The sequence below is a fragment of the Theobroma cacao genome, chromosome 4 (assembly GCF_000208745.1).
Source record: "Theobroma cacao cultivar B97-61/B2 chromosome 4, Criollo_cocoa_genome_V2, whole genome shotgun sequence".
Lineage (NCBI taxonomy): Eukaryota > Viridiplantae > Streptophyta > Magnoliopsida > Malvales > Malvaceae > Theobroma > Theobroma cacao.
This window is the reverse complement of record NC_030853.1, coordinates 13,189,042-13,254,784: the sequence shown is the minus strand read 5'-3', so window position 1 is coordinate 13,254,784 and position 65,743 is coordinate 13,189,042. Positions and strand designations below refer to the sequence as shown.

The window sequence follows — 65,743 nt, the reverse complement described above, 5'->3', positions numbered from 1 at the left end:
TATTATTTTACATTAAAATAGATTATTTTAATTAAATATTTTTATTTTATTTTATTATTCAAAAAAAAAAGAAAAAGAGAGAGGAATGAAAAAACTGGTACAAAAGCCTTGCGAGGTCTTGAAAGGCATTCGGGGGAAGAATGTCTGTTGAGGCTTCGCGGCGGTTGTCACGGGCTCAATGGGAGTTCCGGGTCGTGACAAGTATACAAAATACTGATGAAAGTCATCACCAATCGTTTGAAGCCATATATAAGTCTCTTTAATGATGAAGCCCAATCCAATTTCATTTTTGAGAGATATATCACAGATAAAATAATTATTGCTCAGGAAACTTTACACTCTTTTAGAAGAAAACAAAAAAAATTAGGATGGATGATGATCAAAATAAATCTTGAAAAGGCTTATGATCGATTAAGGTGGGAGTTTTTTTTTTTTATGCTGGAAATTCACGCAGGGCCCAGCTACCCTGTTAAATTTTATTAAGTATGAAATAAGAAGTACAAATGAGGGGGACATAAACCGTACCTCCAAGTTACAAGATCATAAGAAAGTATTTGAAGAACTCCTAGAATAAGGAAATCCATTTTATGTGCATAACTATTGATGCTACAATAAAATAGATATTCCCTACTAGTATATTGAGACACCATACTACGAGAAAATTTGAAGCAGATAATGTAAATGAGATAAGCACCTATGATGGAGTGTTTCATTTTATGACCATATATTTTACTATCGTCATAAAATTGAAACACATCCATATTACAAAAGTCTATGTTAATAACAAAGTACAGAAAATAAATTAGGAGTACTACTCCTTTACAATCCTTTAAATCTAACATATGGTAAATTAACCTTATCTAACCTAAGAATACCTTTAAGCTGACCTTCTACTTGTGAAAATACCTGTAGGATCTGGTGTTTGTGCCCTTGATTTGCCAGATGATCTGCTGCCTGGTTCCCTTCTCTATGAATGTGCGAAATCCGAATCGAAATACCTCTCAGGACTTTACGGATTGAAGCAAGTAAATACCAAGTTCTAGAGGATCCCTGATGGCCCTCATTTATCATGTGTACCACTACTTTTGCATCCATTTCCATCCAAAGTCTAGAAACATTATGCTCAATGCACAAAAGTAAACCCCTCTGAAGTGCCATTAACTCTGCCTGTAATGAATCACAAGGTCCAAAATTTTCAGAAAATCCAAAAATCATGGTACTTGTATGGTCTCGAAGAAGTCCTCCTCCCGCGGCATTCTGACGATTATGCTTGGAACTACCATCAACATTCAACTTAAACTCACCTGCTGATGGTTTATGCCAAGAGAATATTTTTGGATGATGTAGGACTGCCTGCTGAAATATTATACCCCATGCCTGGGCAATCTATACATCTCCCCTCCACTACCACCGGTGGAATTGCCTCCCATGAAAAAGTTGGTGGATGAGTTTGAGTACTTTCCATACCACTCTATTAGGATACATACCCAAGTTCCTATGCTTCGCATCATTCCTTTCAACCCATAAGAACCAAAAAATGAATAGAGGCATTAACAAGCGTATGTGTCCTCTTTTGGTATAATCACCAGAGTACCACCATGCCCATATGATTTGAAAAACAGTATGAGGACGAACAATGTTGATTTGGAAAAATTTCACAAAATAGTTCCAAACCTGTGTAGCTATAGGGCATTCCCACATGACATGCAAGAGAGACTCCTCGGAGTTATAGTGTTGGCATTTAGAAGCTAACTGGAAACCCTTGTTTTTCAACCGCGAATCAACTAGGATCCAATCCTGTAATAACCTCCATAGAAAAAAAGAAGTTGAAAGAGGAATGCATTTATGCCAAATTAAATTGAAAATAGGATTTACTGACTGTCGCTGTCGAACTATCTCCTAAGCAGACTTAGTAGTGAATTGGCTATCCGAGGTAGGAACCCAATATGCTCTATCATCACTGGGTAGATCGATCGGAATTTTTAAGATCTCTGCCACAACATCCTCCGGCAACACATCGTTCAACTTGCCCACATCCCATTTGCCATTATCATAGAAATAGTGTACTCTTGTCATAGATGATGCAAAGGATGTAAATCGATTAACCAATGGTGCTTCACCCATCCAACAGTCATGCCAGAAAAAGAACTCACCCTTACCAATCCACCATCTAATGTATTGCTCTGTAACCGGGCAGCTAGCTAACATCCGTTTCCATGTCTGTGAATCTTGGAGCTTCGGTTGTACATTCCTTGGAATTTGACCAACACAATATTTGCTCCGCATGAATTGCGTCCAAATGCTATTACAAGTTAAAAGCCTCCACCAAAGTTTCATGCTAAAGGCCTGCAACACATCACCTAGGCCTCTGATGTCAAGTCGTCCCTCATTAGATGGAAGAGTGATTTTATGCCACGAAGCCCAATGAATTTTTCTAGAACCTGCCGAACCTCCCCACAAAAAGTTGTTGAATAATCTGTCAATTCTTTCAATCACACAAATAGGAGGTTTGAGGACCTGGAGCAATAAATAGGTAGAGAAGATAATACACTACGTAATAGTGTTATTCACCCTCCTGGAGATAATACTTTGTTGTCCCATCCTGCTATACGGTCCTGGATCTTTGCAACCAAGTCATCAAAGAGCATTACCTTTTTTGGCCCTTTATAAAGAGGCACCCCCAAATAGGTGATAGGTAGGCATTTATGAATGAAACCAGTGACTTGAGAAATGATCTGGGTGCGATTGTTTGCCATATTTTGGTGAGTGATGAAGCAACTCTTTGCATGGTTAATTCGCTGTCCTGAAATCACCTCATAATCCTGCAAGAACAATAGAATTTTCTGCAAGGAGGATTTCGCACCATTAGTGAAAATAATGATATCATTTGCGAAAGCTAAGTGACTGACTGGCATAGAGCAGTCAGAAAGATAATGCAGAGAATGATACGTGGCAAACAAAGCATTCAACCCCCGAGACAAATATTTCGCAGCCAGTATAAATAATAACGGAGAGATGGAGTCGCCTTGTCGTAGCCCTCTTTCAGACTTGAAAAAGACCACAGTACCACCATTTATCAGTAAAGAAAACCAACAATTAGCGATGCACCGGCGAACCATGCCAATCCACTGAGAATTAAATCCAAACTGTTGAAGCATTCTATAAAGGAAGTCCCATTCAAGCCGGTCATACGCCTTCATCATATCCAACTTGAAAGCTACATTTCCCCCCCTTGACTTCCGGTCAATCTTTCCAATTAGTTCTTAAGCAAGAAGGATATTGTCGCTGATCAGTCTCCCCCCTACGAAGCCACTCTGATAATCTGTAATCATGGAAGGGAGCACCTTTGCAAGACAGTTAACAAGAATCTTAGTAATGATTTTATTTAAAACATTACAAAGACTTATCGGTCTGAAGTCACTCCATTTCGAGGCATTGTTAGTTTTGGGCAGCAACACAATAGATGTAGACGTTACTCCCCTTGGGAGGTCATCTCCATGAAAGAAGTCAACTACTGCATCCAGGATGTCACNATCAGGGTTTGACACAGGAGGTCATTGGCAATGATATCCCAACATTGTTGGTAGAAAAAAGAGGTGAATCCATCAGGGCCAGCAACACTGTCCTTATCAATATTGAAAACTGCCTTTTTTAGCTCCTTCATTGAAGGAACTGCACATAAACTAAGATTGTTATTCTCAGAAATAATAGCAGGAATCAACGAAGTATCAAATCTGGACATGTCACATGGTTCCTTTTTCATGAGGGAGGAAAAAAATTCCACTGCAGAAGACTTAACAACATCTGATTCTTCAATCCAACTCCCATCCGGGTTTTATATTTTGAAGATATGGCTTTTGATTCTCTTCTTCTTAACCCGCATGTGAAAAAATTTGGTGTTACGCTCACCCTCCACTAACCATTTAATTCCGGATTTTTGCTGCCAAAATAATTCTTCAACACTGAGCTGATGATTAAGCTGGGCATAGGCTTTATTCATGGTAGCTCGATTCTCCATTGACTACTCTTGTTGAAAAATTATTTCGCAATTTGCAGCTCTTTGTTCTGCCACCTTCAAATTATGGAATATGTCTCCGAAAACCTCCTTATTCCACCATTTCAGAGCTTGTTTTAGACGTCGTTGCTTCACCCAGAAAGCTTGTAGTCTAGAGCCAACAATGGAGGAAGTCCAATTCTGTTCCACGAACTTTTTGAAACCATGGTGGAGGACCCAAGCATGCAGGAATCTAAAAGATGAAGGCATTCTATCCTGGTTCTTAGAGCAGGAAATCAACAATGGACAATGGTCTAAGCCGTCCCTATTCAGGTGCTGTATACGTGTAGAAGCAAAAAAGTATGCCCAATGATGATTATAAGTCATTCTGTCCAACCGTTGAAACATACGGTTATTAGTCCAAGTGAATGAGTTTCCTTCATAGCCACCATCCATTAATCCACAATCAAGCAAAGTAGTAGCAAAATCTTCCATAGAACCTGCATGTGGCATAGCTCCGTTCAACCGTTCCACACTATGTAAAATGGCATTGAAATCACCCCCAACTATCCACGGTGAATGAATATTAATTGCCAAGCTCCTCAAGCAATCCCAAAGAACTAATTTCTCTGACCTGGTACATTTTGCATAGATGAAGGATGCTAACAGAGGGACTTCCAACCATGGCATGTTGAGTTTAACATGCAGACATTGAACGTGGTCCAACAACACTTCACAATTCAAATCAAAAGAATGAAACAACCATATCTTCTGGGAGCAGTTCTTGAAGACTCTTTCAAAACCCAATTTTCTGCGAATAAATTCTGCTTTTGAAGCATCCACCATTGGCTCCAATATTACTAAAATTTTAATTTTATGCAGTAACTGTAATTTCTTGATCCTTCTGTGGATTACCGCACTAGAAATACCCCTTACATTCCACACCAGTGCACTAATCATGATCGGGTTCTAGTTGCATAACTTACAGAGATGGAATCCTCATTAGAGATTCCATCATTTTCTCCCATTTCCACTGCTTCCTCTGAGGCCAGACTGATTATTTTCCCAATTGATGCTGCAGTATCTGAATGTCTCCTGTGTTTCGCCAATGGATGCACTTCCATCTCCAAAAAGTGGGTATCCGAGAGGGAAGGGATGACACTTATTTCTTTATTATACCTACATTTACCTGAGGTAGACTCTGAAGTGGGCGGATTAGTTTCATTTCCTTCCAGCCTTTCACTTGAAAAGGCTAGATTGAAAGCGACTCGAATATGTCCAGCTTGGTGTTGTGTTTGACTTTCACCTTCTCCTGCTATTGGACTGAACTCTCCACTCCCTTCTATCGTATCCACTGATATATTTTGGTCCCGCGTCCCACTTTTTGACATTTGTTGTTTCTTCTCTTGCCTCATCTCCTTTGCTTGGGCTAAAGGTTTTGCTTTATCATTTTTCTGTTGCAGCATCTCTTCATGCATAGTTAAGCTCAGCTCCCTCATATCCGTTGCCTGCTCTAATGGCTCTAAAAAATCATTTTTATAATGGTGATTTGTTCCTACACTTCCAGTTTTTTGCTGCGGTGTCCCTTCATGCATAGATAAAATATTTTTTAAGCGTTGACCTACACCGGCATGCCCATTTTTTTGTTGCTTCATCACTTCATGCATAGATAAATTCTGCTCCATTGTATCCTTATCTCTTTCTCTAATCACATGTTGAGGGGGTTCTTCTCCCCGTATAGTTGTTGGCTCAACCCTCTCCCTAGATCTTGAAGACTTTTCACATGGGCTTATTTATTTTCCATGCGATGTGGCGTCAGTTATCAACTCTATGTTCCTTTCTCCCATGATTCTTTTTCGGTGATGGTCCCACTGACCAGGTAATGAGAAGGACTGATGGATGACGGGCCCTCTCGCTGTCGTTGCTAGTGAGCTGTCCACTTCATTTGGCAATGGCACAGGAACCCGAGGCTCTCGGTCAGAAGAGACGTCAACGGGTGCTGGTAGAGTGGCTGGTAAAATGGCGTTAGGGCAGTTTTTTGAATTTTGACCTGCAGCTTCATGCTTTGTTTCCTGCAGTGATGTCCCATCGTGCTTTGCTGGGATTGCTATGTCTTTTTCCGTCCAGCCCACTGCACCATTTGTTCATCAAGACCTTTCTTATCTTTCCACTGTCCGTTCTGCTGTGAGACCGATATTGCCTACGTTGGATGCTTAGGAAAATAATTGTTTGAAATTTTTTCAACACCCATTTGTCCCATTTCGTGCTGCCATGTCACATCTCCTGCAGGTGGGTGATGTTCCCCACTCTCTCCAAGTCTGTTCGCTGACCCATTGGGCCCGTTTGCTGCAGTAGTTTGTCTGACCCCACTCAATTGGGTTGTTACCTGCATTGGTGACCTGCAGGGGTGATTTTTTGAATTGTTCCCAGCACACTTAGGACCCACTTCATGCTGCCGAGTCTCGTCAGCTGCAGTTACTCTTACACCTAAATACTTAGTACTCGGGCTGCATTCTTTCTACCCCTCCTTGTCTTGCATGACGGGGGAAATAAGTGCTTTGGATTTGTCAATAGTTGGAGCCATTTCTGGCTTTTCTTTTGTGGGTGCTGTCCTTTTCCTTTCTGCCACGTCATTGCCATTTTTAGCATGCATTCCTTTTACATGAAAATGTTCTTGTGCATTGCCCTTCTCGTACTGCTCCTTTGCAAAACAGGCTGCAACCATCTCTGCCCCATTCGGACCATCGTGACCGTGCATGTTCGCCTCCCCCGTCATCTGTCTCTGTTGTTCGTCTGCATGCGACAGCTCGTCCGATGTGAATCCTTTTCCAACACCGACTTCCTCCTCTTCCGATATAACTTGAAATCGGTTCGAGACTAGGACCCTAACCTCCTCAGGATTATTTTGTGAATCCCTAACCTCCTTAGGATTATTTTTCGAATCCTTTTCCTTGCCCTGTGAGTTCTTCACCCCACTAGGGCCTACTCCATTCACAACTTGCCATCTTTGTTGCTGTTTTGTTGCTATTTCGTAGCTTTCAATATTTTTTCTTTTTTCTGAGAATTTTTCCGTTCCTTCCTTCTTCGCAATCGACTGCATCCCATTCCCAGCATTGCTCTTGACTTGGATTTTACCTGATCCGAGTGGTTTGGGCTTATTACCCAAGACAATACAATCAACTTCACGGTGTCCTACGTGACAGCAGTGGTGGCAGTAGTCCGGTAATGTCGAGAACTGCACTCTTTGTGAATAACCATTGTTGATCTCACCAGTTGCCCGATTTTGTACTACAATCCATACCTGGTCCACTGAAGTCTTTCTACAATCATATTCTACACAGACTCTTGCAACACTTAGGCGAGAACCTTTGGCCGTTGCCTCATTAACTAGCAGGGGTTTTCCCACAGTTTTAGCTATTAATAATAATGCAGATTTTTCATATAAATGTGCCTTAAGATTTGGGAACGATATCCATACCGAAACTATCAGGGATTCCTTTTCTACTTTAAACTCCGGAGTCCACTTGAATACCCGCATTTTCTGGTTTGCTATAAACCAGTTTTGCTTAGTCCAAATCCGGTTGAAGTCCTGTTCGTTAGAAAGGTGGATGAGGACATGCTTGTAATCTAACCACCTGATTTCGTATGCTCCGGCCAACCCTATTCCTCTGAACGCAGCTTTAATATCAACTAGTTTCGGCATGCATGAGAATTTGCTAATAAGCGAGAGTATGAAAGGTCGAGCTAAGGTTTGGATTTCGTCTTCAAAAAACACTGCTGCCGGTCGATCCTTGTACATAACTGGGTCTCGGGTGATGGGGATTATAGGGGGCTTCTCTCCAGTCGCGATAGATAGAAACGATTTTCTTTGAAACCTTGGGGACGATGGCTCAAGTTTTTGACTAGACGTTGCTTGCAGAACACTTTGGGGAACTTGCAGCAGTGATGGGTTTTCCACTGACATGCTTGGGCTTGATGTCGGTGGCCTTAATTGGGGTGCTGCCTCCGGCGACCGTGAGTTTGGAGGGTCTGGCGGCCGGCCAGCCACCATTGTTTGGGTTTGGGGAAGGGGGGGGAAGTGCAAAAGGTTAAGAGCGTTTTCCACTTTTTTTTTTTGGTTTAGGGTTTGATACTCTAGTGGATGTACAAATTCCTGAATGCTTAATTAATGTTTTAGTTTCAAGCTAGCGTGGTTACAACTCACAGATACTTTGGAATGGAACATTATCGAAAAGCTTTCATCCAACTAGAGGAGTTCGACAAGGGGATCCATTATCTTCTTATATCTTTGTGTTATGTATGGAAAGATTTGTACATGATATAAAAAAGGCAGTGTTGCAAGGTTTGTGGAAACTAGTTAAATTAAGCAAAAATAAACCCCTATTGACTCACCTATTTTTTACTAGCTGATTTAATATTGTTTGCGGACGCTTTAATGTTGCTATTAGAAGTGATTAAAGGAGTTCTTGATGATTGCTGTGTTTGCTCTAATGAAAAGATTAATGTGGAAAAATCACCCTTTTGTTGTTAAAGTAATGCTGACCAAAGTCATATTGATGCAAAAGCAAACAATTCTGGCTTTAAACATTTAGTGGATATGGGTAAATATTTGGAGGTATCATTCCTACATGGATGTGAAAAAATGAGTTAGTTTAAATACTTAGAAGGAAAGGTACATAAGAAGTTGGCTAATTGGAATGTCTCAACACTTTTTACTACTATCAGGCTTATCCTAATAAAGTTTGTTCTATCTGTAATCCCATATTAGACAATGTAGACAGTTGCGATTCCACTAGAATTTTGCAAAAATATTGAGCCTTTTGTCACAGATTTCTATAAGGAAGAGATAAAAATTCAAGAAAGCTGCATCTGATGAGATGGAGTGATGTGTGCAAATCGAAGGATGGGGGGGGATTGGGTGTTTGACATTTAACAACAATGAATAAAGCTTGTTGGAATATCATCTCTAAACAGCATCCATTATGGGTACATGTAAATTGTGCTAAGTATAATTTTGGCAGACATACGTGCCCTGATAGACTACAGAGTTCAAATTCTTCTTCATTTTGGTTATCTATTTGTCACCTATGGGGAATCTTCAAAACCAACGTTTGTTGGGTAATTGGTAACAGTCTCAATCCTATTTTCAAATGGATACATGGATTAGTGAAAGACCACTTGTTGAAGCTGCAAGGTTGAAGGGAATTATATTTGAAGATTATAGTAAAGTTCAAGACTTTGTGCACCAAGATGGTATATGGTATTTTGATAGTTGTCAATTTATTTTCCTATGAATGAAATAACTTTGTTTTCGAAAACTATTACTCCATCCTTATCATCTTCTTCCTTAGATAAACCTTATTGGGCATTATCATCTTTGAGCCACGTCACAGTTGCTATGGCATATGAGTTTTTTAAGAACGTTAAGACCTCTAATATGAATCATAATTCTGGTGTATGGAGGCTAGCATGAAAATGGGTTAGGCTAGAAAAGATATGTATATTCCTTCTACAATGTCTTCAAGATAGGTTACTAACAAACAAGGAGTGGTATCGCATACACCTTTCAAACAATGATGTTTGTAGGCAATGTGGCTCAAAAGATGAATCAATTATACATGCTTTTCAAGATTGTCCTAAGACTGTGCCAACTTGGCTTCGTGTCTTACCTACATGTGAACACATTACCTTTTTCAATCTTGCGGCTAAAGAATGCTTCATTTATAATTTGAACAAGTCCAAAGCAAATAAGAATGGAGTTAGCTGAAGTGTTTTGTTTGGAGTAATGTGTTAGCTATTGTGGAAATGGAGAAATATGTAGATTTTTTAGAGTAAAACCATTACAATTGTAGGGAGATTGAATGCAACACATAGCATGGTTTTGTCCATAAAAAATGCATAGGAAATGAACGAGGCTGATGAAAGAAGCTCAACTAAACCCCAAGAAGAAGTTTTAAATGGATGGAAAACACCTTCATTTGATTGGATAGCTGTCACGACCCGAAACTCCCATTGAGCCCGTGACAACCGCCGCGACGTCTCGATAGGCACTCATTACCCCGAATGCCGATCGAAACCCCGCAAGGCTTAGCATTAGCTTCCACATCTCCCCGATGAGCGACAGTTATTAAATCTCTCATTTCAAGAAATCATAAGTCATTTTCAAATCAAAACAATAAAATATTATTTTCTAGCTCACAGGGGCATATTCGTCATTTTTTTTCAAAAATATCGAAACCCACCAAAAACATGGTGTAAAAGCTAAATATGTTCATACATACTTCAAATCAGATAACTAAAGTATAAAATTACTTTTACAGCGACACGTGGGCCTCTAACTGACCAAAATGCATCGAAAGCTAAAAACCTACAGCTTTTGCAGATTCAAGTCCAAATGAAGGTCCTTGTCAAAGTCAGTTAACTATGGAATTCCCTAAGCTTGAAATGTGAGGAAATGAGGGTGGTGAGATTATAAAATCCCAGTGAGTAAACAGACACCATCTAAACTATCTAAAAGCGAGTAAATGGAGACGAATTAAAATATTCTTTTTCAATATATGTTTCATAACATGAATATTCAGTTTACTCAATTAATCAACATGGCTTATATATCTCACAAAACTTGGCTCCTGCCAAAATCATTCTCGCGAATACCTTCGTCAAGGTATCCCATTAAGACCGCCAAGGCTGTTAAATGTCTCATACCCATAAACATGTTTTCGCATCTGACACACGGCCGTTCCTTAGAGTTGGTTGAGTCTCACTCTCACGTGGTGGCCCGAACATGAGGTGCACTCAAATCTTACCTCAGAAGATACTTCATCCAACATCTCCCCCCAAAGGTAAATATATAATTGGGTTACCGTGCCCCTCTCATACGCAGTCTACGAAAACCCCCACCACTGCAATGACCGTTTAATATACCACCAGACCCATAAAATTTTCAGTAGCATAATATGACGAATAAAATTTAAGCCAGTCTACCGAGACTAATCCAAAACTGTTCATATATTTCATGCCAACCCCAAAAAAAATTTTAGCCATCATGTTACCATAGTGTCATAAGCCACAATTTCAATAACATATAAAATCATAAATTTCAACACAGTCTCCATATACTCAATTTTTCCAAAACAATATTTGATTTCAAAACCAATATAAATCTCATTTTTATTAAAAAACATTTTAATTGGAAAACATAATATTTTATAATTTAACTCACCATTCAATAAAAACATCAAACAAGTACAATTACTCTAGATATTTAAGATGATAAATTGTCCACTCACAGTATTAGGAGTAGAAATACTCCTATTTTCAGTTCGCGGATACAGTCCTTTACCCGTATCCAATGGCTCACCACTTAGCCATAATCCATGACACATATTCCAATTAAATTGTGTCTAACAGTCATAAGCTATTTCAAGCTCGATATATATGTATGATATGAAATGAAAAATGCACGGGTAGCCATCTAGACTCGGTATTGGCCTAAGTCGATTTTTCATCCGATAAATTGGCCAATACGTCCAATTTCACTCCAACTTGCTCCATTTCTTTTCCAATCCCTCAACTCACCAAACACAACTAATTAACACACAATTAGGTAAAATTTATCTTCACTTTTCTTCTTGGAAGTTTCGGCCAACAATGGTACACTAACTCCGTGATTTTTCCTGCTTAATTTTCTCTCCATAATTCATTAATTCCTACACCAAAAACTATTATTTCTTAATCAAATCACCTAGAATAACATCCCATTCTTCTTTATTATTCACTTAGAGAATTCGGCTATTGATGGGCACCAAACCTTTGGTGGTATTCTTCACTTGTTTTCATGCTACACATCATTAATCACCTAAAAATACTAACATACCTAAAAATCAAACCAATCCAAGATCATTCTCTCTCCATACCCATTTTGACCAGCCATGAATTCACCATGAAAGCATGCTTTTCAACCATTGAAATTAAGGGAAAATGCATAGGGAAAATAGTTCATAAACTAAAATCAAGAAATTTTACCTTTTTCCACTTGATTTTCTTGAAAATCTCCACTTTTCTCTTGAATTTCTTTCCACCTTGGGTTTGTTCTTCCTTTCCCCTTTGTTTTCTTGCTATAGCCGACCATAATGAAAAGAAAATGGTGGTGTGGGCTGATTTTTATAGTTAAATAATATAATAATTTAAACTTGCCACATGGCATTCCATGATTGGTCCATTTTTTAAATTCTTATCTTTTAAGCTTTAAATCTCCACCACACATTATTCAAGGGTAGAAAATGATGATGGGTGAAGACCTTGTGCTGGAAAAATGTTTTGGGGGTGCAAAATTACCGTTTTGCCCCTAGGGTGGCAAAATTACCATTTCGCCCCTATACTCCAAATTATACCGGAATTAAAATTTTTCACTTCTAAATCTCAAATCATACTCCAATAAGTCAAATGGAGCCAAAAAATCTTTTCTAAAAATTTCCATTTTGTCCCCAAGTGGCAAATGACCATTTTGCCCCTAAATAGTGAAAATTCTGGTTTGACTCCAAATTGATCCTCGAACTCCAAATTACCATTTTGAGTCATCCTTGAACTGTGAAACTCTTAATTTCACCTTAAAATCCCTATTTTAATTAGTTCAAGGTATAAATCGACTTACTTGTACTTCTAAGCACAATATCGACTTTTAAATATTCTTCCTAGAGTATTCAAATATACAATCACTCTATCAATCTCATGTGTAACATGGTAGATAATTTAGGACTGGGCTTGACAATAGCTATTAACTTTGGTAGTGCATATTGAAAGACAACTAAATAAGCAGCAATAGGAGGAGTTTTGCGAGACTTAAATGGACAATGGAGAGAAGGCTCTACGATGAAGCTTTGAAAATGTACTGCATATCTCGCCAAGCTTTGAGGTGTCCATAAAGGTCTTACATATGCATGGGAACAAGGCTTTAGGAAGATAGATGTTCAAGTTGACAACAAATTAGTGGTTGGTGCGTTATCGTCCATGTTTAACTATCCTTGTTCAAATTCAGATTTAATCCAAGCCATGCACAACTTGCTTAAGAGAAATTGAGAGGTGCAAATTCGTCACATCTTCAGACAGGGAAATATAGTTGTAGATTTTATGGCTAATATGGAGATGTTGATTTAGGAGACTTTTTTTAACTTACCCTAGTCCACTCGATAAAGCCATTAGCTTACTTTTGAATGATGTAATTGGGGTTAGATTCCCTCAATTAATCAAGCAATAAATATTTATTTTCCTTAAAAAAAATTTAAAATCTTCATTCATTATATGACTTTCTAAATACTATACCTTAGTCAGTTAACTTATTTTTGAAGAACGTATACTAAAATCAATTTAGTGAACTATTTAAATTTAATTGTTTTTTATATTTTACGAGACCTAAAATATATTTAATATTTGTTTCTAGTTATCAAACACCACAGGAAAACAGTTTTTTTCTGATGAAAAAAATTTGGTTCGAAATTTCCATCCAACGGATTTTCAACGGAATTCTAATAAAAATTGTTGTTAATTTTTCAAACGGATTTTCGACCATCCCTTGCTTTAAGTCTTTGACTTACTAAGAGAAAGAAAGTTACTGTCTCTCAGCTTTTTCTCCTTAGACTTACAGCTTCCCCATGGAGTCTCAAAACAGTCATTTCACATATCTAAATGCCATCAGAGGTTTATAAATACAGCTGGATTTTGGTTCTGTCTTGTTAAATGAAACAATGAGATTAATTTTGTTCTTTGTGTTCTGTATTTTGAAGTTTATGTTGAAATAGGACTTGCATTAAAAACCACATCAGTGCATGCTATTAACCTTAGGATCATATGTGATCATTTTGTATTAAGATAGCTAGATTCCTATCTTATTATGATAGGTATGCATCTAGTGAAAGACTTATGCAATGATTAGCATGTATTTTTGTGCCTTGTATTAAAACAAGTTAATGCATATAAAAAATATCAAGCTTCTGTTACTCCAAAAAAAAAACTCTTTTTCATTTGCTGTTCTTTCATACTTCTCATATATCCATCAAAACACAACAGTTTATTGGTTAATAAATTCTTTTTTGTGCATGCATCAGACTCGGAAAGGGCACTCTACGAAGCTCTATGGCATGCATGTTCTGGTCCTTTGGTGATTGTTTTCTTCAAGCTTTCCTCAAGGACACTTGGAACAGGTTTTCTTCAAGCTTCTACTCTTCCATATGTTCTTGGCTTTGTTTATATTTACAAGATTCCATTGATAGATTATGGAAAAAAGCCCTGTTGTTTTTCCAGACTTTTAGATTTCGAGAGCCTTTGATCTTTTTGCTTCCGCTATTATTTCCTTTTCTTTTTTGTTTCGGATTTAATTTTCAGGTTTGTTTTGTTAGTTTTGCTTTAATATGGATGACTTTGCTCAATCAGGTTGAGGAATTTCCTAATCAGTTAATAGACCTACCAAGGTGAGATCTTCCATCCAAGATTCTTTGTCGTGTAATTAATGTTGAGATTGCAGTCAAACAAGGATATAGGCTACTGATATTAGCCTCTACTTTGTTCATGAAATAGAGTTTGCATAAAAACCATCAGAACTATCTCATTTCATTGTTTTCACTATATATATTTACAGAACAATTAACATGCACATAAAAACATCATCAACATTTGTCAAACTAAACAAACAAGTGTAAAGCATCAGTTACAAGGTACATGCATAACACCACGTATGGTGTTGTTTGTACAGCACAACAAAAACAATTTCCTGCATAGCATTTAAATAACAAAAACCCGTGTCACTGTCTTTACTTAAACACTTGCAAGCATTACATTCAGCATTCCCCCTTAATGCTTGCTTGATGCACCATTAATTTGTTTCTCCAAAACTCAAACATTGGCTTCCTGAGTGCTTTAGTCATAATATCAACAAGTTGATCTTCAGAAGGATAGTATTGGATGCAAATTTCAACCTTCTTTTCAACATCCCTTAGAGCATGATATTTCACACTAATATGTTTAGTTTTTCCATGGAAGATAGGGTTTTTGGCCATAGCTATAGCAGATTTATTATCAAGCCACAAATCAGTAGCTTCAAGTTGAGGCATAGTGAGATCATGAAGAACCTTCCTCACCCAAATTGCATGATTTGCTACTGAAGCTGCAGCCACATACTCAGCTTTCGCAGAAGATTGAGCAACAGTGTCTTGCTTGTGGGAGCTCCAAGAAAACGAGCCATTTCCAAGAGTGAATATATACCCGGAAGTGCTCTTTGCATCATCTAGAGATCTAGGCCAGTCACTATCAGAAAATCTTGATAGTTTAACAGACTTGTACTAGTGAACTTCAAACCATAAGCTGCTGTACCTTTTAAATACCAGAGTATTCTTTTTACAGCAACAAAATGACAGCTTCTTGGTTTTTGCATAAAATGAGATAAATAGCTGACAGTAAACATAACATCAGGCCTTGTTGCACATAGGTTCAGAAGACAACCGATAAGACTTCTATATTGAGAAGGATTTTCTAGTTCATAACCAGATTGGGAAGATAACTTCTCATTAACTGCCAAAGGTGAAGCAGTGGCTTTGCATTCATTCATCTGAAACTTTTCAAGCATTTCAAGCACATATTTGTGTTGAGAAACATGTATTCCTCTATCAATCCTTTTAATTTCCAACCCCAAAAAATAACTCATATCTCCCAAATCAGACATATAAAATTCCTTCTCCAAATTCTGTTTGAATTTTCTAATAGCATCTTCACTTCCCCCTGTCACCAGTAAATCATCCACATACAAGGATAGGATTAGTGGAGCCTCATTGCTGTGTTTTCACTCATAAAGAGTTGCTTCATTAGGACTCTTTTGGAATCCTTGATCAAGCAGGTAAGTGTTAATCCTATTGTACCAAGCCTTGTTTCAATCCATAAAGAGCCTTGTGAAGTCTGTACACCTTTCCTTGTCCAGAACAGAGTTCAAATCCTGGTGGTTGCACCACATAAATTTCTTCATCAAGCTTCCCATTTAAAAATGCTGATTTAATATCCCAGTGAAAGGGTTTCCACTGGAATGCAGCAGCCAAAGCTATAAGTAATCTAATAGTGTCCAATCGAGCCACTGGTGCAAACGTTTCTTGGAAATCAATACCAGGTATTTGGGAATAGCCTTTCATTACTAGTCTTGCCTTGAACTTGTTTAAAGTGCCATCAAGATTAAGCTTTCTTTTAAAATCCCATTTGACCCCATTTACTTGTCGATCCTTAGGCCTATCCACCAAAGACCAAGTTTTGTTTTTGACTATCATATTCAGTTCTTCCTTTATAGCTGTAACCCAATGCTCATGAACTGCATCATCTTCATAAGAGTTAGGTTTTGTGATAGCCATATGACATCTCTTATAAATGTTTTGAATAAACCTTACTCCTCTAATTGGAGCTTCATCAACTGTTTCATCATCAACAAGAATTTGAGAATCAGTATGTTGATAGTTTGATACATCAATAAATTCATTCGAATCTGCAGCTTGGCTTTGCTCCCAATTTCAGCTCCTATTCTCATCAAATACAACATTCCTGCTAACAGAAATTCTACCAGATTCAACCTGAAATATTCTATATGCTTTGGACTTCAAGCTGTATCCAATCAGAACCCTAATCTGAGCCTTTGGTTGAAGTTTGTCTCTCTGTTCCTCAGGTATATGTTGATAACAAAGACTTCCAAACACTCGCAAATGATCTACAGAAGGCCTGGTCCCATACCATGCTTCATATGGAGTGATATTTTGTTTTGCTTGAGTAGGAATAATATTGAGCAAGTATACTGCTGTCGAGGCTGTTTCTGCCAAAAATCTTTTGGGCATATTTTTCTCAAGCATCAAGCACTTGCACATCTCAAGTGCTGTGCGATTTTTCCTTTCACTTACCCCATTTTGTTAGGGGCAATATGGAGCTGTTAGCTGGTGAAAGATCCCTTCCTTCTCTAAAAATTGAGAAAATTCTTGAGATGTGTACTCACCACCATTATCTGATTTGAGTATCTTAATCTTCATACCAGACTCTAACTCAGCTCGAGCTTTAAATTTCTAGAACCAACTAAAAGTTTTTGACTTCTGTTTCATAAAGAATATCCAACAAAACCTGGTCAGATCATCTATAAATGTAACAAAGTACCTGCTCCCATTTAATGACTCTTCACGTAGAGAACCTCCAACATCTGAATGGATAAGATTAAGCTTATCCTTTGATTTGCTAAAACTAGCAATGGGATAAGGCTTTCGAGTTATTTTTCCAAGCTGACAAGTTTGGCAAATAAGGCCACATTCTGATAATTTGGGAAGCTTATCTGTAAGACCTGAATTACTCAACTGTATCAATGAATTATAATTGCAGTGACCAAATCTCTTATGCCACAGAGAAGTCAAATTTAAGTGAACTTCTGTTGCCTGCAAACATGCATCTTTCCAGTTCACTGGGAAACAATTTTGTTTCATAGAGATGTTCATCATATAATCACCATTAGGAGCATAAATAGTGCAAGACATATCTTTAAATAATAAGCATAATTATGCTTAAGCATTTGTCCTACACTTAATAGATTTTTAGTGATTTCTGGCACTAAGAGAACTTCAAACTCATACCTGGCACTAGAAGAAGTTTGAATTGGCACTAATCCTTTTCCTATTGCTTGCAAATAAACACCATTCCCAATCTCAACTTTCGAATGGTATTGATCATCTATTTCAACAAATAGCTTCACATTTGGAGTCATGTGATTTGAAGTTCCACTGTCCAAAAGCCAAAGTCTTGCATCAACAGTTTTTAAATTTCCAGTTTGAGCCATAAACAAATGCTCTTCAACTGTTTCAGCTTTCTCAACTGGTTCATCATCCTTGACTTGAGTGTCGGCTTTGTTTTTGCAAACTCTCTGTACATGCCCCAATTGGTTTTGATTTTTGCACCTCACATTTGGTCTAAACCAACAACTAGCCTTAGCATGACCCTTTCTCTTGCAATGAGAACATATATGAGCCTTGCCTTTTTTCTGTTGATTTCTGTATACAGATTGAACCCCTTTATCTTTCTCTTTCTATTCAACAGGACCTTTTCTTGTGCATGTCTCTTCCACTGTTTTTCCTTTCATTTTAGCAAATAGGACATTTTTAGTTACACTCTCACTTCTCATAACTCTCCTGTGTTCAGCAGCTTGGAGAGCATATGCAACATCTGATAGTGACATTTTAGAAAGTTCCCTTTCCAGAGAAGCAACCGTTGCTTCAAATCTTTCTGGCAGAGATACAAGAGCCTTTTGAACAACTCTTCTTTCTGAAATATCCTCTCCCGAGAGTCTAAGTTGATTAACAACTCTCATAAATCTGCTGATGAAGTCTTTTGCATTTTCAGAATCCTTCATTCTCATTGTATCAAACTCCCTAGTCAAGTTCATAATCTGCATTTCTTTGGTTCTTTCAGAACCTTCAAACTAAACTTTCAGTCTTTCCCAAGCATCTTTGGCAGTTTTACACCCCATAATTCTTACAAACATAGCATCTATAAGAGCTCCCTGGATGCAAGACAAGGCTCGAAATCATTTAGCCACTTCCTCGTGGTACTGCTTGACTGGAGCAGGGGTTGCATTATCCTTCAAAGTTGGAACTTCAGCTCCTGATTCAACAGCATCCCAAAGGTCCAGACCCTAAGATATGACTCCATTTTCTCAGACCAAATTGGATAATTTTCTCCATTGAACACTAGAGGTGATTGAAAGCTGAATGCAGTATTTGATGGAGAGAGAGAGGCCATAGTTTTTCAAGTGAGTGTATGGTTTATTTCAGAGAAAGTGTTACTTGGATTCAACTGTCTATACGGTCCCTTAAGAGCTTAATTCAGCTTTGATTCCATGTTGAGATTGCAGTCAAACAAGGATATAAGCTACTGATTTTAGCCTCTACTTTGTCCATGAAACAGTGTTTGCATAAAAACCATCAGAACTATCTCATTTCATTGTTTTCACTATATATATTTACAAAACAGTTAACATGCACATATTAACATCATCAACACTTGTCAAACTAAACAAGCAAGTGTAAAGCATCAGTTACAAGGTACATGCATAACACCACGTGTGGTGTTCTTTGTACAGCACAACAAAAACAATTTCCTGCACAGCATTTAAATAACAAAAGCCCGTGTCACTGTCTTTACTTAAACACTTGCAAGCATTACATTCAACAATTAACGTCCAATTAAAGGTAGATATATTCTGTTTAGACTTTATTTATATGGGTTCGTATCTGTATCAGTATATATTCTGCTTTGCTTTTAATTTTAGGCTGATCCAGAAACGGATGAGGTGCTTGCACAAGTAACCTTACTGCCTGAAATAAATATAAGTGTGATCTCATTTTCTCTTGGTTGCTTTACATAAAGGAGTTGATATAAAGTCAAGATTCTTAAAGGTTATTGTCCTCAATCTAATCATTCCAGCAAGAAGAGAATGATGCAGAGATGGAGCCCCCCTTTCCCCCACTGCCTGAGTTCCTTGTACATTCCTTCTGCAAAACCTTGACTACCTTAGATGCAAGCCTCCATGGTGGATTTTCAGTGCCCATGAGTTTTGCAGATCAATGTCTCCCACAATTGGTTCATGTTAATCTTCGTGGGTTGCGTAATCCCTTTCGGTTTCCTTCATAGAAGTTTAGTCTTCGGTTTGCTATTTGACAGGACATGTCAAGGCAACCTCCTCGCCAAGAGTTGATTACCAGGGATTTGCTAGGAAATCAGTAGCGTTTCATGAATATCTATAGGGGTAATGCTTTAAAGGCTGAATAATGGACTTTTTATTCATATTTGATTGACATGATGATGGGTTTGGTAGGTCAACCACGAAGGCACTTGCTTACAAGTGGTTGGAAGGATTTTGTCAACTCCAAGAGGCTTGGTGCTGGGGATGCGTTTGTATTTTTAGGGTTCGCTTTCGTCCTCAACCTTATGATCATGATGAGGTATGGGGTTTTAGATTGGATTCACTGTTTCAATATGGGAATTGATACATAGCATTGGCATGTAATTCTAGAGGTGAAAATGGAGAACTATGTGTTGGTGTACGACGTGCAATGAAGCCACGGAGCAATGTTTCCGCCTCAATTTCAATTTTTGGCATGTACCTTTCAGTGCTTGCTACTACATGGGAAGCCTTGGCAAGAAGAACCATGTTCGCCATATCTTACAAACCTAGGTATGGTAGTGGTTTCTTTTTCTCTAAGTCATCGCAATTTCCTGTATTTCTTACCTTTACGCTAAGTTGTAATCTTTTTGTTTTATTTTTTGGTTATAGGACAAGCGCTGCTGAATTCATCATTCTAATTGATCAGAACATGAATTCAGTGAAGAACAATTACTCGATAGGGATGAGATTCCAAATGAAAATTAACTAGGAGGGATGTCCAGAGTAGAGGTACGGCTTGTTTAATATTTTCAGAAAATTACTACTTCATTTTATTGCTACATCAAAATTGTAGAGTACTATAGATTCTTCTATGATGTCCTATTCGTAGTTAAATTGAAAATACCTTCCTCAAAATTAGCTTTTCTATTTATTTCTTTACTATTTGTTATTGTGAGTTTAGTGGTACCATAGTTGGAATTGAAGATGCTGATCCCATAAAGTGGCCAGGTTCCAAAAGGAGATGCCTCAAGGTATTTAGATTGTGTTTTTCAGTAGGGTGTAAAAGATGTTTATGTTTATTTACATTTTTTGAAATGCTAAAACAAATAATGTTGCGTCTTAGAGTTATGAAAATGTTGAAACAATCTTCTGATGTTTCTCTTAGGTGAGATGGGATGGAACTTGTACCATAACTCCTCCGGAAAAGTTTCACCTTGGAAAATAGAACTTGCTTTAACTTACACTATATTGAGTCCTCTTCCAATGCCCTGGCCTGAACCAAATATGGTGCCCTTATCTCCTAATTCCTCTGTTCTTACCCAGGAAGGTAGGTCGAACCTGTCTTGTATAAATTAATGGATTGTTTTATTTATTTTTATGTAACAATTTGTCTAGTCAGGTATACTGAAAAGTCAAGTTTATCACTTAGGTTCATTAAGAGTAACTATCCAGCCTTCACAAGGAAGTGGCTTTTCAAGGGTCTCGCAATGTCATGAAATCTCGACCTTTGGAGACAACTTTGCTAAGATGAACTAGTCTACCACCGCTAGAGATTCAGTCATGCAGCCTCTATTCGTACACCAAAAGAAATTGATATGGTTTCTGCTTCAATGAGTAATGAACCAACAAACATAGAAAATCTCTTAAATTCGGGTTCAAATAATTTCGATTCCTCATACTGGTGTTGTTGTCCACTCTTTGTTGACCAAACCTTGACAACAGCTAATTCAATGAGATAGCAACTGCTACATCAAGAAGAAAAGCATAGCCTGCTTGTGAGCCCACGGTCCCTTATGCCTCCTGCTGTCCCGGCCTAATTGGCAGACGCATTTGGTAGAATTTTTACATGAAACTTCTGGTGCTACCATCCTGAAGTCAACTTTCTCATGCTATTGAAACTTTTAATGTGTTTGGCGAAATAGGGAAAAGGACAGAAAGGGGAGTAAGGATGTAGATGCAAAGGAAAATGATACCATTAAGCGAGAGCGTAAAAACTTTCTCCTTTGGACTTTTAAGATGTACTAATGCAACGTGTGTTGCATGTAAATGATTTGATCGTTAGTATCATGATTACAATAATAAAAATAGTATAATTTTATAGATCATATTTTCATCGATCTTCAGTTAATAAACATTTAAAGAAAGATGTGGCAAAATTCAATTAAAATCGACTTAACTGATAAAAGTTGGTTAATTCGATTTGATTAAAATGATTAATTCAATTAAGGGGGTCTGTCAATGAGTAAAGTCAAATAGTTCAATTAATATTTATACGAAATTCGGTTGAGCCGGTTAATAAAATTTTTTAATTAATTGAACCTAATTAACCAATCGTTCAACCCTAATTCAAAATACAAATTTACGAAATATATGTAAGTAAAATGATGTATTTTCATACAACTAAATAGATTTAATGTCAAAAACAAAATTTTTTTTATAAAAATAAGACACAAAAGAAAAGCCATGAACGATCAGTTCAACCCTTTGTCAAGTTTTCGTGTTCAAAAAAAATAAGACAGAAGAAAAGAGGTTAGTTTCTAAAAAACTCCATGTTTTCTTTAAGGAAGTTGAAGTTGAAGCCATCGGATCCCAAAGATTTAGACCCTTCATAGTCCCATACGGCATCTCTCAACTCCTTTGTTGTCACCACAAACTCCAAGGCAGCTCTATCAACTTGTGTTATTTTTCAAAACTCCATATCCGAGGCAATCAGACTTAGCCAATTAGTTGATGAAATTGCCTCCTGTAGTATATATTCTAGCACTTCCATTCTCACTATTCTCAAGTCCAACTATCTCCCATCCATATTCAATCCAAAAATCATATTCCGGTGGACTTTAGATTTGGATTTATAGTGGAAATATTTTGTATTTCTATATCTCCCTCCCTAATCCACCTAACCCTCAATTTGCGTCTCCAAATCGATTCTCAATTATGATGAGTTGCCCCCAACTCCCTAGTATGCTCTTTTTTCTCCCTCTATTCCTCCTAAATAAGCTCCCTTTCGTCCCCATAACCATCAATCACCTCAATCCTCTTATCCAATTCCTTTATATTCCTCCACACAAAACATCTCCTCATTCCATTTTTTCGAAAAGGCTTTTAACTCACTCATTTTGACCATCATATAATATCCCGGGTTACCCATAACATTCAATGATCTCATATTCTCCTCAACCATTTCCAAAAATCCATTCTTGGAGAGCCAATAATCTAATAGGACCCTAATTGAAACCTTTAGAGCCCAAAATAATAGGACAGTGATCATAAATTGATGGGTTTAATGCATGTTCGCATAATGGGCTCTACACATCCAACCATGAAGGGTTTTGTTTGTGCTCAATCATGAATTTACATGCATTGAAAATATTTAATCGGAGTAACACAGCAAAATTGAAAAAAAAAAAAGACAAAACCTCTTTTGTATAACTTGTTTTATATTTTCAATCAGATGAATCATATACAAACATTAATGGGTTGAATTGTATACCTTAGTGAGTGATTGCTAAAAATCACAATTCATAAATCCTCCACTTATTGTGCACACCAAAGCCTGATTGCTGCAAACCAAAATAGTCCAAATGTCTAGCCTTCAATGGTGATCCACACGGATGACAATTGAAAACCTTCATAAGGTTGGGACAATTTTGTGCCATGATGCTATGCTAGTAGTCAAGATTTCATTAATCTCACCCAAAAATGTTTTTCTAATTGTCAAAACAAGGGAAGACAAAAGAAGAAAAAAATTCCCTTTCCCTGTAACCTTACAAATCGGCGATAAGATGGAGAATTATAAGGCTTTTATTTTTCTTGTCTTCTTTTTCTCACAATCTCACACTAGGTGCAGCACAAACATAAAGTATTTATAGTTAGGTTAAAATGTTGACTAACCTTTTGGTTTATTGCATTTTAGTCTTCCCACTTAATTAAACAGTTTAACAAGTCCTTGTTGAAATTCAAATTTTCAAATTAAATGCAAATCCCATTTTCATTTCACATTGTCATCTTATTGTGTGTGACTCATTAAGCCCCCAACATGTTGGCAGAAAATATAAATTAATTCAATTAAGAATTAACATTTATATTTACAAATCATAAGCAACATCTATCAATACTTCATGACCACTCAAATGTCAAGAAAGTCAAAATGGTTTAACAAACCTTTCAGTGTATAGTATTTCAATGTAATTCGACCCTTTCATCATATATCTCAAATATATTGAAAGCGTGGCTCGATGTCTACTTTCTAACTTATACATATTAGTCTTACAGCTTCCATATTGACCTATTAAGATTGCCTTGGCCAAAAACTTTCAGTTAATATAAGTCAAAAGCAAATGAGATATGTCCCTTTCAAATCACTTGGGGTGATGAATCTTCTCTTGACTATTCGTTCATCTTTGCATGTTTCATGACATACCCAAAAGCATCTTGCTTAGGCATTTGGTCACCTCTAAACCTGTAGGAGTGAAATCAAAGCATGAGAATTCACATACAAGATGACTTGGTATCATAAGTTTAAGGATTACCCACACTACTGACAAATGAAAGTATTTTCATAGGCACTTGAGTGAAATACCAAATGAAACTCTCATAGTGGGCCATGTTCAATGAACTTGTTCTTGAACAAGCACCCACATACTCTCCTCAAGTATCTTACATATTTCAACCTATGAGATTGATTGCTTACTTTCAAAGTAAAAAGGTTAGCATGTACCAATTTTTAAGTATTGTTAATATCCTTATTCTTAACAATACAATGATAAGGAACATATTTAAGAACAAAGCTTTGATGCATAAGAATTTCATAATTATAACTTTATAATTTCTTTGCAAGGCCATTATGTTCCAATGACTTTTTCTACATAAGTCTCTCATAACTCTTTATAAATAAACTCATGGATAAAGAAATAGCTCATACATTATATAAAATATCCATAATGTATTTAACATGAAATATGACTAATTATTGCGTTGTTTTACAAGCATAAAATCAATTGGCTTGTAGGGCTTACATTAACAATCTCCCACTAGCACTAAAGCTAATCACCTATGTATCTAACACTAAAGCCTTCAAAATGGTGATCATGTTTCTGCTAGGATAAAACTTTAGTGAGAGGGTCAGCTAAGTTGTCTTCTGTGAGCACTCTCTTTATATTAATATTAACTCTCTCAATGATCTCCCTGATGAAGTGATATGCCACAACATGTTTGGACCATTGATGAGACCTTGGTTCCTTTGCTTGCACAATGGCTCTATTGTTGTCACAGTATAAAGTTTCAAAATCAACAATGCTAAGAACCACACTAAGTTCAATTATGAACTTCTTAATCTAAACTCCTTTCTCTGTTGCCTTAGAGGCGGAGATGTGTTCAACCTTGATTATAGAATCTGCAATCCTTGCTTGCTTGGAACTTTTTAGCTGACTGCACTGTTATTTAAGGTAAATATGAACCCACTTTGAGATTTGCTGTCATCTTTATCGGATTGGAATGTAGCATTTCCTTATCCTTTAACTTGGAGTTCAACCTCTCCATAGACCAAGAAAAGATCCTTAGTTCTTCATAAGTACTTAAGGATATTTTTTACAACAATTTAGTGACTCTTACCTAGTTTCGATTGGTATTTGCTCGTGACACTTAAAGCATATGCCACATTTGGTCTAGTACATAACATGGCATACATGATAGACCTAATAGATGAAGCATATGGTATCTGTCCATTCTTATCCTCTCTTTTCGTGTTTTCGAACACATATCCTTTAAAAGATGAATGCCATGTGACATGGGCAAATGTTTCTTCTTGGAGTCAGTCATGTTAAACCTCTTTAACACCTTTTCTATGTAAGTGGATTGGGACAATCCTAGCAACCTCTTTGATCTATCTCTATAGATCTTTATTCTTAGAATATAAGTTGATTCTCCCAAATCCTTCATGGATAATTGTTTGGACAGCCAGATCTTGACAGTCTATAGCATCAGTATATCATTTCCTATTACTATATAAAGTACTAAGAATACAACTGCTTGTCCATTTACCTTCTTGTAAACACATCGATCATCAGGATTCTTGATGAAATCATATCCTTTAATAGTTTCATCAAATTTGATGTTCTAGCTCCTAGATGCTTACTTTAGCCTATAAATGGACTTTTGGAGTTTACATACTTTATGCTGACTCTCCTTGGATGTGAAATTGTGCCATATACACTTCCTCTTGCAAATTCTCGTTAAGGAATGTTGTCTTTACATCCATCTTCCATATTTCATAAACATGATATATAGCAATAGCAAGCAAAATACGAATGGTTTTAGTCATGGTAATAGGCGAGAAGGTTTCCTCATAATTGATTCCTTCAACTTGATTGTAACCTTTAGCAACAAACCTAGCCTTGTACATTTGTATATTACCAACCATGTCAGTCTTCCTCTTAAAAACCCACTTGCACCTTATGGGTTTTACTCTTTAAGGTGCATTAACCAAAGTCCATACTTAGTTGACATGCATGCCATCCATCTTGGATTTCATGGACTATAGTAACTTATCGAAATTAATATCAAATATTGCTTCCTCATAAGTAGTAGGCTCCTTGTCAATTGGCAAAGCATCTTTTTCCAATAGAAATTTGTATCTCTTTAGAGCTTGTCTTTGTCTTTAAATTTTCCACGTAGAGGTGGATGGGTTCTTGAACTCGAACATAGAGACACCAACAATACCAACTTCTTCAATAGCACTAATCCAAGATTAATCTATTGTTAATTCCTTATTCTCTATGCTTAACTTCCATAAATGAACCATAATCCTTTCACTAACTTCTTTGCTTAACCATTAATCCAAAAATCAATAACTAAATCTAACCTAGCGATAAATATCAACTTCAACTAGTTAAGGTTTGAGTCAACTTTACCTTGGTAAGCTTCTAAAGCTGGAAATCTCTTGAAATCTAATGTTTAAGGTAAAAAATAAAAAATCTAGGGTTTAATAGAACCTTGGGATGAAAACCCATAAACTTTAATGATGGAAAATCATTTTCTTACCTTTAAAATATTAAGAATCAAGGTTAGATGTTTGGAATCATGTTGGACTTGAAGAAAAATGGATTTGAAGCTTGCAAAAAAGTTGTGAAAGTTGAGAGAGTGAGAGAAAGGTGGCTGGTGGCTAAAGGTTGAGTAAATGAAATAAAATGTTAAGTCTAGGAATTTGTAACATATTTATAATTCGGGAAATGTAAAGACAAGTTTAACCCTTTATTTTTTGAAGTATGACATTAAGGTATCGATACCTTAGCCCTCGATCTTGCTACTTTTGAAATAAAAATGGTTTTGTTTGGAATTTTTCGACCAAAGTCTCGAAACTTCTTGTGGAAGTAATGATACTTTTGTCTTAGGTTTGAAGGTGTCTAAGACTTTATCCTCTAGTCTCGATAATTCATTCATCTGATGCATTTCTAGGCTTTAAAATTGAGGCATAGTGCTTTGAATAGGCTTGGTAAGCTTATTTACATTTAATATCATTTAAGTAAATGTCTTCATTTTTATTTCTTTCCTTTTTACTCCCCATTTACTAAAGATATTTAATGTAAATAAGAAAAAACTCGTCTCCCCTCATTTAGATTCAATAAAAATATCTAAACAATCAAATTACAAAAGAATCAAAATCTAAATTTTGGTTGCAAGAATAAAATAGAAAAAGTTTGAATGAAATTAAATTTTAAGCTCTCATTTATCATAAAAAAACATACTTTTAAAATAGAAAAAAATAATTCTAAGTCATTTCAATATCAAAGGAACCATTACCTCCATTTTTTATTCTCATTAAATTATTATACAAAAATCACATATTTTTACCCCTTTCCAAACTAAGAAAAATTTTTGCTTCCAATAGTGACAACCAACTAAGATAGCAAGCCACGAAGGATAAAAGAATACATAGTAGGGACTATAGTCAATAAACAAAATCATGTATAATAGATGATGAAAGCTCACCAAGAATATGACCATTATACCTTTGGGTCAAATTACCAAATTACCTTTAGATAAAAATTAAGGTTATACATAATTGCACTTTTATTCAACCATTTCATATTAGACTTCGAAATGAAAACTGAAACTCCTTCCTTATTATCAAGCTTCTCATTCACCTCAATCTTTTCCTCCTTCTTTTGCAAGGCACATTTTCCACCACCATTACAAATAAACGCCTCCTTAAAATTACTGTAACTCTTAGCCAAAATGATGGGATGCTCACAAGCTACAACCCTTGTTTCTTCTTTTTTATCAACTATTTTAATCATGATACGATGACCATCAAATAACAAACCATTCCCATACATGATTACCATTAACTTTTCCTTCTCTCTATACCTAACAAATGTAAAATTTATTACTTTTGGCCAAGTTCCTTGTGGAATGAATACATCCACTACCACCTAAAATTGATCAAACACTACCTTAATTTTTTTCCATGAAACGCTTACTTTCAGATTATCCATGAAAATTGTGTGCAAAAAACACCATCAACTTACCAAGTCTAGATGGTTATGAAACTTGCTTCTTTGTTGCCCTTGCCATTGATGCACCTTAGGTAGGAGTGAGAGTTTCCATATGGAACAAAACAATGCTAGCGAAGGTTTTGGAGCCAACTGAGTATCTAATGCTAAGGAAGATTGTTTTATTGAAAAATACCCTTTATTTTTAGGTTTCCAAACTAGCTTGTCTTCTTTATTACTCCACAAGTTTGCCAAGTAGTTCCTGATAAAGGATGTTAAAAGGCTTGTTATACGTGGAAGTCACTTATCGAGCCAAAAAAAAAAAACACTCTTTCTGACCAACCATTGGTACCCTTCCGTGCCTATTAGTTTGCTTACACCATCATGCTCAAGGAACTTAACAATATTGCACTAAATTATAGACATTTTTTGAGGATGTTCATTTAATGGGAGCCATTTTAGTGAGCCCTATCCATATTTTTCACATAAAAAAAAGGCCTCCAAATGGCATTTTCCTCTACCCCATAATGCCACCACCATTTTCCAAGAAAGGTTAGATTTTTATGAAGTAACTGGGATATGCCCAAGCCTCCCCATAAATATTGTCTTACACATTGTCCTCTATTTAACTTTTGCAATCTTACAGCATTGAGTTCCCCTTCCTCATAAAAAAATTCTTCTTAAATGCTCAAGCTTCTTTAATATGCCCTTTGTTGCTTGGAAAGTGAAAACTAATAAATTGGGGGTGTTGTGTATTTTGCTTGTGTGATGTGAAATATACTCAAAATTAATTGCAAAATACAAGCAAAGACTATGTAAAAGTATACACTATCGCAACAAGTAATACAATGATAAATTGAGTTTGTCGATCCTTCAAGGAATTGGTTTACTAATTGTTGTTAATTACTAAAATTAAAACAAACTAATTTTATCCTAGCACCAAGTTTTGAGAAATGATTAAAAAGTAATCTAATTAAATAATTTTAATCTAAAAAGTGCGAACAACAAATTGAAGTGAAGGTGATAGTTTAATAGTCTAGAATTATGGTATCCTTTAATATTTCACTTGGAATGGTGTTTGCATATGTCATGACCCAAATCTCGGGCCATTACCGGCGCATGGACTCAATGGACATAGCCCACTAAGCCCCAGCAATCCTATCTATGTGACTCCATTCATCGATTTCATCATTCGTTCTTACAACCGTATTTCGTAATTCTTATCAACAAGTATTTCAATACTTTTCTATCGAAACCATATATTCACATTTATATGATTCAAAATAATGTCATTCGTGCCATCTAGTAGTGGCAACATTAATCAACATAAACATCTATTGCTTAAGATATATATGTCTTAATAATTTACATCAGGGTACGTATGTTCCACGAAAAGGACTCTAGACTTCCAGCGGAGTGACCATAGTGAAGGTGCAGCTACTAAATGCCATTGATACCTACCAAAAGATGGACGAACGTGGATACCTTCCCAACTTCCTTCTGATCTGAAAACATGAATTTGAAAAAGGTGAGTATAAACTCAGTGAGTGAACATAAGAAGGGAACAAGCAATCGATAAGGAGAACTTCCAAATCATGATGCATTTGTTTCAAAAACAATGCAATTGATTTAATTTCTTACTAAAAACCCCTAATTTCAAACTTTGATTAATAACCTCATAGGGTTGCAAAACCCATGATCAATCCATGAAGTTAAATGGGTGAAAAATGTCAAAATCAAGCAAGGTAGCAAGCATGACAGCAAGTTTCTTGCTATAATGAGAAATAGTTGCAGTTTGCATATGTTTCAGTTTTTCAAGCATATCTCCCACTAAAGAAGTCTAATTGACATTATTTTTAGACCATTAGAAAGCTAAAAGGCTGGGTTACAACTTTGATGTTTACCATTTTGCCCAGTTCTGAATGGAATATGGTCAAAATCTTTATCGAAGTGAAAGCACTACACCAAAACCTAAGAGTTTCTTGTTGCAGCGAGAACCAGGCCAGTGTGACCCCCCTCAACCCGAGAGTTTCTCGCTGCAGCAAAAATAAATCTCATTGCAGCAAGAAACAAAGCAATTTGGTTAAAAGGGGTCTTGTTATATCAAAAGCCATTTTCTTGTTGAATGAAAAGCAATTTGGGAGCAATTAACAATGCCAACATACAACACAATCACAAATATTTCCATAACTTTCTATAACACACATATATATATATACATACATCATCATGCATACCATCCCGCCACATTCAACTCAATGCAATATCATCATCATGTGTGCACTCCCTACTCGCATACTTCAACATCATCATGTGTGCACTCTCTACTCGTACACTCTAACATCATCATGTGTGCACTCCCTACTCGCACACTTCAACATTATCACACAACATTATTCATTAATGCATAACATATATTCATACAAATACATACCAACATAATATAGGAGCACATGGATTCATCCTTTTACACATTTCACATTTTCACAACATCAAAACATTTTATCAAGAGCTTGTTCCTCGGCACACATTTTTAAAAAAAGGTTGGATAAAATCACTCAAATGTTTTGTCCAAATACATTTACATTTTCCAAAGAAATTTTGAAATGCAAGTTCACTCACCAGTCTTTATTGATACTTTAGTGGGCTTTAACTTCGAGTAAGATTTCGAATGGAGGTGTGGGGTTTCATTGGAACCTTGGTAGCTTTGTAATTGAAATTTTTTCAAAAAAACTTCAAGCTATTATAGAAGCTCCCTCTTTCTCTCTCTAAAACACCTAGCTAGTGAGAGGAAGTATGAAAGTAAGACTTTTCAAGGGTTTCAAAGTGAGAGAGTGAAAGAGCACAAAAGGTTCTATGAAATGGTGCACAAAAGCATGAAAATTGGAGCTAGCTTGAGAGAAGTTATGGAGGTTTCAAAACAAGCTTCCATGGAGGATGAAAGCAACGTGAGATGGGAGGAAGAAGAAGAAGAAGTTGCTGGAGAAATGAAGAAGCTGCTGGAACAAATGATATTTATAACTAAAGCTTATCCAATCCCTTCTTAAATTACAAAAATGCCCTTAACAAGTTGGTTTGTCCTCCTCTAATCCTTGGTGCAATCTTTTTACTCTTTTGACACTAGGATAAGGTCCATAATAGTCTAGAAATACTCGAGTTCATGAAAACTTAAAATTTTGACTCGAGATGAAAAATGACCATTTTGCCCTTACTTTGGAAATCATCATTATTTCTATTTTTTTTTTGTCATTTTATTTCTATTTTCATCATTCATTTATGCCTTAGGCCTACTTAGGCCTTAATATTGTTTGAAAGCATACTTCTAGGGGTTCACTAAGGAAATGACAAAATTACCCCTAGTCAGTGATATTACGTCTACTTCTAGCTACGAGTCTATAAAGTTCAAGGTCTCATAGCTTAATTACTTAATCTTAATGGAATTGATGCCAGTCTAAATTCCTAAAGCATGTGTAATTCTCCATCGAGATATTATACAATTGCCTAACTTAATTGAATCACTATATGTCTATATGAAACAACTAAATTAAGTTCTTTAATCTAAGATTTTAAAAATTGACTATATGTGGCAACTGGCGTATGTCTACCCTAATTGCACAATCAATAGAAGGTACAAATAAAACTTAATAACATGAAAATAAACTCAAATTACTTAATTAAACTACTAAAGCATGCATAAAGTAAATACTAAGACAAATGTGAAAAAAAAAGCCTACATTAATTAAAAATAAGAGGACATTAGTCTTTTTTAAGCTCAAAAGAATGTATGAAAACTCTATAAAATAGAGTTATCAGGGAGTGAGTTGAAAACTTAGTTGATAAGGGTGACATTTTCGCCAAAAATAAATATTATGTTGCCAAAAAGAGTCTACTTTAAAATTTGTTAACCACTAGGTCCCATGTTTTTTAGCTTCTCAAGTTAACCTCTAAAGGGATGCCAAGATATATAAATGGAAGGCTTCCCACCTTACATTAAAGAGCATCAATGTAAATCGAAAAAACAAAAGATTTGCTGAAGTTAATCTTCAAACCCAAGGCAAATTCCAAGCATCAAAAGAGATGACAAATGTTCACTACAAGCTAAAGTCCATCCTCCATAAAGATTGTTGTGTCATCCATGAATTGTAAGTGAGAGATTTTTAATAAAGGATTCAAATAGAAAGATACTACTGAACATCTGTAACTTTTGACTCTTGCAAGAAGAAGATAAATTTTGAAAACCATAATAAAAAGAAAAGGCAAGAAAAAATCATCTTGTCAAAGATTGCACTTGGTAAGGACTTCTGAAGTTGTGGAGTCATTAATTAACAATTCCACCCTTACAATAGAGATACACTCTAAAATCCATTTTGCCATTTTACACCAAACCTGTCCATCATAAATAGGAGAAAGTATAATATAAGCAAAAAGTTTTACATCAATTTTTCATCTATTTTTCTTAACTTGGAAAGTTAGTAGAATATTTTTAAAGAATTTGGAGGGATAATAGATTTCCCTCCAATTCCCTTTCATTTTATTTTATAGTTATTATCAATATTGCCACATAAATAAATATGCATCATCAATAAACCAAAATCTAGCTAAAAGTAGACCAGATTAGTGGCTTTACTTATATACTAACTATTACACTGATGTGAAATGAAATATACATTTACAAGATGGAAAGGGAATGTTAAATGTGAATAAATAAAACTTTTTGGATGTATGTACGTGTTTGGGATAGAGTAACAAGGAAAAAAAGGTGATTGCATTATTAGAATAGAAGTTTTAGGTGGAAAGGGAAATGAGAACCTACTTAAGTTTTGTTTTATATAGAGTATGAACTAATCTTTTTGTGTTGGAATGCCACATGAAATGGTTTTAAAAGTCTCTCCATAAATTTCTGAGTTAATGAATTTTGGCATTAAAAAGAACTTCTTTATGACATTTCATTCTTAGAAAGTAAAGGGAAGAGGAATTAAGCTAGCAACCAAGTCAAACAAAACAATTTAGTTCCTCTAATTATAAACTGACAAAAAATCACTCATAGAAAATGTGCTACAAAAAATTGGATTGCATTTGGAATCTATTTATTTGTATAGTAATTTTGGAAACACTAGAACTGCTTCTTGTTGATCTTGGCACTACACTTTAACCTTTCTTCAAGTTTGATAGAAAATTTACATGACTTTATGAACAATGTTGTTGTGTTTATTTGGCCTTAAGGAAAATATTTAGGTACTAATTAGAGTAAATATCACAATCAAGAACCATTATGTTGGTATATACCCTTGAGCCAATTGGATTGGTCAAGGAATATATATTGTCATTTAATGCATACTTAATCACATAACTATATATGATAGAGGTTTTCTTTCATGTTAGTGCAATAATAATGAGTTATTAAGTACTAATTGGATGAAGCCCATGGAACATAAAAACCTTGTGATAACTTTATGATATAGAGTTATTTGGGCTTAATTTTGATAATAATTTAGTTTAGTTCTTGTTGTAATGTATAGAAATTAGTAAGTTTTATTTAATTATTTTAAATTAGTTATTTTAGATGAGTGAATCTAATCTTAGTTAATTTTATACTTAATTTGGTGTTAATGTGGTTAAGATAGATTGTTATTGATTTATTTGTACTTTTGTAGGTGTTTGATGAAAGAAGAATTTTAATAAAAGAAGAAGAGCAATTTCGAGGTTCAAAATTTCACTGCACATGTTTCGGTGTTTTGGCCATAACTTTATCTACAGAGCTCCAAATCAAGGATTCTTCGAGATTGGAAAGATAAGAGAAAAATCTACAACTTTCATGTTTACCACTTTGCCCAGTTCAACTTGTAGGATGGTCAAAAATCTTGTCAAAGTTACGCACTACAATAGTCCTAGAGCAATTATGATTTCTATTAATTAATTGGACAAGGCTGCGACTTACATAGTCTGATGAGGAAATCCTAGCTGAAATTGACTTCTTTCTTCACCCAACTTGGCTCACTTCGAAGCCCATAAAAATAACCTTTCGGAAGACTTAAAAAGAGAACAAAAAAAAATACCATATTGACATCTGAGAGTACATAGTCATTGAAGGAATTTGAAGGATTCAAGGAGATTTAGAGATCAAGAATACAATCCTTGGTTTTTCTATCTTTTTGTTATTCTTTTATTCTCTTGGTTTTAATGTTTAAATTTTATTCAATGATGTGTGACTTGATAAGGAACTAAATTGTTAATCTAAAATTATGATTGAACTCAATATATACTCCGAATTATTTATCTCTTTTTTGATTATGTTTGATGGATTTAAGTTGTTTATTTTATTCTGCTCTTAATGCTTCTAGTTGACTGGCCACCAATTAGATTGAATTGGAAACCTAGGTTAAACCTTGACAAAGGAGATTTAGGTAGACCTTGAATAAAATAGTGTATAATCAAATACACTTAGTTGATTAGATGGTTTGATTTGCATATAGGGTAGACATACACCTATAAGAGCTAGTAATGAAGATCTTCGAGATAAGAGCAATGGCGAGTGACGAAAGACGCCCTCTCTTTGGACTAAGTGAAGACAATCACTTTCAAGCACTCCCGCTAAAGCTAAAATAGAATATGCGGCTTAGCCAGCTGCCATACATAGCCAAAATTAGGGCACAAACTTAATGAATCTTTCTTCAATATAATTTGCATAGACATATATTAAATTAATTGGGAGAGGTATTTTTATAAAAAACTCAACAAAGACTTGTAAATAATTTAGGACTCTAGGTTAGCAATTTAATCCATTAAACTAAGTTAAGAAAGAGAGACAGTATTCAAATAAAGTATTGAGGGATATTATAATCTTAGATCTGATAATCACTAGAAGTTAATAAAGTAAATTTGCTAATAGATTTTATATTAGCTTTAGTTTTAGTTATTAGTTTATTAGTTTAAAATCTTTCTTTTTAATTTTAATTGTTTAGATAAAATTAAGGTGTGTTAATTTTAGTAGTTAACAGTAAAGATTAATTCAATTCTTTATGAGATCGACACTCTACTCATCTTTATATTATCTTTACAATACGTGCACTTGCGTGAGTAGAAAATTGAACAACACCTTGCAAGAGAATTGTAAAGTTGTTGCAATTATGAGATCACTATGCATCAAAGCCATATTCCTAAAATTATTTATTATCATTGTATTGTCAAGACAGGGCATTAACAATGCGTAAAGACTGGTAAATGTTAAGCCTCTTTACTTGGGAATGAAGCAATCAATCTCATAGATTGTAGTATATAGGATATTTAAGGATAACATGTAGGTGCTTGTTAAAGAAACATGACCTGCTATAAGAACTCCATTTGGTATTTCACTCAAGTGTCTAAGGAATATGCTTTCATGTGATAGTTGTACAACTAGTCCTTAGACTTGAGACACTAGGTCATCTTCTATAGGGAATGACATACATTGATTTCACCTCTATGGGTCTAGAAGCAACCAGATGCCTAAATAGGGTGTTTTTAGGTATGCCATGAAGCATGCGAATGTGAATGAGTGGTTAAGAGAGGATTCATCACCCCAAGTGATATAAAGGGATGTATCTCACTTGCTCTCAATTCTTGATTAACTTATATAAAGTCTTTGGCTAAAGCATGATGAATTTGAGGAAAGTTAGTTTTCTAAATTCATAAAATTAGTCATAAATTATGAGAATTAATATGGAATGTCATAAGTAGACACTAAGCCATTATTTGTGATATATCTTAGATATTTGATTAAAGAACCATATTACATTGAGAGGTTTATCACTGAAAGGGTTTGTCAAATTTTTTAATTGACTCTTTAACATTTGGATGGTTATGATGTATTGCTAGATGCTGCTCATGATTTATAAATATAAATTAATTATCAAATTGATATTGGATTAGGATTTGTACTTATTGTCAATATGTTATAGGCCTAATGGGTCACAAACATTAAGTGACATGATTGGGATTAAATACGGATAATCAATTATATTGGACTTAATTGAAACATACCAAAATAAAGTAAAAAAATTAATTATGTTCACAAGGACTTAATTGAATAAATATATAACAGTTGTGTATATGGTTACAACTTAGTTTGGCTATATAAATATGTTGTATTAGCCAACTAAAACTCAAAGCTTTCAGCCACTTCTAAGCCATTTCATAAAAATAAAAAAGAAAAATAGTTTTTTTTGTCTGATAGAAACAAGATTCGGCAAGAACTTTTAGTCTTTTTGTTTTAAAAATAGAACTTGCTAGCATAAGTAAAATCATACCATTAAGAAGGTCTTATTCAGTCATTATGTGGATTACTGTTAGAGGTAAAATATTTGGGTGGCTGAAAATTTGACAAATCTTAAAGGTGAAAAAGCAAAGATTTTGCTTGTAGAGTTTCAGACTATCTTATTCTATTTTCGAGTTAATTGCTTCATCACAAGTGTTTTTGTATTTAATTGGCTCTTGATTACGATATCTAGAGTAAGGAATGTAACTCTTAAACTTATGAATATTCATAATTAATTTGAAAATTATATGAAAGATACAAACATTGATCTTGTAGAATTTGGCTATTTCTCTAATTAAATACTAGTTTATTTTTTCATTGTGTTATATTTTTAATTTCTTGATTATTTTCACGTTTAAGAATGGGGTCAAATCCCAGTAGTGGTATTAGAGCCTTTCTTTGATGTTTTTCATGTAATTTGCATTCTTGATTCTTGGTGATAATCAATATTATTGATTTGTGTATAGATTTGGTATTTATCGGTTTGAAAGGTTTTTTTAAAATTTGATTTTCTGTTTTAATTTAAATAGGAACAGCATGTGTCTAATCCACTAAAACATATTTTAAAAGGTTTTAGATCATGATTAAGTGAAGAATGAATGATTGGATTAAAAGGCTTGCAAAGCCAAGCTAAAAACTAAATAGTTTTAAGGTATTTTGGAGATTAATGTGCCAATTATTTTTGCTAACATTAGGCAAGCATTATGAGCAGTTTTTAATTGCTAAAAATTAGTTTTATCAAAGTAAATTATTGCATATTTCGAGTAGACTTGATTTAGTTCAAAAAAGTTTTATAAAAATCATGTTTTCAAGTTCCAAAACAACAAAAATTCAATGTAGAAAATTTTAGGCAGCTATGATCGATTTTGGTGGCTTAATTCTTCATGAATTTTGTGTTTAATTGTTAAACAAATTTTCTGAAAATTTACAATAGCTTTTTTCATGAGTTTGATTCATGATTTATGGAGTTTTAAGAGCATTTAAATGCCATATATATTAATTTTAGGTGATTCATAAAGAATAGGAAATTGTTTCCTACTTTAAAAGAAATTCTTAAAATTAAGGATAGCATTTTAATTTGGAAAATTCATAGGAAATAGTTTCCTACTTTAAAGGAAATTCCTAAAGTTATGTGATAGCATTGAACTTTCCTTAAAATTTTGGTTTGGCTAGAAGTTTCCAAAATTTGTTAAATCACCATTTAGATAACTTGAACAAAATACAATTTTGGAAACTAATCCATGTTCTAAATGTTAGAAATTAAAATGTTGTCTTAGATATATTTTAGGAAGTTTACCAAAATAAAGAGGTTTCCAAAATTAAAAGGAGTTTTAATTGTGGAAAAAATTAAAACGGAAAGTCTTAAAATGAAAAGTTTTATTTCAATGAATTTTTATTTAAGCAAAAGGAGTAAAATGTTTACTTTAAGTGTTTTGAAAATGAAAATTTCTTAAACACTAAATTAAAATAAAACAATACAAAATAATTTGAGCCAAACGCTTTAAGCAAGTTAATTGATTCGTTTCTCAAATAATACACAAGATCTCTAAGTGATATTGAGCTTGCATTTATTTCTATACTTTTGATTGTGATTATAAAGAATGAGGATGATTATGGACTTAGACCTTAGAAGATTAAGTCATGGATAGTTAAATTTATTTCTATGTTATTTATTTTGAAATAGGGTCTAGCACCCTGCCTTATTCTCATTTTCTCTAGGGTTGTAAAATTCTTTTCTCACTTTCTCTCAAATGTAAATTGAGGTTTCTTAGTTATAGAATATAATTAGTTACATCAAAGTGTAAAACTAAGGTTTAATAAGAAAATCTTTTTAACACGAAGATGGAGATCTGAAGGCACCATGGAGATGTAAGGAGATTGCAAGCAAAGCTTAAAGATGATGTTTGTAAAATCTCCTAAGAATTTGACCAACTAATTTCCTTAATGACTCAAGGAAATTAGAATTAGTAAAGTCCATAATCATTCTAGCAGTTGGCATGTGATAGATTTATTTTTCAATATATATATATATATATATGATATATGTGAAATGTGATCAACGCCATGCATATAAACAACATCAAATCAATGAAACCTTAATTAATGAATTAATAAATAAAATCCTTCATTAACATATTGAGTGAAAAAGTTACCTTCCACCATATAACAAGATAACCAAGTTGTTTTCTTAATTAAAGGCTTGTTGAGTCACTCAAGGCCAAACTTTTGCACAAGTATGTTTAAGTTATTGATGGGTCTTACCCAACTAGTACAATGTTGTTCAGATTTGTCACACATGACCACATAGTATTAGAGGTATAGTTAGGGAAAATGTATATGATACATTCAGACAAGGAGTTGTCACCTTACTGATGTAGGAGTTGCATAAGATACAATTGGTTAACTAAGTTACCTACCTAATTAGTTTCATTTTGGATTGTTGAGTCACTTAAGGTCATGGTGGGATGAAAGGAGTCCTAGCTCAATAAGAAGTTTAAAAGCTAAATTTCTCGAAATAGTAGAGGAGGGCTATTATTTTGATAAAATATTAAGAATAATCATATAAGATTCTAAAACCTTGTCTTTATGATTACATAATTTGTGTTAATGACTAAGCTTTATATATGTTGATTTATATAGGATATAAATCGATTATGGCGAATAGTTTGTCACTTAGAAGCGTGCATAATGCGAACAAGTTGACATACCCAAATTTCATTGACTGGTTTCTTGATATTAAGATTGTCTTGAAATAAGAGAAAAAGGTTTATGTCTTAGGTGGTCCTGTTCTTGAGGAACCTAGCGATGATGCTACAAATGAGGAAAATGAAGCCTATAGAGTTTATATGAATGATCTCAATCAAGCCACATGTGTGATGTTGGCTAGTATGGCTCCAAATCTTCAAAAGCAACATGATGCTATGAATGCCCTAAATATTATCGTAAACCTTAGAAAAATGTTCGATAAAGAAAGTCGCATAGAGAGATTTGACATTTCAAAGGAATTGTTCTGATGTAACATGTCTGAGGAAAGCCCAACAAGATCTCATGTGCTTAAAATGATAAGATATATCACTCGACTTGAGCAGTTAGATTGGGTTTTGGATCATGATTTGAGCATAGACCTTGTACTCCTTTCGCTACCAGAGAGCTATTCATAGTTTGTGTTGAATTTCAACATGAACAAGATTGAGGTAACCTTATCAGGTTTACTAAATATGCTCACGCATGATAAGAACGCCATTGTGAAGGAGAAGCCTTCAGTTCATCTTATCTCTTCTAATAAAATTTTTTTAAGAAAGACAAAAGTGAAAAGGCATCAACTTTGAAAGGTATGAAGCCTACAAGAAAGTGAATAAGGATAATGATAATGACAAATGCCATTTCTACGGCAAACTAGGGCATTAGAGGCACAATTGCAAGGATTTTCTTGAATCCATTAAAGAAAAGAAACGAAAAGACGCTTCCACTTAGGTATTAATCACATGATGATTTATTTTCACTACTTGGTGTATGATACCTTACTCTTTATTAATGGTTTTAATATGTATGACATATTGAAGGAACTAATAACAAGGAGCAGTGAAGAATAGGATCATGAAGGGGACAACCTTAGTTAATGGTGATCAAGCTTGTTAGCCTAGATTAGATTGTGGAACAATAAATAATTTTAAAACATTGAACATTTTCATGGCATGATTGCCAAGATGAAATGTTTTGATTTTGGGCCTATGGCTGAATATTTTATTTTATGTTTAGGAAACATAGATTTATATTTTTCTAGCATAAGGTGCTTAGCTTACATATATTTATATATTTATATTACATCTCATTTTGTTTTGGAATTGTTTTAAATTATTTATCCTTAAGTATAACCTTGCATATATAATAATTAATGCTAAGTCATAATGATAAGATTATTGTGAGATTATTTTTCTTTTAATTATGAATTAAAAAGGAAATTAATAAGATGACTTAGATAAAATTAAGTCCTAACTCATTGAATTCATAATAGGATTATAAACACATTTAGTTAAAGAACAATCTTATTGAGATAAAATATCTAAATTAAGATTGCTTAGAACTAAATAACAATTAATTAACATATTGGATTCATAAAAGATGAATCTCAATGCATTCCAAACCCAGTTAATCACATGAACTAACCTTTGAAAGGATTTCATCCCATAACCAATGATGAATGACTTATGATATGTAAGTATACATAAAAGTTATGGATTTAATGCCCTAAGAGAAAGTAAATAAGTTTACTTGGTAAGAGTTTTGTACATGATAGAAATAGTGGGAGCTAATGAAACTTTAAAGGTCAAAGGTCATGAAATTATAAAATCTAATAAATAAGATATATGCACAAAAATTGATTTAATGGACCATTAGTGGGATGCATATTGATGCACTACTCATATAAGTCAAGTCTACTAAATGATCCAACATGGATGATTGGATAATAATCTCTATTCAATAAAATAAATTCAAAGTAGTTGAATACATTTAATAAGATAAACATATTTTGTGCAAATCATAAGGTTAGTGGGAGTAAGATAAGTTACTCATTAAAAGTGTATAAGGCATATTTGCTAGTCTAAGAAAATATAATAGGACTAAAGAGTTAGAGCCTATAAAAGGACTTAATAAAAGAATTTAGGATGACATGTTAAAGGAGTTTGATATAGAGAGAATCCAAAATGTTAAAAGTGACATAAAGCCATGATTGAGCAGCTGCATTGGAATGGTTCCAAAACAAGAGATAACTGTATGATTATATCTATAATTGGATACAAACCTTTTATTTAGACTACAAAAGAAGAGATATTTAGATAATTGGTTTAATGAACTAATAAATCATTTAGAGTTGTTAAGGTAACAACAATAGCCATAATAATGGAATCAAAGTCTCATTGTGATCTAAATTAGTATTTTGATTATGACAATAGAGATTTTCAAATATATAAATTAACATATTCCCAAATATTACAACTTGAGTTTACTTAGTAGAGGCATAGTTACTAAACGAAAGAGTTTGGTATTGGATACGTTAACAATTGACTCAACTGCAAGTGGGGGATTGTTGGTATATATGCCCTTGAGCCAATTGGATTAGTTAAGAAATATATATATTGTCATTTAATGCATACTTAATCGCATAACTATATGTGATAGAGGTTTTCTTTCATGTTAATGCAATAATAAAGAGTTATTAAGTACTAATCAGATAAAGCCTCGAACATAAAGGCTTTGCAAGAGAATTCTAAAGTTGTTACAATTATGATATCGCTATGCATCAAAGCCATGTTCTTAACATTGTTCCTAGTCATTGTATTATCAAGACAGGGTATTGGCAATGCGCAAAGACGAGTACATGTTAAGCTTCCTTACTTGAAAAGCAAGTAATCGATCTCATAGATTGAAGTATATGAGATACTTGAGGATAACATGTAAGTGCTTGTTAAAGAACAAGTTCATTGAATATGATTTGCTGGAAGAACTCCATTTGGTATTTCACTTAAGTGTTTATGGAATATGTTCTCATGTGATAGTCGTACAACTAGTCCTTGAACTTGAGACACTAGGTCATTTTGTATGAGGAATGACATACTTTGATTTCATCCTTACGGGTCTAGAGGTGACCAAATGCCTAAATAGGGTGTTTTCAGGTATGCCATGAAGCATGCAAAGGTGAATGAGTGGTTAAGAGAGGATTCATCATCTCAAATGATATGAGGGGATGTATCTCACTTGTTCTCAATTATTGATTAACTTGTATAAAGTCTTTGACCAAAGCATGATGAATTTGAGGAAAGTTAGTTTCCTAAATTCATAAAATTAGTCATGAATTATGAGAACTAATATGGAATGTCATAAATAGACACTAAGCCATGCTTTATGACATATTTAGAATATTTGGTGAACGGATCATATTGCACTAAGAGGCTTATCACTAAAGGCCTTTGTCAAATTTTTTAATTAACTCTCTAACATTTGAATTGCCATGATGTATTGCTAGATGTCGCTAATGATTTAAATATAAATTAATTGTTAAATTGATATTTGATTAGGATTTATATTTATTGCTAACATGTTAGAAGCCTAATGGGTCACACACATTAAGTGATATGATTGGGATTAAATAAGGATAATTAATTAAGTTGGACTTAATTGAAACATATCAAAATAAGTGAGAAAATTAATTAAGTTCACTATGACTTAATTGAATAAAAATACAACTACTGTATCTATGGTTACAACTTAGTTTAGCTATATAAATATGTTATGTTAGACAACTAAAACTCTAAGCCTTCAAGTACTTCTTAGCCATTTTATAAAAAATAAGAAAAATAGTTTGTTTTGTTTGACATAAATAAGATTCGGCAAGAACTTTTGATTTTTTTGTTTTAGAAATAAAACTTGCTAACAAAAGTAAAATCTTACCTTTGATAAGGTCTTATTCAGTCATTGTATGGATTACTGTTAGAAACCAAACACTAAGTTGACTGAAGATTTGACAAATTCTAAAGATGAAGAAACAAAAATTTCGACTATAGGATTTTAAACTATCTTATTCTCTTTTCAGGATAATTGCTTCATGACAAGTGTTTTTGGATTTAATTAGCTCTTGATTATCATATCTAGAGTATGGTATGTAATTCTTAAACTTATGAATGTTTATAATTAATTTGAAAATTAAATGAAAAACACAAATATTAATCATGTAGGATTCGACTGTTTTTTTTTATTAAATGCTAGTTTATTTTTCTATTGCGTTATATTTTTAATTTTTTGATTATTTTCATGTTTGAGCATGAAGTCAAATCCTAGCACATTAATGGATATCATTTAACAGATGATTGTTGTAATATATATGCTCTAACATTTACTGTCTCACGGGTATATATATCAACTTCCTTTTACAAAAAGTATGTATATAAACCTCAAAACAAGAGTAAAAGATTTAAACACTTAAGAATATTCTTCATTCTTATTGTAAAAACACTATGTATAACATCTCAAAGTGCCAAAATGATTTATCCCATCAATTAATTGTTGTGTTCTTTATTATCAGAAGCCGGCGTAGAGGCACTGTTGAAAATAGATATAGGCAATGAGGACTGAAGAGAACTTCCTGTTTGCGAACTTGAAGATGTCAATGCAGTAAAGTGGCTTGTTGCACATCCCTTCCCATTCTGTGTCAATAAATTCTGAGAAATGACCTGCATCAAATTCTGACCAAAACGCTCAGCTGTTTGATCAGTTTGGCCTGCAGATTTTGCACTGCTACTAACCGTTGATGAAATGGCAGCAGCTATTACTGATCGGAAACTTGGGTCCGATGTGATTGCCTTGGTTAAGGTTTCTGTCAATGAATGTTGAGAAGCTGCAGTTTGGTGATTCTTTTCCAAGAAAGTTTGGTAAAACTGTTCTTGGGACTCTTTTCCAAGGTTTAAGTTCTCAGTGTGGGATTGATTATAAGGTACTGCACCATAAGCAGGGTAGCCATTGCCCCAAACTGTAGGTAAAATATTGGATTCTGAGGATGAAAAGTTGAGACTTGCTGAAGGAAACCTTGCTGTTGTAGGGATGTCCGTAGAGAACCTACTGAAATAACTAGAAGAAGAGGATGGAGAGGCGGTAAGGTCTAGAGTAACTGTTGGGAACGATGGTGAGGTAGAGTTTGGTAGGTAGAACTGTCTTGTTCTCGAATTATCATGGAGGTTGAAGTTTAATCCATTGAGCTCAGCAGTAAGAGTACTTGTGGCTGTGGAAATGAGGCCTGGCTGAGATGTTGAAGAGCCGGACAAAAGCATGGAAGCAGCTGCAGAGGTGGTGGAAGCCATGGCCGTGGCTAAAACTGGAAGTGGATGGTTGTGGTTCCCTTCATAAGTTGTGATTAAGATGGACATGTCCTCAGCACATCTTTGCACCTATCACCAAGTTTGAAAGGACAAAAAAATTGAGATAACATGTTGCCACAGAAAGAATCTAGAGAATATCCAAAAGGGCAAAGACTCAGAAGAGTTATTACTTTTGCAACTAAACAAGAATCTACCTGTTTTCTTACTGGACACCCTGGTGCAACAGTGCAACGATAGTAAGCTCTCGGGCATGGATTTCCTTTCGAAATTTTCTGTCCATATTTCCTCCATTGGCATCCATCATTCATCTGTAAGAAAAAATGAATACTTAAGTTTCTATTTCTACACTACATTGTCGAAATCATCGAATTAAAATTTTCCATAAGCAAATTAAGCTGGACAGCTTTGGAAGATGCAATACTAACCGTGGGTGCATCACATCTAGCTCTCACGGAAACCCTAGCTCTCTTCACATGGCCTTGTTGTGCAACCTCTTCATCTCCATTTCTTGTAGTCTTTTGAATCTTGCTTGGCGGCCATGTTTCACCTGCGTCATCTTCCTTTGGTTCTTCTGAACTATTTTCAGGGCCTGGATTTGACACAATCTCTGTAGACAGTTGAAATTTAGAGTCTAACCCCAGAGTTAAACCGGCCTTGATCTCTTGATCTTCTTTAGTTTTGCCAGAGCTGCCTGTTTTCTCATCTTTTTTGGAATTAGTTGGACTTCTTCCAAGTGAAAGAGAAACTAGTTCAGGTTCTGGAGCTTCATCATCATGAGAAGGATCTGAGTCTGTAGATTTCTTGATAGCTCCTTGCTGAAGGATTTCAAAGAAGCGCAATTGAAGGGACTTGTAATTCTCCTGGATCTGCTCTAACATCATCTTTAATCTTTCATTTTCTTCCTTCACCTCACCCATCTCAGATTTTGCGGACTGAAGTTCATCCTCCTGATTAATATATTAATATTTGCATTAATTAACCAGCAGATTCTTTGATTTGATATTCATAATTCTCATATAGAAATTAAAGATTCATGCATTACACATTCAAACCAAAGCTTCATCTAATTTTCTACATGATAGTAATTGACTGCAACTACCCAGAAACATTTTTAATGTTGACTTTTAGATGTAAAAGTTAAATTCTGTGAAATGGTATTAGGAGAGAGAGAGGTCAGCTATGTGCGTTATGTATCTAAAATTGTAAAGATAAGAGGTCAAGAATTAACATTTAACGTAAGAAGTAAGAAACAGGTATAGGTTATCTACCTCTTTGACATCCACCAAGCCCTCATGGCTGGGTGATGACGAATTCAGCTCACTATTTTTGGGAAGTTTTCTTCCCATATCAGTCTAAAACACAAAGAAGAAGAATCCATTAGCAAATTCTATAACACTTTCAGGAAGCAAAAGACCCTGACATCCAATTTTGTTATTGTTAACATTTTTTGTGCATTAAAATTGCTAGTCTCTTGAGATATTGCATTGATTGGTCATTATCAACGCTGTGGGAGAAATCGACACCAATAGATAACTGATCTTTACAAATGTTTTATGAAAATAAGAACAAATCACCAATTCTTAAAGGGTACTCAATGAATATCTATACGTACCTTCCTAGCTTCTGGACTGCAGGCTTCTTCACAGACAACAGATTGAGCAGTCTTTTCTTGTTTGACAGCAGCATCTGCCCTTGGCATTTTCAGCAACAAGACCTCCATTAATTTTTAGGAGAATTTCCTTTCAGTCTTCTTAACCCACCATATATTTTCTATATGAAAGCCTTCCCCTTCTTATAATACAACCAAAGAGTTGATTTGAACAAAATTCAAATTAATCCTAGTGGTCATCTATCAACTTTTACACAGGAAAGCACAAAATGTCAACACCCCAGCCACACTTCCATGAGTATTTTATTATCTTTAAAGAGGAAATTAAAAATAATAGAGAGTAAACTATTTTAGAAGAATTCAACTTCAACGTTTAACAGTTAAGACATAGAGATGATTTTGAAAAGAAGAGAGAGAGCTAAAATTGCGGCAAGTACCCCATTATTGTATAAATATCTTTGAAGCTTCGTTTAGACTACGATTAAGAGGACGTCACATGGGCTAACAGTCAAAGTTTCTCTTAAGCTGGCCTGGTTTTTGGCCGGTGAGCTTTCATGGGAGGAGGGGGGGATCAGTTTCAACGGGTGCTATGGCCTTTGTTTCATTGTCAAGTTTCCGGTCAATACGCTTGCTTCACACGGAGTGAGACTCTGCTGCATATGCCATTTGACCTTTTTGCTTTTCGGTTTTGTTTTTTATTTTTCTTCCCTAATAAACTAACCAGTTATATGTAGCAAGTTGATCCAGTTTTAGTCATTACAGTTGGCTATTAATTAACTTGGTGCATGCCAGGACATGATTTTCACTACTCTCTAACTATAACTTGACCCCATATAATTAATTCACCGTAAAGTAGAGTGAACAAAAATTCTTGTACACTAATAATATTCACATTTTTGTTCACTACTGTCTCATAATTAATATCCATCATAACCCATAAAAATCGAACCCAATCATGAATTGTAAGCATAATGGATAAAAAAAATTATGAAGGTAACTGACCCCCAATGATTACTCAATGTTAATTTTACGTCACATTTGTTATCCTTTCTTAACATGGTTAAAAATCAACGTCCTAACCCTCTAATCTTCCGAAACTTTTTGATCCTGTATATCAAAGCAAAAAAAAAAAAATTCTTAATATATATATATATATAGTTATTTTGTAAAAGTGTTCATGGATCAAGTCAGGTTAATCTATACTCACTATATAACTTAAAAATTTAAGTTTGACTCAAACTTAATTTAACGCAATTCACTCATTTAAGTTAAGTTTATTATTAAAATATTTAAAAATATTTTACATTAATATGAGGGATTAAGGTCAAACTTTTCATTATAGTACTATTGATCACTCAATATTTAATTTTGTCATTGTACTTTAAATTTCGTTGATTTTTAGATAAAAAAATAATAGAACTGAAATATTTATGAAATATATTTTGTTAATGTAAATGATAAATTTTGCAATTGTACTTACAATTTTGTTGATTTTTTGGACAAAAAATAACATAATTGGAATATTTCATAAAATATCTTGTTAATGCAAATGGTAAATTTTCATCACTTATTTTTAAATATATTATTTGTCAGTATAATAATATTTTCAAGTCAGGTGACCGAGACCTAAAAATCATGTCCTAAGTTAACTCGAGTCAGGAGCAGTGGCAAAACTCGTGTTTCTCATCTTTCTTTAGTGTTAAATTGTTAAAAACGTTTAAAACAACATTGGGTTGTTACGATTTACTACTTATTTTCACAATATTAAATTCTTCAAAAGATATAGATATATATATATATAATTATATATAATTAAAAAGAAAAATTGTTGATTAATTTTGTCATGGATTGTTATATATCCTAAGTATTTTGATTCATGATTTTCCTTACAATTTGATACTTTCAATATTGGCGGCAACATGCAATAAGTACATCATCGGGATCTGAATTTTCTGCAACTTGTATTAACTATTGTCATCTGCAATTTGATCTCTGTACTCAATTCACATCATCCATTTCACATTAACTTAATAATAAGACTATGGTTGGATTATTAAATTCATCATGGCGTCAATGTGTTCCTTTATTTATAAGCTTATATAATATAGTTAGTTTAACATATCTCTAACTAAGTACTATTATTTTAACATACATGATTTCTCGAGGTTTTATTTTATGAAGTTGGCGATCTCAGTTAATTAAAAAAGCTTTATTACCCTTTATCAGATAAAATATTTGGGTTCTATTCACACCGTTATTAGTTGCCCTTAGGGCTGCCACACCCTCACTCAACTATATAATATATACAAAAAAATATTGTTACCTCCTATTTTTTTTAGCCAATTAAGCTGATCATTTAATGGACCTTGACCTATGGTTAGCAAATTCTACTGGTTTTAATACTTAAAATAATCTTTGTTTAGACAGAATTAGTAGATTAATATAGGAATAATGTGGACCAGGGGTTTTAATTATAGACTTTTACAAGTCAGTCATCCATGGGTTCTCTCTTTCCAAATTTTTCTTTTTCTTTTTTGCCATGAAGCAACCTTATCTTAGTTGCCTATAAATCTAATCGTCAATTGTCACACATAGAATTAATACATTATATAGCAGCCTCTTGCCTTTGAGAGACAAGGTTGTAACTGCAAGGGTCAACACGTCTCAGCACTTCTTTGCATTAAATCAAAGAAATGATTGACCTCAACTTTAAATCTATATATATACACACATTATTTCTTCCTCCAAGACTCTTGTAATTAAAGGCAAGCTAAGCAATTAAACTATTTCAGTTTTTGTTTTATTTATGTGAGATTAATGATGGGGAAGGAGGAGAAGGAGGACGGTGATCATCTTCATTTTCATTAAGATTATGAACCCAAACACCAAAAGATGTTTGGTTTTATAATTATTCCTAAGGGGAGATATTTGGCCAAGTTGTGACTTCTTTATTCAACAGTTGAAGTTTGAACCAATAGGTTAGACATTGAATTAAGTTTGAGTATGAGATTTGGATCAAATATATAATTACGCACTATTCTGACCAATGGAGTTGAATTCTCATCTTTTTAAGAATTTTTTTTTTAAAAAAAGGAGTGCTACAACAGATTAAAGATAGAGTTGAGTAGATTTTACATGGAGTTTCCTCTCTCTTGAACAACTGATCAATGAATGTTATTTATCTTTAAAAGAAGCCTTGACAACGGCAGCATCTTTTCACACTTGAAAAATGTTGTGTCATTTTCCATGCCGAGTTGTAGGAAGTTTACAGGTTATAAGTCACACAGGGTGGTTAGCCTCTTATATAGAACACAAGATTAATTGTCAAGCAGAAGTTGCACAACCAGTTTCAGGAGAAATTTTTTTAAGGTAAGTACAAGTCAAATTCGAAAATTTTATTATTAAACCTGAAAGAAAGAAAAGTAGTGCAATCCGAAATGAGGAATGGATTTCAATGGTTGACAATAGATATCAATTCTGAGGAGCCCTAGGTAAAGGGATTCCATTGACAAAGGAATGGAACAGTGTGAGAGCTTGTGAAGGGGATGTGAAAGGAACCTCATGAGCTGCACCCCTGACTGTAGCAAATGTCAGATATGTGGCGTAATTCTTCCTATCTTCCGTAGCACCAAATGATTGTGTCCATCCTCCTACCTGCATTACCCATTTCCTTCTCAATTCCAAATTCAATTTCATTTCATTTAAATGAGTCACTATAATAACTTTATTAATTAACGGATATAGTATACTTCTCTTATTGTTATTCTGACTTAAAATCCTCAAACTAACAATAATTATTGATAGTCGCTGAATAGACAAATGAATTTTAACTGGACAAATACTACTGAGATTGCCCTTATAACTAAGTTTCTCGTTAAATAGACAAAAAAAAAAAACAATAATTGGCAGGTCACATACTCTTTCTCAAAGATGTTCTAATAGGACTCAAGAACAAGAGAAGTCCTTGAGCCAAAGGCCCATATCTATGGACCAAATGGGGCTGAACAAGATTGAAATGAACTATAGAGATGTGGAGTAGGATATACCTGCTTATTGTCATACCAAGTGCCATATTCTGTAAGGGGAACGAGTTTCAAATCCTTTGCAATGTTATTAGCAATTATCCTTGTCTGAGTAAGAGGGATTTTTGCATCTTGGTCACCACTATTTGATACAAAAGACCACTCAAATTTTTAAATATGAAGTAGCAGCAAAAATTGAACATACTATAAAATAAAACTTCCAACTCTGGAAAGTGTTGAATACATACTTATATAACAAGACGGGAATTCCCTCCTTGATAAGATCCGAGACAAGAGGTATGAGGTTCATGTCTAAGTTGTCTTCTTGGTAGACAAGAGGCCTGCAAAACTATTATTTTATTATTTCAACCATAACAAATAAATAAAAAAATGGTAATGTATTGTCCAAACTCCAAAGTGACTAGAATCTACAGAGAAAAATATAGGAAGAGACCCTTCACAGAAAGCCCAATGGGAAGGGTGGTGAGTTGTACTGACGTGGAGCGCCTTTTGAACTTCAGGCCTATTAAGATAGGTCAATATTCTTCCTTCAAGGCATGGATCACCTTTTTTTGCTCTCTTAGCAACCTGCCAAGTGTTCATATGCAAAAACCCAATCTCATATTGTTATCCTAATACTCTGAATTAATGATCAATGTAATTCAAAATACCAAGAATACTTGAGACATACAGCTGAATGTATCTTCCCGAGCTTTCCTTTAAGTTTAAGTTGCTCTGCATAGCTTGATGATAAGCACGTAGGCAAGAGAAGGTCATCTAGTCCAACATCTACACCAACTTCATCCTCAACTCTATTGAATACATCATTGCATCCTTCAGACCATTTATCTGAACGTATTCTCGCAAATACTTTGAGTCATTGCATACTGTCTTCTCCAAGAACAGGGTTTCATCTGATATAGCACCATGTGACCACAAGAAGTCACCGGCCAATACACTAATGTCTAGGTCCAAAAGTGGATTTCCAAGCTATAAAAAAATGGTTGGCTATTAAAATTGGACATAGAAATTAAAGATTTGCATTTAGCTTAATTGTGAGATCAGATATCATATGTATTACAGCAATGGCTTTGAGGTTGACTGGTTCGATGTTAGGCTTCTTGTTGTGCTCTACCAATAAGGCTGCAAGCTGTGGGATGTAGTGGCCTACAAGCAATGTTTCAAAAGAAAAAGGAATTCTCTGAAACATTTTTACCGACATTATATATGTTTAATCATGAACAATATTTTCAATATACAGAACACTTAACTGACAATGGAGTAGTTACCTGCATAGCTTTCACCAGCTAGAAAGAAGTCAGATTCTTTGTACTGTGGAAATTCTTCCAGCCAGTTCAAAATAAACATCAAGTTATCTTGAGCTACCACAATAAAAAATCGTGAATGAAGTCAAGTCCTGAGAATTAGTACAGGATATTGTTATACAAGATGAAGTACTATTAATGATCAATAGGAAAATATCAAACCTGTCTGTGTATCATTCCACAAGTAATTCTTACTAGTGTTTGAGTATGAAAACCCAACCCCAATTGGCGATTCCACGTATAACATATTCGACTCTATCCAAATTTTCAATTTAGGTAAAGATGAATGAATCTGTTACTTTTTCCAGCATTCTATACTTAAACAAGCAACTTAAAGCGTGAAGAATATTGCTAGGTTGATATACCCAAGTTCCAAGAATATTCATTCTTGATAAGAGTTCCATCTTCTCCTGGTTGGAATGGACCATGTTCCATGAATGCACCAAAGCCAAGAGAAGAACAACCAGGCCCTACATTAAACAATTAATAACATCAAGTTTTTAACACAAAACTTCATCTCAAAATGAGTACATTCTTAGAAGCTAGAAAAGTCAATAGCAAATATTTACTTTGTCCATTTGAAGTAACATGTCATTCAAGAGTCATTGTACAAGAAAAAAATATTGCAAAAAGGAAAAATTTTCGTGTGTCATGATTATAGATAAAATGGCTTTTGGTTTGATAACAAAATAAAACAACAGTAATGTTCATGAACTAAGATATGGAAAATAATTCTTCTTTGAACCTCCATTGAGCCACAAAGTCAAAGGTTTCAATTCATCTGTATTGGAATCGGCTTCAACAAAGTAGTAGAAAAGAGCTCTGCCATGTCTAGCATCGGTTACAATGTAGCCAGAATACTGATTAAAAGAAACATTCTTGTGTTGTCCTGGCAAGAAATGTATCAATTCAGCCCAAGAGTTAGAACAAAAAAGAAAGAAAATCAAAGAGAAGAAGCGAAGAGCCATATTGACTGAGTGATAGAGAGATGTTTTTTCCTTTGGATTGACAGATTAGATTGTTTATATATATATATATATAGTTTAAGGATTTGCGTTGTCGGTTCAAACAAGGCCTAGGCTTAAGTGACGGCTTCTTGTTAAATCAGATGCTTTGTAATAAAATGACAAGAAATCATCTAAAACAATATTACAACAGTTCAAACATAAATTTCAATGTTTATACATTAAATATGAAGACAATCCCACAGGTGGAGTTTGTTTTTGCAGGATTTAAGATCCCTTTAGCTGTAGCTTGCACTCCATCTTGTGTTTTTTTATCATTAATGTCTTTCACTTTAACTTATTCATTCTAATATTTGAGCTGACTAGAGAAATTGATGCCCATGGAAAGGATTACTTTGTAAAACTCTTAATCACTTTCCATTGCCACCACTGCCTTATTTGGTCCCTCCAAACCTGAAAAGATTGTTAACTAAAAGAGTCTAATCTTTTTATAGACAAGTCAGGACTAGACATATACATGAGTCGGATCAAGTTCAGCTGATATTTTTAACATTTAGGCGACATGCACATTTTAATTATATTTATTAGTAAAATATTTTAATAAATTAAATAATAATAATAATGTTTGAAGGTGGATCAGACCTAAGAAATCATGCTCAGAGCTCAAGCCGACTAAGGCTCACGGGGTTGACAAGCAACCCGGCCTGTGGATAAGTTAAGCAGGGACATTACTATAATATTGTTGCATTAGATGAAACTGTGCTCAGCACAAACTTTTGTCTTGAATTAAATGTATTTATTTTATTTGGTACATACATTCCAAAATACTATTATTTTATTTTTCTATATAATTTCGGGTTTTCATTTAAAAGAAAATTATGCTTTTTATGTAACAGAAACATTAAACATGTAGTACAACATCAAACAAAGCTTTTCATAGGAAGTTAATGTGTGTATCTATTGCAAACATTTAAATCTCTCCATAATCAAAATCTTGAACAATTTAAGAGTATTTAACTCAATTAGGCTAATTTAATTTTTAACAATACATTAAACAAAGCAGCTCTTAGGGTGAACACAAAAATAGGGGTGGGAAAAAGGAAAGAGAAAAGGGTAGTTGGAACCAAGGACACTGTAATCCAAATGGAAAAACGAAAAAAGGATGCAATACCAAGATGGTCGGAGTGCAAAGTTAAACTGGATGAGAATGATCTTGAATGGTTGGAGTGTTTAGCGATGGGGAAACCTAGATTGGGATTGAGTCAAAGTGGAATTCAAAAAGCCTTGTGTTGTTGATTTCTCATGCATGTGCACATATTGCAATCAAGTAATACAGTAATGAAGTGGAATATTATTCTCACAGAGAATTGTTTTAATTCTTATATACTAACTACTAAAATTGACACATCTTGATCTTATCCAAACAATAAAAATTAAATTATTAAAAAAGCAAATTTAAATCTAACAAACTTAAAGCTAAAAGTAATCTAAAAATTAACCAATAAAATTATTTTATTAAAATCGATTAACTACTAAACCTAAGATTATGGTGTCTTTCAATACTTCATCTGAATATTGTCTCTCTCTCTCTTTGTCTTAATTTAGTTTAATGGATTAAGTTACTAACTTAAAGTTCTAAATCATTTACAAGTCTCTATTGAGGTTCTTATAAAAATACCTTTCGCAATTAACTTACTATATGTCTATGCAAATTAAATTGAAAAAATATTCATTAAGTTCGTGCTCTTATCTTAGCTACGTATGGCTTATAGGTGTATGTCTACTCTATACGCAATTCAAACCACTAAATCAACTAAGTGTATTTGATCATACGCTATTCTATTTAAGGTCTACTTAAATCTCTTTCATCAAGGTTTAATTTAGGTTTTCAATTCAATCTAGTTGGTAATCAGGCAATTAGAAGCATTAAGAACATAATAGAATAAATAACTTTAAAACCATAAAACATAAGCAAAAGAGAGATAAATAATTTAGACTACGTATTTAGTTCAATCATAATCTTAGATAAATAAATTAGTCCCCCATAATGTCACACATTATCATCAAATAAATTTTAAACATTGAAACCAAACCAAGAAAATAAAAGAATTACAAAAAGAATAAAGAAACTCAAAGAGTGAAAATCTTTGATCTCCAAATCTTCTTGAATCCATCAATTTCTTCTCAACTCCAATGAGACTTTTTTAAAAAAATTTTTGCAACTAAATCTCAGCTCTAAATTTGGTGTTTTGTGCATCCAACAGTCCTTTGAAAGGTTGCATAAATAGAGTGCAAGATCAAGTCAAGAAAGAAATCTAAAAGTACAAAGCGTTTTTTCATTTTTTGGGCTTATATTTTGATTTTTTTAGCTATTCTCATCGGGGGCCATAGCCTATTGATAACTCTATGATATAGAGTTATTTGGACTTAATTTTGATAGTAATTTAGCTTAGTTCTTGTAGTAGTGCATAGAAATTAGTAAGTTTTATTTAATTATTTTAAATTAGTTAATTTAGGTGAGTTAATCTAATCTTAGTTAATTTTAAGCTTAATTTAGTGTTAACGTGATTAAGATAGGTTGTTATTGATTTATTTGTGCTTTTGTAGGTGTTTGATGAAAGAAGAATTTTAATGAAAGAAGGAGAGTAAATTCAAGGTGTAGACTTTCACTGCATATGTTTTGGTATTTTGACCATAACTCTCTCTACAGAGCTCAAAATAAGATAATTCTTGGACCATTGGAAAGATAAGAGAAAAATATATAACTTTTATATTTACCACTTAACCTAGTTCGGCTTGTACGATAGTGAAAAATCTTGTCAAAATTGGAGTACAACAATAGTCCTAGAACAATTACGATTTCTGCTATTTAAATGGTCAAGGCCGCGACTTTGGAGGAAGTAGGCCATGACCCACGTAGTCTGATGAGGAAATCCTGATTGGAATTGACTTCTTTCTTCACCCAACTTGGCCTAAGTTCAAAGCTCTATAAAAACAACCTTTCGGAGGACTTTTAGAAAAAAACGAAACACTAGATTGAAAGCTAAGATCAAGCCGCAAAGTCATCAAAACTAAGAAGAATTTTAAAGATTTAAGAAGATTTGGAGATCAAGAATATAATTCTTGAGTTTTTCTATCTTTTTCTTATTCTTTTATTTTCTTGGTTTTGTTTTTAATGTTTAAACTTTATTTGATGATGATGTGTGACTTGATATATAATTAATTCATTTATCTAAGATTATGGTTGAACTCAATATGTAGTCTGATTTATTTATCTCTCTTTTACTTATGTTTGATGGATTTAAGTTGTTTATTTTATTCTATTATTAATGCTTTTAATTACCTGATCATCAATTAGATTGAATTGGAAACCTAGGTTAAACCTTGACGAAGGTAATTTAAGTAGACCTTGAATATAATAGTGTATGATCGAATGCACTTAGTTGATTAGGTGGTTTGATTTGCATATAAGGTAGACATACGCCTATAAGCCATATGTAGCCTAAATTAGAGCACGAACTTAATGAATATTTTTTCAATTTAATTTGCATCGACATATAGCAAATTAATTGGAAGTGGTATTTTTATGAGAAACTCAACAGAGGCTTGTAAATAATTTAGGATTCCGGGTTAACAACTTAATCCATTAAATTAAGTTAAGAGAGAGAGAGAGAGAGAGAGACAATATTCAGATGAAGTATGGAGAGATATCATAATCTTAGGTTTGGTAGTCACTCGAATTTAATAAAATAATTTTGCTGATAGATTTTAGATTAGTTTTAGTTATTAGTTTCAATTTTTCTTTTTAATAATTAGGTTGTTTGGATAAGATTAAGGAGTTAAAATTTTAGTAGTTAGTAATTAGGAATTATTTCAATTCTCCATGGGAACAAATTCTACTTACTATTATATTATTTGTTAACGTTACGTGCACTTACGTGAAAAATCAACAACACCTATCTTCAGGTGAGCCTTTGTCTTAACCACTATGTTTCTTAAAATTTGATTTTCTTTTTGGGGCACCATAGCCTACCTCCTCCAAGGCCAGGACCTCACTTCCTCTATTTTGGACTATTATAGTGCTTCAATTTAGATAAGGTTTTTGACTACCTTCCAAGCATAATTGGGTAGAGTGGTAAATATGAAAGTTGTAGCTTTTTCTCTTATCTTTCCAATTATCAAGAATCTCCTCATCTTGAGTTCTTTAGAAAAAGCTATGGTTGAAATACCAAAATATAGGTTGTGAAAGTCTGCATCTCATGAACACTTGGTAATTTTTCAACCTTTTTAATTGCACACCTACAAAATCAATAATAGCATATCTTAGGCACATTAACACCAATTTAAGCACAAAATTAAATAAGTAGATTAACTCACCTAATTAACTAACTTAAAATAATTAAATAAAACCTAATTAATTTCAATGCATTAATACTAAAACGTAGCTAAATTACTATCAAAATTAAGTTCAATTAACTCTATATGATAGAGTTATTACCTTACAGCTAGAAGGTGCATGGTTTAGGTGAGAACCATGGGTGGTGGCCTTCTGTTTGTAAGGTTGGGATAAGTTGAGGAAATGAAGTGCTTTATGGAGATGTATGGAGAAATATTTGAGGTCTGGTTCAAATATATTCAGTCATATAAGGAATGGAGAAAAGAGAGGAAATACCCTTTTTGGGTTAGTATCATAACATTTAGGTCCGAAAACCTATCCGTTTTGACGCGAAAAAATTTGGGAGTCGCCACTAATCTTTTTTATCTAGGTGCGATTGGCCTCCTATTAAGTTTGTTCTATTCAACGAGGTCCTAAATTGATTTTAAGTTCATCAAAAGAACAACGACCTAGTTTGTGATTTTTTTAAGAATTGGGTTCGGGAGTACGGTTACGTACGGGGAAGGATTAGCATGCTCGTGATGCCCATTCCACGAACAATACCATTTAATCATATGTTATTCTATTTTAACCATAACTTTTGATTTTATTCTTATGTTTCCTTAATCGTTATTCATCATTCTGTGCTTGATTTTACATGTCTTGTTTCTTTTTTTAAAATCTTTCTTTCTAATTCATTATTTTCATTATTTTATTTGTTTTGCTTTTTTAAAACCAAAGTTTAATTATTTGACTTTATGGATGCACATGATGGAATTATGAAATGATGTCATGATTTCCCAATTTTAAATAATGGGAAACAAAACCATGTATCGAAAAAATCGTTCATAGACCATCCCAATGCTTTGGCCAAGTCTAAAAGTTTCCTCACCTAAGGATATCCTCAAAAGAACTCATCCCTACAAGTTTTTCGAGAAAATCCCATCAACTGGGTTCTCGACCCATTAATAAAATAAACATGTCGTATGCCATGTCAAGATAAAATCATGAATGGTGCCAAATGAACAAATTTCTTTGTTTAAAATCTTTCTTTCTAACTCATTGTTATCATTATTGTATTTGTTTTGCTTTTTTAAAACCAAAGTTTGATTATTCTACTTTATGGATGCACATGATGTAATTACAAAATGATGTCATGATTTACCAATTTTAAAAAATCGAAAACAAAAACCATGTATGAAAAAAATCATACATAAACCATCCCAGTGCTTAGGTGAAGTTTAGAAATTTTTCTCACTTAAGAATATCCTCGAAAGAACTCATCTCTACAAGTCTTTTGAGAAAATCCCATCATCGAGGTTTTTGACCCATTAGCAAAATAAACATGTTGTATGCCATGTCAAGATAAAATAATGAATGGTGCCAAATGAACAAGTTTAAAATAATTTCTTTAGAAATATATTTAATATTTTAATATAATTAAATACTTCTTTTGTTCTTACTATATATTTTAAAAAAACGTTTTATTTAAATTGATGGTTTTTATGGATTATTATTTTTTTTTTAAACTACTTTTACTGAATAAACAACTTGGTTCCACTAATTTTTATTTGTAATAATTGTTTGAGTTAAATAATAATTATATTATTTTTATTTTGAAATAAAATATTTTATGAATTTATTCCTTTAAATATTTAAGATGACTAATTGAATTAGCGAGATATTAGAATATAAGATTAAGGTTTATCTCGATACTTCAGTGAAAATCCTAATCAAATTCTGCACTTAGGAAAGTCATCTCAAAAATAGCAACTATTTGCCTTTCTAGTTAAAATTCCATCATCGGGGATTAATTCAAATAATACTTTTCCTATGTTACTATTTTTTTTAAAGTATAACTATTTTATTTTTCTTAGCATGGATATTATAATTTCTTCTCTCTTTTAGTATCAACATTATCTATAGTTGCATCAACTAATTCTAAGTATTATTTATTTTCTTTACTAAGCTACATACTTAATTTTTTTTCTCATACTATATTTTCTCTTCTCTCTCTCTCTCTTTCTATATATATATATATATATATATTCAGGTTTACTAAACTATATCTTTATATTTTCTTATACATATATTTTTTTCATGATGCATAATTAGGGAAATACATATTTATAACAAACTAACCTACTTATCATTTTATTTATTATTTATATATATTTTTATGACTCAACTTCCTTNTTTTTTACTTTTCTATACTATATTTCTTCTCTCTCTCTCTCTCTTCTTATATATATATATATATATATATTCAGGTTTACTAAACTATATCTTTATATTTTCTTATACATATATTTTTTTCATGATGCATAATTAGGGAAATACATATTTATAACAAACTAACCTACTTATCATTTTATTTTATTATTATATATATTTTTAACAACTATTCACAATAAAGGGATAGTCAATTAATGCATGCTTCTAAAATATAACAAAAAAAAAATCCAACCAAGCAATCGAATAAAAGCCCATGAAATTATATCTACTAAGGCTCACAAGGATACAAGAAAATGGGCTTAATGGGCTCTTTTCTCTTCCAGTGGTGCTCGGGTCACAAAGATAGGCTCATCAAGACATGGGTCAAGCTAGCTATTCCCCTAAGGTCTGGACCCCTTTTCCCCACAAGACCAAAATGACACCATTTCCCACCTTTCTGTCTCAAACCTTACCTATTTAAACCCTTTTTTTTTCTCTTACACTTTCTCTCTTTTCTTGGCAACTCCTTTATCCCTTCTCTCTCTCTCTCTCTCTCTCTACACTAGCCCAAAATCTCCATTGTGAGACTGCCGTTCACACCATCACTACCCCTTTTTCCTTTCCCGTTTTTCTCACAAACTTCTACCACAATTTTTTTAAACACTACGAATCCCAAAAAAAATAAAATAAAAAAATTCCCTTATTAAAGCACTGTTCGCTCTAGCTTCATCCCTTGTTTTTTATTTGTTTTTTTTTTACTATTTTTGTGATGATTCTTAACTGTGTGGTGCTTAGCTGGTAAAAGAACTAGAGGCTTCTCTTTGCTATTTTTGGGTTTTTTTTTATGATTTTGGGTACATACTAGTTGTTAAAAAAAACTAGGGATTTTTTTTTTGTGTTTTCCCAAGTTTATTTAATCTCAAAAACCAAAAAAAAAAAAAATCCTCCACCTTCACTGTGCTTCTCTCTCGATTTCTATAATCGTGAAAAGAAAATGTTGTTTTCCAGATATCTCCATTGGTAGTGGACAAAAAGCTTGCCTATTGCCTTTGGTAGCGTGTGATTTGGCCTTTTCCCACTTTTTTTAGCTTTGTCAGCTTTTAGATTGCATGTTTCTATTAAACTTCCACTTTTATGAGGGATTTAGAGAGTCTAAAAAAGTGTTTGGGAAAAGAAGGAAAGGGTGAGGCTCGAGGGTGGCAGCTGCCTAGTGAATTGCCATGGCAGGCAGTTGCAACCGCCACTTTCCTCTCTTCTTTTCTTTATTTATTTATTTTTATTTAGGATTCATGGGTCTTAAAATTATGGGTTTATTTTACAATAGCCGAGGTCATGCTTCAAGGACATCAAAGAAGCCCAACTTTTAGTTAGGCTTAGAGATACCCCATTACAAGAAAGTAAAATAGAACAAATAAGCATAAATGTTTAAATAACAATACGGTGTCTATAGTTGCTCTTTTTTGCACATTCTTGAAAAATTAGGGATAGTGCAAAGATGTAGACATCGTACTCGACCTATTTCAAAGTAAGTTCGATTTAATATTTGAAATTCCTAAACTTAACCTAAGCACAACCTATCCCAAAACAAGTTCGACTTGAAACTTTAAAACTCTTAGACTTAATCTAGACATGACCTATCTCAAAATAGGTTAAAATTTTGAAATTCCTAAACTTAATCTAGCTCGACTTATCTCAAAACAAGTTCAATTTAATATTTTGAAAGTCTTAGACTTGATCTAGGTTCGACCTATCTCACAATAAGTTTGATTTAATTTTTTTTTAGCTCTTAAACTTAATCTAGGCTCAACCTATCTTAAAACAGGTTCGATTTCAAACTTTTAAAATTTCTAGACTAAATCTTATTGGTCCCAAATAAGTGTGCTAGAAGGGGGTAAATAGCACTTTTGAATGTTACTAAACTTGACTTCAAATTGAGGGCAATTTAAAGGTCAAAGATGAGAAGTTAATGTGAAACCTTGACCTCTATAGATACGTAATTAGAAGTAGATGCGATAACATGGACTAGTGGTAATTTTGTCATTTTTCTTGATAAGCTCCTAAAAATGGGTTTTCTAATATTATTAAGGCCTAAGTAGGCCTAAGGAATAAATGAGTGACGCATACAATAATGAAATAAGTGAAGAAAATAGAAATAACGATAATTTCCACAATAGGGGTAAAATGGTCATTTTTCATCTCAAGTTTAAATTTTTACGTTTTCGTGAACCCAAGTATTTTTAAACTATTATGGACTTTGTCTCAGTGTGAAAGAAGTAAAAGGATTGTATAAAGGTAAGGGGAAGACAAAGTGACCTTGTTAAGGGTATTTTAGTAATTTATGTGAGAAATTGGATAAACTTTAGGCATAAATATCTAACTCTCCAGCAGCTTTTTCTCATTTTTCTAGCAGTTCTTCTTCTTCCTTCCATCATTCTCTCCATTTCATGTTTCTTTGCACCTTCCATGGAAGCTTCCCTTGAAACCTTTATAACTTTCCCAAATTAACTCCATTTCTCATGTTTTTCTACACCTTTTTATAAGGTTTTCATGCTCTTCCACTTCTACACCTCAAGAACCCTCAAAAGCCTTTCCTTAATACTTTCTCTCACTAGTTGGACATTTTAGAGAGAGAAAGAGAGATTTTTCACAATAGCTTGAAAGCTTTTGAAAAGGAATTCAACTACAAAAAAACCCTAAGGTGAGTAATGAGTTAGGGTTTATTTCTAATTTGTTGATGAAGGTCAATAATTTAACTTGTGGGCTGTTTTATTGTGGAGAGTTGTTTTATCTTTTTTAGGTTTGTTTATTTATTTCTAGTGTTACTAGAGTATGGAGAATAGATATCCAGTCAAATTAATTGGAAGTTAGTTAGGAATAACCAGTAAAGTTTGAATAAAAAAAAATAGCTTTTGGAGTAACATTTATGTAAATTGAGTTGGTTGTGATATTATTGTGTGTGATAAGTTCCAACGAGGGCCCACACCTTCACTCGGAGCATTAGTTGAAATTGGAGTCAATCTAAAAGCATTAACAAAACCAAATGAGTGAACTTGCATTAAAATGCTTTGGGTAAATGTATATATGTTTGAATGGATCACTTGAAATATTTTAATTGATTTTTCTCCAAAATGCACACGAGAACAAGCCCTTGATGAAACTTTTTTTTTTGTGTTGTGTTGTGAAATGTGACTGTGATGAATCCATGTACTCATTTATTATGTTGATATAAACATATATGTGTTGTGCATTAAGAGGTGATATTGTGTAATAAATATAGTCGTGCATGTGCATGATGTGGGGGAGCACATGCCGGTGATGACGAGTGTGGGAGTATAGATGATGATATTGCCTGTGCGCGATATGGGGGATACACACGATGGTATTATCTGTGCACGATGTGGGGGATGCACACGATGACTCCGACTATGTGCGGTGTGGGAATGCACATGAGCTGGGTGAGGCAGTGGTGGTGTATATGCTTATATATATATATTTACTATATAGAGAGGTTTGGAATTAATATGTCATTGCATTGACTATTGAAACTTGATTATTGTCAAATGTGTTTAAGCTGATTTTCATTGCAACAGTATTGGATTTATGTAGCAGTGAAAATTTCCCCTAACTTCATCTGGCCAGATTCTCGCTACAGCGAAAATGAATCTCGCTACAACGAGAAAGTCTCGAGTTGGGGGAGGGTGTGCACTGGCTCTGTTTTCGCTACAGCGAGAAACTCTCGGGTGGTTCGAAATTTTGGTCCGAATTTCATTGCAGCGAGAAACCCTTTGTTTTATTTGTCTTGCATGGACATTTGTTGAAATTTTCATTCTTTTCAACTTCATGGTTTATCATGGATTTTCAATGCTAAGGAATTAAATAACCAAGGGTTGAATTAAGAGGCTTTACAAGAAATTAAACTAAATTGCATTGTTTGTAACTAAAGTGCATCATGTTTTCAAAATCTCTTCATATTGTTTGCTTGTTCCCTTCTTATGTTCACTCATTAGGTTTATACTCACTGTTTTCAACTTCATGTTTTCAGATCAGGAGGCAGTTGGAACCTAGGTCGAGGTGTCCACGTAGATTCGTCTCCTTGGTAGGTATCTCGGCATTCAATAGCTGTACCTTCACCAAGCTCACTCCGCTGGAAGTCGAGTCCCTTTTTGTTGTGTATAGATAAACGCGATGTAAATTACTAAGATATATGACTTAGACAATATATGTATATTTTGATTGGTAATGCCACTATGAGTTGGCAATGGTTAACATTATTTTGGGTTAATATAATTGCAATTATTTGATTGCTGTAGCACATTATTAAAATACTTGTAGGTTGGAATTATGAAATGTGACTTTAGGAACATTTGATAGAATGATAAACAGGTTATATAAATAGGCTTGCTTGGTCTTAGTGGGCTATGCCCATTGTGTCCATGCGTTGGTCATGGCCCGAAAATTGGGCTGTGACAATTAAATGCAAGATGAAGGAATGATTTAAAGAAGAATGAGACGAAAAATAAAACAAAGCAAACAATGCATAAAGATTTATAGTGGTTCAGTGAAAGACCGACATCCACTACCTTGATCTTTTAATCAAGTAGTTTCCAAACCAATCACTATAAACTGTGGAATTCCCAAGCTCCCACCAAGCTTTTACAATGGTATTTCACAAGCTCAGCCACATCCTTTAACAATGGTTTTTCCCGGGATCAACCAAAACCCAAAACTAACTTTTCCTAGGCTAAGTTAGAACCTATACACCCAATCAAGCTAATCCAAGCTTGATCAATCCCCTTAGAGTGACTTGTACACTCTAAGTAATCAAGGAGAATAGAAATAAAGAAGTACCTACGATCACTAACTTGATCTGAATGGTATAGGATGAAGTGCTTAGCTTTATTACAAGGATTGGAGTGAAGTGCAGAAAGTATGGAGAGAGTTTTTGCTATTTTTGAGCTCTTTTTGATCTTAGAAGCATCTAATCTTGTTCTTAGCCATTGGGGGTGCCTTATATACTTGAAAAACTAACTCTAATGGATGTTTGACAATTGTTGACCGTTGAAAACAGTTGGGAGACAGTTTTAGCCATCGGTCTATCTTTTAGCATTCATATTCAAATTTTCAGATAGTGTGCTCTTAGTTGACTAACATACTTCTTAGTTGACTAAGTCTTTTCTGCTTTCTAATCCCAATTTCTAGCAGTGAGCACTTAGTCGACTAACCATGCTTCTTGGTCGACTAAGTCTTCTCTATTTCCTAATTGAAGTTTCTAGCAGTGAGCACTTAGTCAACTAACCATGCTTCTTGGTTGACTAAGTCTTTTCTGTCTCACAATATGCTTGAACTGACTTATTTCACTTTTAAGTTTTAGCTAACTAACCCCTTTGGTTATCCGACTAAGAGGCTTCCATTTTATAACTCAATTGTAACTCCTTATTCTTGTAAGTTTTGATATTTGCTTTTCGGTGATTAATTTATTATTGACATACATTTTTATCCTGCACACTCAAGTAGTATAGTTAGATATAAATGAGTGGGAATGTTTTATTATCATAAAAAACTAATGGAGCCAACAAATCTAGGCTCGACTTATCTCAAAACAGATTTGATTTGAAAATTTTTTAACTCCTAAGCTTAATCCAAGCTTGACCTATCTCAAAACAGGTTCGATTTATTATTTTGAAATTCCTAGACTTAATCTAGGTTCAACTTATCTCAAAATAGGTTTGATTTGAAATTTTTTTTTTTAGCTTTTAAACTTAACCTAGTCTCAACCTATCTTAAAACAGGTTCGATTTTAAAATTTAAAATTTCCTATACTTAATCTAGGCTCGACCTATCTCAAAACAGATTTGATTTGAAAATTTTTTTAGATCGTAAACTTTATCTAGGCTCCACCTATCTCAAAACAGGTTTGAATTTTGAAAACTCCCTAACTTAATTAAGACTTTACTCATTTTAAAAAGAGATTGATTTTTTTTTAAAAACTCCTTGGTGCTAGTTAATTTGGGCTTGGACTCTCTTCATTGGTTATTTATGAATTGAAAGACTCAAATCTTTCTTCAAGGTCTCGTAACCTCAAACTTGAGGTTGGGTGAGTTTCCACACTTGAAGCAAGAAGAACTTTTATTAGTTTTAACTCTTATTTGAAAATTTTCCAATTTGATATTGCATGAACATGTGCATGATTAGACATGTATGTATGATTGAATGATGGAATGCTTTCATGTTTATGATTCATTAAGGTTCCTTGGATTTCCTTACTTTTTGCTTCCTCCCAAGTTGTCAAGCCCGGCTCTATAATATGTTTATTATGTCATTCTTACATAAGAATGCATGTTTGCTTACTTGGGTATCTCGAAAATCATTAAAGGACGGTATTGTACCAAATGGTACAATTAAGTTGAATTAAGCCTCGAACTAATCTAAATAGAGATTTTAAGATGAAATTGAGAATTTTAAAACTCAGAATGACTTAAAATGTTGATTCGGAGTTCGAGAACCGATTTGGAGTCAAATTGGAATTTTCATAACCTAGGGGCAAAATGGTCATTTTGCCACCCGAGGTTAAGATGTGAGTGTTGGATGAAATTTTTGACTAAGATTGATAATTTAGAGTATAATTTGAGTTTGAGAAGTGAAGAATTTTAACTTCGACGTTTTTTTGAGGATAAGGGCAAAATAGTCATTTTACCACCCTAGGGGCAAAATTGTAATTTACACCACCCAACACTTGTCCAGCACATGAATTTCACCCATTATTGTCATGGATAATTGAAGGATTTTATGTGGTGGAGAAAGAAAGCTTAATAGTTAAGAATTTAAAAATAAACCAATGGTAAGGTGACAAGTGTCAAGCTTTTATTTCTTTATTATTTTCCTTATAAATTAGCACAAAACCAGCCCATTTCTCTTCATTATGGTC

The 65,743-nt window shown here is 33.8% G+C and overlaps 2 protein-coding genes and 2 pseudogenes across 2 annotated transcripts; 1 reads left to right on the top strand and 3 right to left on the bottom strand.

Moving 5' to 3' along the window:
- LOC108661575 lies at positions 4,022–4,840 on the bottom strand. The gene has a single exon (XM_018119009.1). The coding sequence runs from the start codon at positions 4,838–4,840 to the stop codon at positions 4,022–4,024; it is 819 nt and encodes a 272-aa protein (XP_017974498.1).
- Positions 19,496–21,191, top strand: LOC18601463 (annotated as a pseudogene).
- Positions 43,331–46,048, bottom strand: LOC18601462 (probable WRKY transcription factor 72). The gene is made up of 5 exons (XM_018119265.1): positions 45,921–46,048; positions 45,577–45,660; positions 44,734–45,255; positions 44,503–44,616; positions 43,331–44,377 (listed from the first exon to the last, which is right to left on the bottom strand). Exons 1-5 carry the CDS (start codon positions 46,026–46,028, stop codon positions 43,493–43,495), a joined length of 1,713 nt encoding a protein of 570 aa, XP_017974754.1. The 5' UTR covers positions 46,029–46,048; the 3' UTR covers positions 43,331–43,492.
- Positions 49,339–52,232, bottom strand: LOC18507253 (annotated as a pseudogene).

Bases quoted from the DNA above. Each gene is read 5' to 3' on its own strand.
- LOC108661575 (XM_018119009.1), bottom strand. From the start codon at position 4,840: ATGGTGGATGCTTCAAAAGCAGAATTTATTCGCAGAAAATTGGGTTTT.
- LOC18601462 (XM_018119265.1), bottom strand. From the start codon at position 46,028: ATGGAGGTCTTGTTGCTGAAAATGCCAAGGGCAGATGCTGCTGTCAAA. The intron at 45,256-45,576 runs GTAGATAACCTA...TATATTAATCAG, and splicing joins GCTTGGTGGATGTCAAAGAG to GAGGATGAACTTCAGTCCGC. The intron at 44,378-44,502 runs GTAGATTCTTGT...ACTTGGTGATAG, and splicing joins GGTGTCCAGTAAGAAAACAG to GTGCAAAGATGTGCTGAGGA.